This window comes from Henckelia pumila, chromosome 2 (genome assembly GCF_033568475.1).
Source record: "Henckelia pumila isolate YLH828 chromosome 2, ASM3356847v2, whole genome shotgun sequence".
Classification (NCBI taxonomy): domain Eukaryota; kingdom Viridiplantae; phylum Streptophyta; class Magnoliopsida; order Lamiales; family Gesneriaceae; genus Henckelia; species Henckelia pumila.
Genome location: NC_133121.1, coordinates 144786471 through 144857419, shown reverse-complemented (window position 1 = coordinate 144857419; position 70949 = coordinate 144786471). Strand labels below are relative to the sequence as shown.

Genomic DNA, 70949 nt, shown 5'->3' with positions numbered 1-70949 from the left:
TAACACTACAGAATTATGAAATAACATTTTATTTGTGTATTTTTTTAATAATAAATTTATAATTTATTTATTTTATATTTATAATTAATTAATTAGAAAAAAATTAGGGGTGCCAAAACTCAATCTAACCCGCCAACCCAACACGAGTCGATCCGAAAAATATCGAGTTCGGGTTGTGGATTTTTTGGGTTTGGGTCGAATCGGATTGACCCGAAATCTAACCCGAAAAAATTAATCGGGTTCGGGTTGGTTTTTGGTCAACTCGGGTTGACCCGAATGACCTGAAACTTTTAATTATTATAATTTTTATATAAAATTAAGATAGATACTACATTTTTATACGTTGTATGTTTGAAAAAAAATTATTGTATATTTACATAATAGATTTTCGTCATTTCATGTTTATTTTGTACATTTTTATTTTTAAAAATAATTTTTAATTTTATTAAGTATACTATAAATTTTCTAGGGGAAAAATCTCGGTTCAGTCCTAAATGTTTGGACACATTTCCGGTTCAGTCCTAAATGTTTCAATGTTCTCGGTTTGGTCCCAAATATTTTCCAAAAATTCTCGGTTCAGTCTTAAATGTTTTTATGTTCCTGATTTGGTCCCAAATATTTTAAAAAGTTTTCAGTTCAGTCCTAAATATTTTACGTTCAAGATTTCGTCCTAAATATTTTCCAAAAGTTCTCGATTTGGTCCTTCCATCTACAAACAAAGCGTAATAAAAAAAACTTACAAACAAAAGACAAAGTTAAATAAAATAGAAGCTAATAATAATAATAATAATAATAATAATAATAATAATAATAAATGAACAAAAAAAATTTCAAATGAAAATATAATATAAATTATACAAAATAAAATTATAGAATAAAAAAATAATTGAACCGTGCAATCTTATAGTTAAAAACATTATCAATCACAAACAAATAAACAAATGTTTTAGCAAATAACTAGTATTACTTATTTCACAAAATATTTGAAAATTTCAACAAATTTTTCAAGAGAATAATATTTATGCTTAACAATTGAAAAAATAAAATGAATTATTTGACCACCGTTGAAGTAGTGATATGAAATTAAGTTTTATTTAATAGTAAATTTTTCTCAAATACTAATTTTTTAAATTATAAAAAGAGTTTTAAAAAGATATATATCTTTTTCCAACCTCCAATTTTTTTTTTTAAATGTGCAACCATCATGAAGAGAATATAACAAAATTAATAAAAATGTGAAATAACATCATTAAATTTTAATTCCTCAAGTTTTATTTACTTTATTTAAGTTTTTATTTTTTAGTATCATGAATTTAATATTTTTATTTTGAACATTGTGTAAAATTGATTTAATTGGATAAAAACTCTAATAAATTTGTATTTTATTTACAACTTGTTTAATGTTAAATATATAATAAATAATATAAAACTCAATCATAAATTATATAACACTACGCGGTGTTAGTTTTAACACACAAGTAGATGAAATGATCAAACCGGGAACTTTTGAGAAATATTTGGCATGAAATAGGCAATGTAAAAATATTTAGGACTGAACCGGAAAATTTTGTGAAACATTTAGGATCAAACCAGGAACGTATAAATATTTAGGACTGAACCGTGAATTTTTGAGAAACATTTAGGACCAAACCGGGAATGTCCAAACATTTAGGACTGAACCGGAAATATGTCCAAACATTTAGGACTGAACCGGAAATGTGCCCAAATTTTCTACAACTAAAAGTTCAAATTTAAATTATATATAAGCTTAGATTTTGTTATTATGTGATTAAATTAAATATTAATATTATTATTGTGTGTTTTGAATTTTTATTTAATTATTTTTTAAAAAAATATAAAAATAAAATCGAGGGTTGATTTGGATTGATCGGGTTAGCCGGGTTCGGGTTCGGGTTGGGCATTTTTGGGTTGGGTCGGGTTCGGGTTGACGAATTTTTGGAAATTATTTTTGTCAACCCTACCCGAACCCATCCGACCTAGCCGAATTGATGCCCCTAAAACAAATATGTAGAATAAGATATGCAATTTGAGTCTTTGACAATCTATTTGTTATGATCAAGTACTAATTACCATTAGGCCAAAAGGTTTAGCTGTTAGCCAAGACACAACTTTATTTCATTATATTTGCGGCAACGCATGCATATGAGTCGAGTTGTTGAGGTCACGAGTCCAACGAGGGGAGTTTCTTACAGCTGGTACTGTCTCATATCCGTTCGAGATCAGTATTATCATTTTCCTAACGTCGCTCATATATCCAGCAAAGACAGTATAACACGTTAAGATCTGATGTTATTATTTTACGGCTTATCTAGCTAACCAGATCAAGCAGCGCAACGTCAATATAAGGTCAAAAAGTTCACAAGCTCGATCTCGATAATATTTTTTTTTATAATTTATGTGATTTTATGCATGATGTTTAATTGTTAGATTAATATTTTTAAATGATGATACAATATGCCTGATATTTAGGGGGTGTATTGGTTCTATACTTTTAATGAATTTTGTAGAGTTTAAAAGCCTAGAGGTATATTCAATTTAGATTTTTATATACTTCATAAAAGTTTAGTGGTATTCAAGATGAACATTCGTAGAATTTTAAAAAGTCATATGGTATTCAAACTTTACTTTTAAAAACTCTACAAAAGTCTAGAAATATTCAAAATGTCAATAAACATTTAAAAACTTCATGGAATTTTATTAAGTACAATAATTAAAACTTAAGGTACACCAATATAAATGTCAATACTTGTCTTTGGTTCTACCTAAAGATTTGAATGGACATTTTCATACTTTTTTTATTTCCATTAAAATAGTCTATACGCTAGCCTCATAAATAATAGTTATATTAAAAATAATATATATATACAAACATATTTTTTCTATTTCTAAGACCAATACACCTCCCTAAAATAAAATAAAAAAATTTATCATTCATAATTTTTTGAATTTTAATTACAAAATCTCACGATATTTAAAATCATATTGATTAAATTTTTAAATAAAAACTTATTATACTACACGACAAAAAATTATAATATTTTATTGATCATAAATTGAAAATAAAAATAATTATTTTTTATGATTAATTCATTATTTATTATATAAAATTTGATCTTTTAATTATTTTGTATTTTTTTAATATGTAGCTTATATATATATATATTTATATATATATATATATATATATATATATATATATACACCCCTATTAAATGTGTTGCAAATATTTTAATATTTTCATATTTAAAATTTAATTCTGAACCGAAGGGACGAGACTATCCATCGATGCAAGTTAAGAAAATGTTTTATTTTTAATTCAAGTTAAAGTTGATGCAGTGTATTTTAGTAGTTAGGTGAATTAAATTTTAAAAGTTTTGTTTGCAACTAATGGGCTGACTACTGAGCCCATTAGTCACAAACCGATTTAGCGTTCAAAGTTTTTTAGTTTTCTTTATTTTCTCACTTTTGAACTCCGCCTATTCTCTCCCCAAACCCCTTTCACGTTCCACGTTCAACACTGCATCAAGCTAGGGCAAGAGTTCTTCAATTTTTCTCGAGGTTTGATCGTTCCACAATCTAGGTTAATTTCAAGCATCAAATCCAGGAAAGTTTTTAAGGCTTTTGAAATCGCCATTAAAGAATATAAATATTTTGGTATGAAAACTGATGTTTATGTCAATATGATGCATGATTTTCTAAGTTCTCATGAGTACGATGTAGTTAAAGTTTAAAGAGATTTAGGGTTAAATGTTTAAAATTCAGAAATTTGGTGTGAGTTGATGTTGGTTGTCAAGTTTCATTCAACTCTTTGAAAGTTGGGTCTTTTGACATGGATCTTTTGATGTTTTTCATGTGTTTATGCATAGGTGTGTGGTGTTGTTTTGAAGGCGAAAAAACCGAAAAAAGGGTGAAGGAATCTCGAGTTCGCAATCTGCACAGCCGTCGGGTGCAGATGCACCCAAGGGTAGGCGCACCCGCGCCCAAACACCGCACCTGCGCCAGGACAGGGCGCACCCGTGCCGTATGTGGTGTGTAGCTCGCGCTCGAGCATGACTTTTTGTCTGCTCAAGCACAGGAAGTTATGTCCAAATTTTTAAAAGTTGCATTTGAAGTCCAAAATTTATTTTTATGATCTTTTAAGCTATTTTAAGTGTTTTAAGATGTTTTATCGAAAAAATTCACAAATTTGAATGTCCGGAACGGACAGAACGACTCACGTAGATCAAATAAGCTATGTAATATTTCTACATGTTACTTTTTCCTCATAAAAGCTATGTATAGTATGAAGTTTTTATCTTTTAGCATGCATAAAACTCTAGCACGAAAGATTTTAAGATGCATGATGTCACGAAGAGGAAGTTTTACGTTATGAGAAAGTATACGAAGAAAAGTTATGATGAAGTTTATGAATGATTATGAATGTATGCATGAAAATATTTTGGTTTCTTGTGTGGACTTGTAGTGGCAGTATTGGATTGGCACCCCGGGATAAGCTCTGGAGAGGGCCTTTCCAATATCTCTAAAGTAATGTGCATATCGGCGACGATCGGTATGAGACGATTCACATATTGGCACGAGGCTGATATGAGCTGTAGCGACCCAACCCGGATCCACTACTGATTAGAGATTAAAGATTAATTAAGCATGTAATTTAACATAATCAAAGATATACTACAAAAACCCAAATATATACTGGACCGACATAATACAACCGACTAAATAAATTCAATAAATACAACCCAATCGAATGAGACTGAATAAAATAAAACCTAACATCTATTCTTGATGTCACGTTCTGGTCACCACTCCCAATCTCTGAAAGAACTACCTACAACTGCCCCGTTGAATGGGGTATCCAAAAAACACTGGACGTAAGCGACTACGCTCAATACGGAAGCAATTATATATAAACAAATATGATGCATACAGATGAATTTAAAACCCGATAAAATCAGTCTTTTCAAAGGCGCCAATGAATATACAGTACCGTGCTGGAGAGCGACTCTGCGGGGTACTCGTATACTCCCTATCACCGTAGTGTCATTCTCCGCCGTCGCGGCATCTCCTTGTGATAGACAAAACCATACGGGGCTGAGTCTCCCATCCTGACCCACCTCTCACGAGATGCAGTCGGGCATAAATCATTCATGTGCTAAAGTCATAAAACATGGTATAAACAGAGCACATACAAATGCAACATATAATAGCATATATCATTCAGGATATCTCAGTCAGTACTTATATACCTCACTAAGGCAGTCCTATAAGCATTCAACTAGGTTCCAAGCCTACCATCCAGTACTACAAGTCTACAATGCAAAATACTCATGCATCACTAAACATGCTTAAAAACCTTAACTAAGCTAATAGACACTCCTTAATATTTTTATGGAACTCGGAACAAATCTGCATCCGTCGTCAACCCGCTGATGGCGATAGCCTCACAACTTGGGCGCAACTCCGCAATACTCCAAGTTGGAAATGAGCAACAAATGAGGCTCTTGGACCCCATATTTATAGACTGTGATCGGAGCATTCGATCTGCCCATCAGAGCGTCCAATCGCTGCATGCAAGCCATGCGTCCTGCCAGCACATCGAAACGTCCGATCGGGACTTCGGAGCTTCCGATATGTCTTGATGATGTCATCGCTTAATTCATCACGCTGACATCACCTAATGACTGTTGTCTGCATCTGATCGGAACGTCCAAAGCATCATCGGAGTGTCCGATCTTCACAGCTTCCGAACATCAACGTAGCTTCCGAACTTCACAAGTTCGGATGGTCCGAACCTAGATCAGATCATCCAATCCTACTTGATAGCATAAATCCTTTGGACCATTTTCGAGTGTTTTGGATCCATTTATGGACTCCTTGTACCCATCTGGACATTTCTTAATCATGTTTTATCCAATCTGAACATGATCATATGATTAATTATCAATTAATCCTAAATAATAGATTCGGGTCACTACATGAGCTGTACCAAATGTTAAGCTTGTTGTACACCGGCCGTGATCACGAGAACCAAGAGCTCTAATGGTTGCCACATTTACACATAATGCATCCCCAAGAATGAAAGGATTTTATAACTCCTGTTTAATTTCACGATATGTTTGTTATGTTTAAAGTTTTTGCATGTTCTTGTTGAGTCTTTAGACTCACTATACTTGAATGGTGCAGATAACGATGATGCTATTGATGACTTTATTGATGAATATGGTGTCGGATATGAGAAAAAACACGGTGTCGGGCAGGCGGGCGATGCATGAGCGCCATGTTTTTGAATGATATTATTGTGCACAGTATTTTATTTTGATGGCATAAAAACACGTTTTATTGATGTTTCAATTGTTATTTTGTTGACAACAATGTTCTAATAATTCATTTGATTGTTGGTGCACAATTAATTCTTTCGAATAAAGCTTTTATTTTCCGCAAAAATTTTTCCAAACTTTTAAATATGTATGATAGTAGAGTTTTCGGATTTTGGGACATTACAGTCAACATCTTGACTCACTAGAGTTTTCCAGGATGTCACTCATCTTAGTACTATTTTTACTCATTCATGCTTAACCCAACATCAACTAGTGAGAAAAATTCTTCAAGTAATTATGAAATATCAAACTATGATGATCAACATCTCGTCAAGTATATTAGGTGTCGTTTAGGAAAATCTAATAAAATATTTTTACAAAATTTATTTTTAAAAACTTTTTATACAACGTTTTTAATGTTGTAAATATGTATATGGGTAACTACAGACTACTCCATAAAATATTTTTAGAGTTGATGAGATCTTTGGTTATTATATAAAAACAAAAAACAAAACTTAATTTTTCTATAAAAATTATACATGAAGGACATATTTTAAAAAATATTTTGAAAAATATTTCACAAAATCTTATCCAACACATACTCTAAGTTATTTTTATATATAAAACACTAAAAAAAATTTAAAGTACTTGTCCAAAAGAACCATATTCTTTTATTTTAAGAGAGTGTTTATGCTTTTTTTTAAAAAAAATTATTCTTTGTTTTTGGTATTTCTATATCTCATCTTTTACTTCTGCTTCGGCTCAATTTACATAAAATCACAAAGCTTACCTAATGTGGATTATGATTTCTTAAAAGTCGTTATTATATTTTGATAAATAAATTAAATGAAAATTCTTCTAAGCACTCTTACCCTCAATAGTTTTTTTTTAAATCCAAAATTACCCTTCACATTAATTCAAATGAGAAGAATGAGATGGGGTTATACAATAAGGTTATTTTTGTTATTTATTATAAAGTTAGTATGAGAATCATTTATTTAGCAAACACTCTATGTTAAAAAATTTCAGCTTTTAATTTTATTTTCAAACACTAGCTACTTATGATTATTCCTACATTTTCATAGTCTATTAATATTATGTTAGGAATCAATCCGAAATTTAATAATCAAGAATTCACCACGCAGACGATCACACACATATAAGAACAATAATCCCAGAAATCAGATGAATCTAACGCACACAAATCAATCAACCAACTCACGCGAAAGCAATAAACAACACAAGTGTTTACGTGATTCGACAAAGATTTGCCTACGTCCACGGGAGAGCAACACAACATTTTTATTAATCACCAACAGAAACAACCAAGCTCAAAAACCAGAGCTTATTACAGAGATGGACAACGAAAACTCTCAAGCTAGATACAGACTCAATTCAAGCTTTGCAGCCTTGAATTCTTCCCGTCACAATCTTTGCTTGTTCTCTCCTCCGAAATCTCTCTTTTCTTCTCTCAATATATTCTGAAGAATTTGTTTTTTCTGTTCTTCTCGTTGCAGCAAGCTTCCATCTGTATATATAGAGAATTAAACCGACTTTCATCTTGGGCTTTAGGTTAACAGTAACTTTCGGCCCAATTACAAAGTCAACATGGTTCATCCGAATAAGCCTTCATTCATCAGTCTGATCTGCCCTCGTACTTCGATCTGCTTTGATCTGCCTTCAAGCTTCCAGCTCTTCGGAAACTTCATATGACTTCTAACCAAGTCACAGTACTCGAGCAATCTATCTGCATGAACTCATCCGAAGACTCATCTGATCATCACATCGATCTGATCCCAGTATTCGATCTGCACCATGAACTCATCTGATCACCGAGCTCATCTGATCTGTACTATTTGATCCGATCTCTTCTCTATTATTATTCAATCTGATAGAAGCATACTTTTAACAATCTCCACCTTGATTCTTTCAGAAGGAATGCTGCTCTCCATCCTAGCCTCCTTGGCTAATTTTTAATCACCGCATTAACTAAGTCCAAACATTTCTTGAACTTAGCATACAGCAGTGACTTTGTCATAGCATCTGCAGGGTTTTCTTATGATGCTATCTTCATAAGGATCATATCTCCTTTTTCAATTACATATCTGACGAAATGCATCTTTACATCTATGTGTTTCGATCGTTCATGATAGACTTGGTGTTTCGTCAAGTGTATTGCACTTTGATTGTCACAGTGCACCAAAACTTGATCTTGTTTTACACCCAACTCTGCTATCATTCCTTTTACCATAATCCTTCCTTTATGGCCTCAGTAACAGCTATGAATTTCGCCTCAATGGTAGAAAGGGAAACTACTGACTGTAGATTTGACTTTCAGGTGATCGTTGTACCATAAAAGGTGAACACATATGCAGTCAACGACTTTCTTGTGTCTAAGTTCCCAGCAAAATCTGAATCCACATATCCAACTATCGGATCAATCCCATCTTGTTGTTTCTCAAACTTTAATCCCAGCCCAGTTGTGTTTATGAGATATCGGAGAATCCACTTCAGAGCTTCCCAATGATATGTTCCCGGATTAGCCATAAATCTTGACACCACACTGATTGCGTATGCCAGATCAGGCCTACTACACACCATTCCATATATGAGACTCCCCACTCCACTAGCATATGGAATACCAGCCATCTTCATCTTGTCTTCCTCACTTTCAGGTGACTGATTCGCAGATAGCTTCAAATGTTGTCCCAGAGGGGTCAAGACAAATTTTGCTTGATTCATGTTATACCGCAGAACAACCTTCTTCAAATAGTTCTTCTGACTCAGATGAATCTCCTGTCTTTTTCTGTTTCTCACTATGTCCATGCCCAGAATTCTCTTCGCTTCACCCAGATCTTTCATCTCAAACTCTGTGTTGAGCTGTTGTTTCAAGAATGATATCTCTGTCCTACTTTTACTTGCAATCAATATGTCATCAACGTAAATCAATAGATACAAGATAACCTGCCCACCATCCTTCTTCAGATAGACACATCTGTCATATTGGCTTCTCACAAAACCACTACCAATCATGAACTCATCAAACCTCTTGTTCCACTGCCTTGGACTCTACTTTAGCCCATACAATGATTTTCTCAGTAAGCAGACCTTGTTCTGGGTTTTCTGATTTATGAAGCCCTTTGGTTGTTCCATATAAATGGTTTCTTCTAGGTCACCGTGTAGAAACGCAGTTTTGACATCCATCTGCTCAAGCTCCAAGTCGAGCTGGTTCACCAGTGCTAACAAAATCCGGATGGAACAATGTTTGATCACTGGTGAATAGACTTCATTAAAATCTATCCCTTCTACTTGACCAAAACCCTTTGCAACCAATCTCGCTTTATACTTGATCTGATCTGTACCAGGAGTTCCTTCCTTCTGTTTATAGATCCACTTGCATCCCAATGTCTTCTGATGCTTCGGTCTGTCTACTAGCTTCCAGGTTTGATTCTTCTCAAGTGAGTTCATCTCTTCATTCATAGCTTCAATCCACTTGTTTTTATGTTTACTCGCCATAGCTTCATCATATGTATTCGGCTCTGAATACTCCACCTACTCTGCTACTGTAAGTGCATACCAAGCCAAATCAGCTTCACCAAACCTCTTCGGAGCTCTAATCTCCCTTCTAGTTCTGTCTCTTGCAAGATTATAAGTACTCAAATCCTCTGTTTGATCAATCGCTGTCACATCTTCATCTTGCATCTCTTCTGACTCTTTATCTGGCACAGAAGACTCCACCTCAATCGGTAGTTTATTATTCACACTGATCTGACTGTCCTTTCCATCTGTATTCATTTTATATCCAAGTTTGGATTCATCAAACTTCACATTCCTGGTGTTGAAGCACTTTGGACCTCTTGACTCCAGGTTCCAAACCTTATAACCCTTCACACCATCCGGATATCCAATGAATATACATCTGACTGCCCTTGCTTCCAACTTGTCCTGTTTCAGATGAGCATATGCAAGACATCCGAATACCCTCAAGTTTGAGTAGTCTGCAGGTGTTCCACTCCACTTCTCCATTGGTTTCTTGAAACCAATCGCATTGGATGGACACCTATTGACCAAATAGCACGCAGTAGATAATGCTTCTCCCCAAAAGGACTTAGGTAGAGAAGCATTGATCAACATATATCTGACCCTTTCCAGAAGAGTTCTGTTCATTCTCTCTGCCAGGCCATTCTGTTGTGGTATTCCTGTCACTGTTCTGTGTCTGGTAATGCCTTTTTCCTTACATAACTTCACGAACTTATCTGATAAGTATTCCAGCCCATTATCTGTTCTCAGGTGTTTTACTCTCCGATCACTCTTGTTCTCAACTGCCAGCAGTCATTCTCTGAACTTGTCATATGCTTCATCCTTAGTCTTTAAGATGAATATCCATACTCTTCTCGAGTAATCATCTATCAAAGACATAAATATCTGCCTTCACCATGAGTTTCTGTCCGAGAAGGACCCCATAGATCTGCATGAATGTAGGCCAATGGTTGCTCAGTTGTGTGACTTCCTTGACCAAACTATACTCTTTTGATTTCCCAAGAGCACAACTATCGCATAACTCCAGTGATTCAATCTTATCTCCACCTAACAGACCCTGTTTAGACAGCTCATGTAATCCCTTCTCACTTACATGTCCAAGCCTCAGATGCCATAGCTTGGTTCTGTCTTGCTGTTCCTGAATACTTGCTGTACTTCCAATAATCGTTTCACCTTGTAGTACATATAGGAGGTTCCTTTTGACAGCCTTCATCACAACAAGAGATCCTTTTGACACTGAGATACTGCCTGCTCCTGATTTGAATGAATATCCTTGAGCATCAAGCATTCCCAATGATATCAAGTTTCTCTTCAACTCGGGCACATACCTCACCTTGGTGAGTACTCTGTCGATCCCATCATGCATCCTTATTATGATATTTCCAGAGCCCTTTATCCTGCATGATTGATTATTTTCCAACAGTACCATGCCCTTATCCAATTCCTCCAATTTTTCAAACCAAGATCTTATAGGACACATGTGAAAGGAGCATCCTGAATCCAATATCCATTCGTGGTTTTGATCACCTTTAGAAACCACCAATACTTCTGCTGAGTCATATCCATCTGTAGCTATGGCCAGAGTACCATCATCCTTGGGTTTTTCCTGTTGCTTCCCTTTCCTTTCAGGACAATCTCTTCGCAGATGTCCAACCTTCTGACAAGCATAGCACTTCATATTACCCAAGTTTATGTTCTGGTATCTTCCTTGACTCTTCGATCTGGACTTTGGCCTGTATTTCCCACTGGATGTCCTCTTGTCACTTCTGCCCCTTGCCGTAAGACCTTCTCCATGTGATTCAGTGTTTGTGTTCGATTTTCTCTGAAGTTCCTTGGATTGAATAGCAGACATAACTTCTTCCAATGTTATCATCTGTTCTCTTCCATATAGAAAAGCATCTCTGAAATTTTCATATGCTTTTGAAAGAGCATTCAGAAGTATCAAAGCCCGATCTTCATCCTCAAGCTTTACTTCAATATTCTCCAAGTCATCCAATATTTTTGTGAATTCTTCGATTTGGTCTCCAAGGTTCTTCTCATCCTTAATCACAAAGGAATACAACCTCTGTTTCATGTATAGACGGTTAGCCAGGGATTTCGTAATGTATAGATTCTCAAGTTTAAGCCACACAGCCGCAGCAGATTCTTCTCTGGCTACCTCCCGAAGAGGTCTATCTCCCAGACAGAGAATAATTGCACTGTGTGCTTTCTCGAGCAATTTATCCTTGTTCTTTATCTCATCGGACATATCCTCCTTCTTCTTAAGAGCCTCCACCAATCCTTGTTGTATCAGGATTGCACACATCTTAATCCTCCAGAGCGAGAAATCGTTCATGCCCGTAAACTTCTCAATATCAAACTTCATTGATCCCACCATCTTTGCTTGGTTTTCCACAGACGGCGCCACTTGTTAGGAATCAATCCAAAATTTAATAATCAAGAATTCACCACGCAGACGATCACACACAGATAAGAACAATAATCCCAGAAATCAGATGAACCTAACGCACACAAATCAATCAACCAACTCATGCGAAAGCAATAAACAACACAATTGTTTACGTGGTTCGGCAAAGATTTGCCTACGTCCACGGGAGAGCAACACAACACTTTTATTAATCACCAACAAAAACAACCAAGCTCAAAAACCAGAGCTTATTACAGAGATGGACAACGAAAACTCTCAAGCTAGATACAGACTCAATTCAAGCTTTGCAGCCTTGAATTCTTCCCGTCACAATCTTTGCTTGTTTCTCTCCTCCGAAATCTCTATTTTCTTCTCTCAATATATTCTGAAGAATTTGTTTTTTCTGTTCTTCTCGTTGCGGCAAGCTTCCATCTGTATATATAGAGAATTAAACCGACTTTCATCTTGGGCTTTAGGTTAACAGTAACTTACGGCCCAATTACAAAGTCAACATGGTTCATCCGAATAAGCCTTCATTCATCAGTCTGATCTGCCCTCGTAATTCGATCTGCTTTGATCTGCCTTCAAGCTTCCAGCTCTTCGAAAACTTCATATGAATTCTAACCAAGTCACAGTACTCGAGCAATCTATCTGCATGAACTCATTCGAAAACTCATCTGACCATCACATCGATCTGATCCCAGTATTCGATCTGCACCATGAACTCATCTGATCACCGAGCTCATCTGATCTGTACTATTCGATCCGATCTCTTCTCTATTATTGTTCAATCTGATAGAAGCATACTTTTAACATATTAATTTGATAATTTCTACAAAATCATAATTTATTGCAAACAATCTTTATGTTGTTTGTCGGTTTTCAAAATTTTGTTGAGATTTGACATGTTTATTTCCTAACCTAATAACATAACGAAAGATTCTAAACCAATATGATCATGTCGAAAAATATATAATGTTATAAGAAAATATCTTAGGTATCTTTTTTATAATTAATGAACACGTGTACTCAAATATTGAAGTAATTGTCTATAACACAACACACTAACCATAAGGTCTTTAGTTTTAAACAATAAGAATTCGAAATTCAATTATAACAAATCTCATTTTTCAACCAAAAAGATATATAATAAGTCATATATAGAAGTAGGAGAGAAAAAAAATCAGAACTTTGATGGGTCATAATTTTAGAAATAAACAACTCCTTGTTAAACATGTACATAAATATTTATAATAAAAATAACATTTTTTCATTGGTAAATCAAATAGAAGATTCATCTCATATAATTAACATGTGATATTGTCTCACATGATTTTTTTGTGACCTAATTAAATGCTTAAAAAAATAAAACTAAGCAAAATTCATGATTTTAGGTTCCCAATTTTAATTGGGTTTAGGTATTGTAAGATACGGGGTCCACATTTGACGAGAGACTATTGACCCATCGGGTCGAAACCCCACAAGTTGTCGGCTTGTCTTTTTTGATAAAGTCATTTTTGTCCCTAAAATCTTCTACTTCACGCAAGGAATCTCACTGGAAGCTTGGGCCCAAGTCAACACTATCGTCGCTTTAAATATATCTTTGCTAATAACCGTGACACACACATTATTTATGTTCCCGAAATATAAAAAAGAAAATTCAATAAAGTTTTATACAACTAAAAATTGTAATTTTTGATTAAAAAAAAATTCTAATGGGATGATTTCGTATGAGAAGAAGTTTGATTTTGTTATTGAGTTGAATGATATATGTATCGTGACAAGAAAAAAAATGAGAAAAATTGGGAAAAAATAAAATGAAGTGTAATTAAAAAATAAGCAAATAAAATGAAGTGTAATAAAAAAAAGAAGCAAACGGAAGATAATTTGGAAATATTGAAAAAAGACTTGAAAACAATTACTATTACTTAATATATAATAATTTTTTTCCCTCAATAAAATTATTCTAAAAAATTCATCAAATATAAATTTGAGTGGAAAAATGCCGGCACGAAGGCCCCACTCCTCCCATCAAACACTCGTATTTCCTTACATTTTTGCTCACTTTTCCCCAAAGAAAACCGAAAACCCGCGAACCTCCCCTGATCCCTCACTTCAATCCCAGTTGAAATTCCTATAATTTGGGACAAAAAAGATTCAATCTTTTCTTATCTCCGCTGCGCCGTGGTGCTGTGATTCTCTGTGAGCCAATGTCGACCATGTCAATGGAGGTGGTGTCCTCCGAGGAATCTTCTTCTTACCCGGATGAGTCTGCAGAGTCTGAGTTGGAGTTGGACCTCGGCCTCAGTATCGGTGGTGGAAAGGATAAGATTAAGCCGCCGCATACGGCGGCGGAGGTTGGGAGTTCTAGGGATCGGTATGCAAGAATCTTGACGCCTAAAGATTTTCTTTTGCTGGGTTCTACTAAAGATTCTTCATCATCTTCCTCTGCTTCTGTGACTAAAGCTAAAAATAATGGCAGCTGCGGCACAAAAAGAACTGCAGAGCCCTCTTCCCTTCCCGGCCGTTCTGCAGTTAGGTAAATATGGGCAAATTCTATTTTTTCTTCCGGTCTTTATCTAAACTTTGTCGAACTTCTTTACTTGTGTGGGTAAAATTCTTGATCTTGATGAGATGCAATTAAAATTATCGGTTTTCTAGAAAAGGGCTTTATCTTTTGTGTTTAGTGTTTCTGTTGTGTTATGTGTTGGGTTTTTATGATATTTCTGTTTGAAAGTTGGAATTCATTGATTCTTTACTATTTTTTCTCCTAATTTGTTCTTCGAGTATTAATGTGATATGCTGAAGTTGTTGGCAACTTAATGGTTTGATTGGTTTTATCCATGATTCTTTGGGAATCTTTCACCTGAAATAAAGTGTCTTTCTTCCTTTCTCGGTACTGTTTTCCTTTACTTTCATGAATAGTAAATGATTCTTTGCATTAAAATGAATTGCAAACAATCCTTAAAATCATTTGTCTCTTTTTTTCTTTGATTACTCTCTATACCCAAAAAGGATAGAAACCTGTATTACTAGATCGATGCGGTCAATAATCAATTTTAAAGATCGGGGATTTATGTTGATTTGGTCAAATAATCCACGTGGTCAAATAATTAATCCATCTGATTTGGTGCGTTTCATGCACCTCTTACGCGTAGAAATGAACAACTGGGGCTTGATGTTTTACAAGACATTAGCAGGTGACCATAATTGCAGCTCAACACACAACCGTCGTCTCTGCTGCCATGTTATGAAATAGACATAGAGGAAAAACTCTCCAATAAGGAAACAGGGTATTTATATCTACGTATGATACTAATTGACCAACTATAAAGCACGACTTTATAAAGCATAAGACTAAATTATTAAGAAATCAATTCAAGGTTCATGTATTGTTGGTTCATATCGTCGAATGCTCATGTCAAAGATATATTATTAGTTTGAAGGGAACTCGATTTTCCAAGTTGTGAAGCTCATACGATGCTTTCAGCTAAACCTTGCCATATAAAATAAAACTTGAAGCTTAGGAACCAATACTCTGTTTGCGAGATGATGCATCATCAACGATAAGTTATCTATAAAGCTCTATGACTCATTACTGTATGTCTTCTTCTGTGCCGCCAAACGGGGGTTTTCTCTATTTTTGTTGTTTAAACAAACTACCATTTGCTAATTAAACATTGGCTCGGATATTTTACTCATTGATTTACGTATTTTTTTTAATGCAATGGTTGGAGCAGTCAGGCTGTTGGATGGCCTCCGATACCAACACACAGGATGAACAACCATTTAAAATCACCAGCCGCCGAAGAACTAACCTCAACTCTTGACAGATGTAGTAGTAAAAATAATGTTGTGGATAAGACCAGAGAGTATCAGAAAGTTGCAACCGAGAATGGACATGTCAAAGCTTCTTTGTTTGTTAAGGTGAACATCGACGGATTCCCAATCGGAAGAAAGGTGGATCTGAACGCTCATAGCTGCTACGAGACCTTAGCTTATACACTGGATGACATGTTTAGACCTGGTGTTACAGATGGTGCTAAAAGTAATTTTCTATGTTTCCAGCTTCTGTCATGATGAACACTTCTTGATATGTTTTTATGAACCCACTTGATTAAGTTATTATATGTCGATTAATCTAGGGATATTCTCTTGCTTAATTAATTGGCAACCTGTGATGCTGTGCTATTAGGGTCCAATATGGAGGAGCAAGTTGGAATGCCGACAAGATTGTTGGGCGGTGTGTCTGATTTTGTGCTCACGTACGAGGACAAAGATGGAGACTGGATGCTAGTCGGGGATGTCCCTTGGGAGTACGTGCCTTTCAGCTTGCTTTTGTATATTTACTCTTATGTTATACGAAGATCATCTTCATTATTTGTTAAGAATTAGTAGGCTTTGAGGAGTTTGTGGCCTATTTTAGATGTGGGTTGAGTTGCAAATAGTCTCATATATCTCATTATGTTGCGTCAGGATGTTTCTGAGTGCAGTGAGGAGACTGCGAATCATGAAGACAGACGAGGCTAAGGGACTCGGTATGTAAATGGTGGTTTCTGGTGAATATTTGCCCCAACAGTTACCAAACGTTTTCTTAATGTTTGCCCTAATTTCTGGTTGCAGCTCCAAGATCTCGGGATAGGTTCGGGAGGCAGACGAAAATATATTCCAAGAATCTTGAGCGGAGAGAGACGAAACACCTCTAGAACCGCACGAATACAATTGTACTCATATCTCCGTCACATATATAAATTAATAATGTATGTGTGCATGTAAACATGTTGAATTCAGCTTCGCTGCTCCACACGTTTGTCTAAATCACTCGACGTTCAAAATACACTAAGCTTTTTTTCCCCTCCCTCGCAAAGGCCCTCACATTAGAGGAATTCAATACGTCATGCTATGGCATTGATCATTACTTGACCGGCATACTTCAAAAAATTTCTGGGATTGCACTTCAATGCCCGTCAGACAGAGAGGTGTTTGTTATCTATTTTATAGTTTCGCCATCTAGGGTGCAGCATTTTGGCCGCTTCGCCTAGCAGTACGACGCTTGTATTGCTTCTCCCACAGCCCCGTTTTCACGGTTTAGGCTGCTCTCATTTCGTTCGCTGCTACTAGGGGAATCACTTTTGCTTTCTTTTCCTCTGTCTACTAAGATGTATGTTTCAGTTCGCCAGTTTCTCTCTTGCCTGTCCATGTAGTTCGAAAGATTGCCCTATTCGAGAATCTCGGATCTATGCTTATTTTCAGTTCAGTATCTACAACATAAAATTGAGGCAATAGGACTACTCATTCCACATTTGATCATTCAAGAAAAGTTTTGAAGAAAAATAGCCTCTGCACTGGAAACACAATGCATTCGCTTGATATAAAAAACTTGGCCAAAAATTTTTTCACTCTTTTTTGCTAGAAGTGAGGTCAATTTTCGACATTATACAATGACAGAATCATGAAGAGTTCTTCATGTGTTTATTACACCAAGTCTGTCTTAGAGAAAACAGACAATTTCAACCTTGTTTTGAAGGTCGAACAGACTGACTTAAACGACAATAACATCAACAATGAAAAGTTAAATCTACGAACAATCCATATTATCCATCAAGGCACCATAACAGGTACTCGCGTTATCACAGAGCTCACCTCTAATCTCCCAAGCAGAGTCAAAAGAGTTCAAATTAATTAAAGAACTGATGGAATCAAGACCATGGTTGTGGTGTAACTTTCTCGCTAACTGTTGAACCATATTGTGGGCCACCTTTACGATAAGATATAAGAAACTCAATTGGATACCCCTTCAGTTTACAAGGTGTAAGACCAAGATCCTCAAATGTTAAAGCTGGAAAACCATAAAATTGAGAAGGTAAATGCATGCACAGAAAAAGAGGGATGAAATCATAGAAATCAAACTTCTCCAATGAAAAAGAAAACCAATGAAGGTCTAGGATCCTTGAATAATGTGACATACCATTTTCAGACACAACAGTATCAACAGAAAAGGCTTCAATCAGGTCCAAATTGAATATAGAGGGTGTGGGCATTGGGACTGGAACTTTCTTGAGTAAAACTTCTCGAGGTGTTGCCATAGCCTGAAACCATGAAGAGCAGACATGATCATGAAATTTCTTAACTATCATAGCAGCAGCCAGAAAAGCATGTCCACTTAAACATGAAAATGAACACTTTGATGACCACAAAAAATGTGCTTTGCATTAGCAGAAGATAGGGATTAAAGATTACACACAAATAGATGTTTGCACAACTTGCCTTGGCAATAGAGAAAGGAATCTTCACATAGCGAGAATACTCACGAATTACTTCAAACATAAGTTCTGCCTACACAAAAGTCAGAATAAATTCTCACAACTTAAAAAACATAAAAATAAAAAAAATAATGGAAAGGGGATTGAAAGCACTAAATAGTTTTGGAGGGTGAGCAAGAGAGATATGAATGGAGATGAGAAGAGAGCGAGAGATAGGGAGGGAGGAGGGGGGAAGAGAGAGAGAGTAGCTAAAGGATTTACTAGTTGATGTGTGGTAAAAATCTCTGGTCCTCCAAGTTCATAAACTTTTCCCATGCTGGCACCATCATCTTTTAAGGCAGCAACAATTGCGGACGCGACATCAATAACATATACAGGCTGAATTCTGAATATGCATGATAGTAAGAAATACGTCCTGTTCCACAACAACTGAATAACATGCAATAATTTAACAATCAGAAGTCATACTTAGTTGATCCATCTCCCATCAGGGGGAGAAAGCCATATTTTTTAGCAAAATGCGCCCACGGATTTAAGATCCGGTCCTCTGTGCCAATCATTACAGCGGGTTTCAGTACTGTGGCCTGAGAATAGATACATGGATTTATCAAAGCAAATAAGATTAAATCAATCAAAATGTCCAATTCCGAGCTAAAAATCTAACCCCAAATAGGATTAGCACTAGCTCGTGATGAAAAATCTAATCATCTAGCTCATTGTTAGCACACGTAGTTCTTCACAATTCGACAGAGAATCATGACTTAATTTAGAAAAGCAACAGTTAGTCAAACTTAGAGACTTCCAGATAGTACGTATTGGAAGAACCAAGGTTGCCATTTGAAGATTTACTACTTTGTAGCTTAAATATCATCACAATAAAATAGTTTGAACTTAATGAGTTATGAGATGGTCAAAAGCCAGCTCGGTTTTTTATGAAATAAATATATGAAAAGAAACCATGTAGACATCCGGCATCCAGGTATATTAGAGCACATCTCACTGTCCAAAATTCGACAAATGTCATGGCGGTCAAAGTTGCTCATAAAATGAAAGAAAACCAGACAGATTGTCGAGTTTCTCTGAAAATCAGATCCGGAAGGTATTAAGTAAATATTAATCAGAAAACAAAGTTAATATAGATAGAATGACTTTTGGTCAGCCGCCGAATGTTTTTGAAACCAGAACATACAGATGGGACAAATGATTAATGGATACCGTGAAGATATGAATGAATACAGTGCAGCAGCAAAGCACTCACTGTAAAGTATTAATAATAGAAAATTAAGCACCATGTGGAGCATGAAAAAAATAAGTACACATATAAACCACCTCTGGCAGTTCTCGTAAAATAGCTTCTTCAGCAGCTGCTTTAGCTCTAAGCATCCTAGAAGGGGATGACGGAGATGCCCCCAAGCAAGAAACTTGAATAAATCTCAATATGCCACCATGTTCCTTGGCAATCTGCATACAAGATGAATCTATCGGTACATCATATTACCAATCAGACAAAGATATATGAGAGACTATGATGTTTGCACCTTTGAACAACCATGATTCGTGAATTGAAGGCAGAAATATCAAAGGAGAAAACATAAAAGGTAAAAGAAACACACCACAGCAAGCTGTTCAGCCATATGATGGTTCACTTCCTCAAAACTATAATTTCTGGTCTCATACTCCCTTCCTGTTTGCAGGCCATTTACAAAATAAAGCAATTGCAGGCAACATTTTTTCACAATATCTGTGTGGCAGTAACATCTTACCAATAAGATTGATAACAACATTAGCCTTTGCCATCACTGCCTTAATGGAACTTTCATCTCTGGGATTGTATTGCATAGGAACAATCTGCACGTTAAGAATGTGAAGAACGCCAAGTCATATGTTTTGCAAGTGAAAACGACCACAACTAAATGCACAGGGTAAAGTCCATGCATGAATTACCTGACCCAAATCACCCATCAATTTGAGGTGGCGATGGGAGTCCTCAGAACCTCGAAATGGTACCAATACTTGAGACCCCATCTTTGCTAAAGGAGAGGAGTAGGTGAAACATGGATAAAACAACATAAAAGTTGAGCTTGGTTGTAAAGGAACGAACTTTTGCTCGAATTTACAGAATTTCAGCTGAAAAACCACTGTGCAGAAACAGGCAACTCACCAAGCCGTTGCACCACATATCGTCCAAGAAACCCTGTGGCTCCAAATACAGTCGCAACTATACCACTGCCAGGCAACAAAATTCCCAACTTCAACCAGCAATAATATGACTTAAAAACACAATTACCGTCGTAGACATTAGATTCAGTAGCTAGCATGCTTATAGCAATTGAGAAAACATAATAAAATAAAACAATAAAAAATGAAATAATCCAAAACTCGATGCCAGAAGAATAAATGGTAGATGCAAAGAGCTGAAATAAATAAGAGTTATAACTAAAGCTTGGTATAACAAGCACAACAGCGCACCGATTAGCAAGTGAATGAAATGAGAATAACTAATTCCATAAACTCGAAACAACAGAAAAATTTTCAAACAAACTAGGGCTCTGAAAATGAAAATCACCTGACTGATGATCTGCCTCCAGTGCCCTTGCGAACCAGATGTCCCACGCCTTTGGTGGTAAGAGATGAAGCAAACCTTGGATTCTCCACTCCATAATCTGAATCCCATGAATCAAATTTAACGCAATTACTACTTAAAAACAAAGCATTTTCGTCTATAACCTGCGCTCAAGCGTTTGTAGCTTTGTGTAAGCGGTGAGAGAGCGATTACATTGATCGGGAAGCGGGTAGAGAGATCTGAAAGAGGAAACTGAAGCAGGAGACTGCTGTATGTATTGGTGCCCCAATCGCCTGGAAATTGCTTGCATTTTTGCCGAGAGAACTCGGGCTGCTTCATACAATGCCGAGTGATGTACTCAGATTGAAATCGCATTTTCCTCTACTTTTTTTGCAATAAAAGCGCTAAAGTCCTTTGTTTTTTTTTTTTTACATTATCTTTCAAATATTTCCCCAGTAAAAACTCAAAAGTCAAAACTGTGTCTTGCTTCTTTCTAAAAAAAGTTTTTTAAGTAATAAAGGATGGGATTTTAGAGAGAGAAGTCACGAGAGCAAAGGCGAATGTCAATGAAAAATCAGTACAAGAGCGCTATTAATTTTTCCAAGTGTTACCAAAATTACTCAATATTTATTCAATTGAGATTTATTAAAACTTAGTTTTAAAATTCTTTTTAAAAAATAAATCTAGTTTCCAAATACTTCGGCGTTCTCTCATACAAATTTATTCAATGTTCTTCTTATTAATCAAGCTGTTTACCTCGATCATTCATGCCGAGAAAAATTTTTTGACCCGTGATTTTTTATTTATAGGTTCAGGGTTATCCATTGCGAATTATGCAGCTCTAAATTAATTTAGATCTGAAAAAACACGATAAAAATGCAAAATATTAAAACGCAAAAATACCAAAATAAATTTTTTTTTAAAAAAAGGTTTTGGATTCTATTTAGTAACCAACATTAAAAAAAAAAAATTTGTAACTGCTAAGGAAAAGTCACGATTAGAAGTGATCTTCAAAATTGGGGTTAAGAAAGATAAATGTTGAAGTTGCAAGGGAAGACAGTGTTGGAAGATAAATGGAAGTTTTGGAACGTGGAGGATTTTTTATGTTAAAACTTAAAACATCAAAGTTGTCCTTTCTTAGTTAAGAAAAAAAATCAAAATAATAGCATTTTAGTCCACACACAATTTGGACCAAATTCAGTTACTCCAATGTGTTCGTGAATCATAAAAGAGAAAGGTAGTAACATATTAAGAAATGATTAATATCTGTTAGATTTGAAATTTGAATTCTCAAATTCTAACATTGTTCTAAGTAGATAGCATGCTTGAGAAAAACTTGTGATATCGATAATATAGTCCAATTTACTTGTTAGAGAAGTACAAAGGCTTCTCTTGTAGCAGTCAAAATAGCATCACAAAGCTAGTGCCAAAGATGTATAAATAGAACAAACAATGAAGGACACCCAATCAACAGCACATAGCGTTCCCGGAACTCATCAACAATGAATATATCTCAAAAAACAATCTTCTACAAATGCTTCAGTAAAGCAGAAGCCTTTTCTTGTAACATCTCCCAAGCGGCAAAAATGTGCCTCTCTTCGGTCAGCGGAGCTCCCACTGCAAACCGTAGTATGTACTTGTTCGACAGGACCTAAACAAGGGAACGTAAAATTCAGATTAATTCATATTCCGAGGACAAGGTAACAAAACCTGGTCTTTCATTTGCAACTGGGGTGGGGTTTGTTTTATACCACTTGCTTTTTATGAATGCACTAGAGACTGGAGACATATATCAAAAATCAATATCCCACGTGTACACATGCATGTGGTTTAGTACTGGCAAACAAAGATCAAGAAAAATCACCCAAAACCAGTTAAGCGTGACGGGTTTGTGCCCTGTCCCATGTACTCATGAAAGGTGACCCAACAATAATATTAATGCTTATACAGTTATCATAATAGCATTGAATACCGTGTGAGAGATGTATAATTTTCCAGTTGAGTTAACTGCATCTAGTAGCTCGCTGTTCAATTTGTTTCCCAGCTCTTCATTGTTATGTGGAGGAACCAGGCGAAAGCATACCAGAGAAAAAAGTCGAGAGGCAGAAATCTGCATATTTGTGTAGCATATAAATAATTTTTGCTGGGTTTTTCCACGTCTAAACCATACTAAATTCAAGGTGTTAGTTTCCAGATTATACATGGTGTGAAGAAAACGTTTTAAGGCACTCAAACTGCAGACAGATTCCTTCATAAACCAAAGATGCCTATCTGATGCCCCCTATCAGGCTTCTGGGAACAATTTCATATTTAATAGCTGGTAAGAAGTTTGCCGGGAATAATATAGAAATCCATGCATCAACAATCTCATTATTCATCAGCATGCAGCAGTTGCAGAGTCAAAAACCTTTCTAAGGGGGTACCAAATTAAAATACTATAAGTTTCGAACGATTAACGTATATTTTTACTGTACTGTCCCCCTCTCCATCCTCTACCGGTATTCTCTGAGTTGATATCAACTAGCACCTCTGGACATAAAAAAAATAAATCCACTTGCAGCATCTTACCTCAAATCTTGTGTCATTTTTAACAAGTTCTTCGAACTTCATAGCCAGTTCAATACGAGTTCTTATGTAAACTTGCAAGTTTTCCAACCCATAAAGTCTTAACACCAGCCATAGCTTCAGAGATCTGCGACAAATATTCTATATTAGGTACAATCCAACCATAGATTTGCGCCAAAGCATTAGTCGAGGACCACAAAACAAACTACTTATACAGCAGCATAGTGTCATTTCTTACGTAATGCATGTGATGAATCTGAACAAGCAACAGATGATTAAGATTTCAGGCCTAAACAAAGGATGAAATCATGAATTACAAGACATGAACATAACAGAATCATGTAACATTTGTTTATCAACTTTGCTCGCCATTAATCCATGTACATTGAAAAAACTTAATTATATCTTTTCTGCAGCTTCTTATTACTAATATTTCGTATTCTTTATAATAGGAAAATTTCTCAGACTTGGTTTACCCTTACTTGGAATTAACATAATGAGAATAAGCTTTTCTACCTCTTGTGATATTAAAAATTGCATACTAACATACTTGCACAGGAGCTATTGGGCAGAGGTCTGTTTCAGTCCTTTGACTATTGATTGGAATTCTTGCTGTACTTGTACAGAATATTTAAATCTAGCATTAGTTCAACTGTTAAACTGACACCAAAGCGAGGTCTTTTGTGTCCTCAAATGACCTCCTGTATTTTTTTGGAGTAGGACTTTTCACCAGCAAAACCCTCAACAATAAATATGTATCAGCATACCAACGATTCAAACCGCCTATGAATTATGAAAACTAAAGAATTTGTTTAGATCATCATAGACAATTGACAGTAGCCAAAAGGCAAATCAAGATAGTGTATGACTTGTTTCGTAACAAATACCTGAATCTGCGTCCTAAAGGAATTTGCCAATCTTTGTAATCCACAACCATGTTTGCTTGAGAAGCCTGAATATCAGTCAGATAAATTACAATGCATACTTGACAAGAATCAATGCAACACCATACATCACAAAGTGTGAGATTTTAGCTCTCAACATGTAAAAATCACTCCCCCAAGCAAAATTAATTGAAACAAACTACATTAAATGCATATTTATGATGCACCTACATAATCCTAATGAAGCAACAAATGAGACCAACATCTTACCGTAATACAAAGGAATTCGGATTTCTTTCAAACTTACTGCAAATTTCCACTATCATTCAGCATATAAACATGATATATTGCAAATCAAACTAACACCAAGAATATTGTCAAGTGAACAAGGGAGGATGTCTACGCAGATGATAAATTTTTGTGAACATTACTGTATGAACATTAATTTTCTATCAAAGCAAAAGGTAATAGACAAACAGTAAACGAAAAATTGAGGGCATGTTTGGTTTTGACTTTTGTTTAAAGTGCTTCCGGAGTTTTGTTTTGAGAAAATGGGTTTTTGAAAAATGCATTGAAAAATAGTGTAATTTGGATTTGTTTTTAGAAATTTACAATTTTACTTTGGCGATCATTTTTATTTCTTTAGTAGTATATAAAATTTTTAAAATAGTTGTATTGCGTTAATATATATATATATATATATATAGAAGTTTTCAGCTGTCCAACAGTTCCTCCCCACTTCATGCCCGACCACTAAAACCCGGTGGTGGGTTTTAGTGGTGTTTTAGTGGCCGGGGATGAAGTGGGAAGGAATTTGTTGGACAGCTGATAACTTCTATATATATATATATATATATAGTTTTGATCCCCTTCACCAAGGTGCTGGAAATTCGTGGGCGACTGCTAAAACACGAACATACCCTGAACTTTCCAAATAGTTTTTACCTCTTAGGAATTTAACAGTCGGGCCATTCCAGGTGTTGCTATATCAACAACTCACCTTAACAAGGCTACCAAATGTTGAAGAACATAATAAAGACATACATATTGCAACATAATATCACTACAAATTACAAAAATATAATGGCAGTATGTTAAAGTGCTTACTTTGTTCTCTAGGTACTCTGCCCTTGTTGAGAGTGACTGGATGAGCGCATGTCTTTCCTATAAACATTTGATTAGTCTTAATATAGTTCAGTCCCAGGAACAGAAGAGAATAGATAGCTCATGAAGCACTAAACTTCAGGTATTCTTTACCAAAGTATTGTTGGTTTTGCAATAATAAAGAGTTTATTTAAAGAATTGGTTGATTCGGAAGTAGCTTACAAGTTACATGTAAATATCAGAACACCTAGCACTCTGTTGCATAACAAGGATAATTTGATATTGCAAAACAAAGCGCTAGTTTAGAATGTTTTAGCATCATAGAATGATAAAAGTCTGCGAAAATAAAGAAAAGGATATCATTGATCAGCAGCTCCTAAGAAATTTCATAGAGAGAAGAAAGCATATATGTAGATACGGCTAGTTAGGTAGCTTCAAATATTGGTTAATATAATTTTATGTCTCAGTAGTTGCTTTTCCACACCTCCTTTCAAACCAAAAGATGGAATTATTCTTCATGCCACAGTGTGAGAAATGGCTGGAATTACAATATTCCAAGAATAATAAATTTGAAAGCATACCTTCACCCAAAGAGCCGAGCAATCAAAATTGGTCAAAAAAAACTTGTGTGCATTCATGTTGAAAGAGTCAGCTTCCTCAACTCCATCTAAGTAGGGACGAAACTCTGGGCAGATACAAGTACTTCCAGCATAAGCAGCATCCACATGAAACCATAGCCCATTACTCTGTATGTCGTCATGCATGCAGTAGAAGTGCTTTTATCCTTTTTGTAATGTTATGATTAAAGACGACCCATCTTTATGAGTAATAATGAAAACCATCAGACCGGGACAGATTCTTACCTTGTAAGTCCGAGTTTTTGTAAACTTTTCTAGTTGAGCACTCTCAGACTTTTAACACAAGCGATTTGCTATCTAAGCTAACCTCACCAAGAAAATGGACAAAACCAAGTGAAGCCTGCTTGGCTTAGATACGTACACCAAATTCTGTCTCAACGAGTGATGCCTTTTCCATTTCTCAATTAAAACTGTGGGTGCTTTAACAGGTTGATTGATACCACAAAATGATAAATTGTTGACAGATAGGAATACTGCGGAATTTAGTGGAGGGGCTATCTCTGAACTTGAGAGACGTGCTTGCAAGATTAAAACAAGATTTAACATTTGAACATCAACATTTTAATCTTAATTGGGAATTCTTTAAAGGGATACTTGCTAGCTTGCCGTTGAGTTCAATACAAACATGGTATTAGTTGATCATTAGGGGAGAAGTTTATGAACATATGAGACCTCTTGCTTCAAAATGTTTCAAAAAATTGAGCCCGTACGAATAACAGCCTCTCTCATGATACTGCCACTTGAAAAAATAACATAACTACCGGAATATATGTTTTCCAGGAGCATAAAAAAGTAAATCCGTCTCAGTACTGTGCAAAACTCACCTGTGAAATCTTCCCCAATGCAAGCAGAGGATCTACAGCTGCTGATGATGTAGTACCAACCTGCCAATGAAAAGATACGTTATTCCCTTCGCAATAAACTCTCAGTATTCTTTAAAAAGAATTGAGTGCGACATTCATTTTCATATATGGTGATCAAGAACGATCTTTTCGTTCTAAACTAACTGGTTGTTTCTTGAATAATTAAGCAAACAATGTGTCAAATCTCTCGTGAAGTCAACTTACTAATTGCCAACTTTACATGATGCTGAACAAAGTACACACCTGAACCTCAGAAAACTCACATAAGAATTTCTTTGATATCAAAACTGTGCAATTTATGAGCAGAACTTTACACTTCTCATAGAATCACATCGGGCAACTGTCATGAGTTCAAATACCTTAAAATCACTTGGGCACCACAGCCGATCATAAGTGAGAAGAGAACATAACAGGCTGTGATCTTTGAATACAGTAGTTAAATTTGTCCCAAAATTGTGAAGAATAAAGTGCATAGCACTTAAAAAACCTGAGGTAGTCATTACTTAAAGAGACAGTTCTTAAAGATATTTCACTTCGTATTTACACATCAAAACCACAAATTTGCAGTTTAAGAATTTGCTTTAGTTAAAATACAAAAGTCATAACAGAGTCCTCGGTCAATGGAAAAGACTATTGCTTTAAAATAAATTGAAGAACAAATGGAGCACATGGGGAGAACAATAAATAAATAACACAAGAAGTTCCCATTTTAATTTTTTTCTTAGTTTCCTTACAGTAGCACACAAGAAGAAAGGAATTAAACCCAAGGCTATGTCCTGTGAGATTGCTTTGGTTAATGATTCAGGAGAAAGAGCATATTCGGTGGAAGAATCAGTTTCCAGAATCCGGATATTTTCTGGGTAAATTCCTCCAATCTGTCAGAGAAATAAAACAAACGAATTGGCACCAATAAGAGTTAAATGAGCAGAGTTTACATGATGAGTTGATAAACAAAACGTTTTAAGCAAAGATTTCCAGTTTTATGTATTTCCAAAATATTAATGCATTGCTCACTCGTTTTGCAAGTATTAGGATTGGAAACCATCAAGCATTGTTAATATGCAGACTGCTGTCAATTATCCAACTTCATTAAGATTAACATGGAATATAGACTAGTATAATCACATGTACTATAGGACGTGCTAACATGTATTAAGTATTCAAAATCCACCTTGCAGGCTTTCTGCAGAGAAGCATGAGTTTGATCAGAGCAATAGACCACAAGCTTTCTGATGGTGTCTTTCCCAACCTTTCTCAAAATTTTATCTCGAGCAGCCAAAAGCACAACCAAAACCGCTTCACTTGCAGTGCCCTGTATCACGCCACCACCATGTCCTAGAACTCGACTCCCAATCATAAACAACTTTGCATGTCCAATAAATTTTCAAAAAATAGGCAAATAAAAAATCTTTTATAAGTAAAAAGATAGTGCATGTTTTTAGAAAAGGTTTTTTCTACTAAATTAAGCTTTAAAAAAAACAAGATGAGGCTTTCAGAACCAAGTTTTAGAGAGAAAAATAATGATGTTTAGAAAATCATTTTTCCATGAATCAAAATTATATTTTTAGGTAAGTCCAACTTTACTTGCTGGTTTGTTTGGATATTTCCCATAACCAAGAACCAAAATAATCGTTTTGGAAAGTTTGGTTTGATCAAATTCTTCTCCATGCAAACAGATCGAACATATTTGGTTGTACAAAACGTTAGTTGAACTATTTTTGTTGAAAAGGTAGGATTTTTCCATGAGATAGCTTTGCTTGCTTTCTTTTAGGGGGTAAAAAAGCTTCTCTAAGCACTAACATTCAAAGATGTCTTAGTAGCACAAGTAAGTGATATAGATACCTGTTGAAAGGAAAGCATCAGGTAGCTTAAGTGCTTTGCCAAGCCAATCCATAACTATTGTTTCGAGTTCTGTTGCAGCAGGAGAAGTTATCCAGCTGAAACCCACCACGTTTACAGCAGCACTGAGCATTTCCCCTAAAAATCCTGCAATACTGCTATTTGATGGATAGTATGCAAAGTATTCTGGGCTTTGCCAATGGGTGACCCCTGGTATGATTTTGTCTCGAATATCTGCATTGATAATGAAACACAAGATTGTGGGCATTCAACATTAACCTGTAGACATACACAACATTTAAATTTCCGATTTCATTTCATCATTCTCTCCTATCCCTACCAAGGAGAGTAATAAAGCTGTGTTTTACCCAATCTGGCATTCAGTTATCCAGGTTCTGCTGCATTTTTGAAGAAGTTCTACAAGATTCAAGCTTGCATTTAGATAAATAAGACTGTGCTCTTATTTGTTCATAATTGTTATGTTTTCTTTGCCTTTCTCTATTATGTTCAGCAGCAGGATCCATGTAAAAACCGCTGTCTGGTTACATATTGGGTTTAATAAATAATAAAAAAGATATTTTTATCTTTTTACCATCCAGAACATCTTGAAATGAGTCGGGACGAGCCGGTGCAGAATCTGGAATAAGCTTCCGCAGATAACCAGGCTGCATCAAGAAAATAAGTTAATCAACACACCACATTTCAGTTCAGCAATTTGGAGGTATCACAGCTGTTTGGAATTCAAATGGACTGGCCTAGCTATTCACTTTTCTCATCAGCAGACATCTAAATGGACCCAAGTTGTGTGCTTCATTAACTTTACGCAAACAAAGAGAAAGAAGTCCATATAAGGAAGAAAAGAGTGAAGGCATAATTCTACCTGAACTTGGCTAAGGACAGGGAATGTTTCAATATCCTTGTAATAATCAGCGATGAAATCCACCATCTTGTGTGCATACTCCCTCAGCTGTTCTGAGTCCATCGTCTTCAAGTCACCTTCCCTGATACAGTGAAAACGAAAACCCACGTGAACAACCTCAAACACATTGTAATCACATTCAAGAACGCAGACACCCACAAAAGGACAAAAAGTACTCAAGAATCGCCATACATATTTGATAGTTTGAGAATGCGGCAAGAACAATGAACGAAAATGGTCGATTTCTGAGTTTCCTAGCAAGCAATACACCTTTTATGATTTTATCGTTTGGGTCCAATCATATTTAGGGACACTGGGTAGTGAGCAGGCGATCCTTTGTTAGTTGTTACAGCTAAACTGAACCTTATTATTATTTTTTTTTTAAAGCTGTTAATCATACTTGTAAAACACGTAAATTTTTTAATTTTGAAAAGTAATACTACGATAGTCATTAATAACATGTAAAATTAGGATTTTAAAAAAAACTACAATCATATTATATATATATATGTAAAGAATGAGATATTTTCCTGTGCATTGAAATTATTTTGTATTTTCAAAGATGACATATAATTGTCTGTTTAACCTTCTTTTTTTTTTTTTTTTCAGGTACACTCGGGATAACCTTCGACTGTTTAATCTTCATTGTACTGTGTAACAATTTTAATAAAACATCTATTTTTAAAAATTAAGATATTTATTTTTGTAAAATTCACCGACAAAACTTTTATACATAGCATAGATTTTCAAATTTTTTGAACAAAAGGACATAGTTTTCATTGTCTGATAATTTGGTTGAAAATGATATGCCCGTGTTTAATTTATTTGCGACTTTGAGGGAATCTCATTTTTGCTTGGTCCACGTTGCCGGATGCACTCGCCACAAAAATATGTGTTTGATTATATTTTTTGTTTAAAATTTTAATAAATGTAAATTGATGGTTGATTTTTCTGATTCTAAAATCGCTACTAATAATAAATTATTTAATACACACATGATACATGGGGAAAGTCTATGACAGAGTATGATTGGTTAAAATTAATGGACCCCACCCTTGAGTATCATAGACTTTACATGGACACTCCAATTACTTACATATTTATTTAACTATAAAAAATTTTAAAAAAAAATGGGTCATTCATTGTATTGATCTACCAACCCAAAAATGTTTCAGCATTTTGATATATATTACGGGGAAAAGTAAATTTACATGGCTCTACAATGGGCCGGCCCTTTATTATTATTTCACGGGCTGTATATTGGAAAGCGCATATTTTTTAACAAAATTTATATGCTAATTTGAGATACACTTATTTCCTGAGGCCAGCTAGCCCACTAAAAAAACTAAAAAGCCCAACTTTTATAGGCCAAGAGCGGGCTGTGCACTTTCTCTCGCGAGAAAAGGAACACAAGCCGAGGAAACTTTTAGAGCTTTTCGATTTTAGTCTGCCGCGAAGATCTCTCGTAAGTATGCAGTCCTTAAATTCCCTATGCGCTCTGCTAATTCCGATTTTTGCTTTCATATTGATCGATTTTATGTTTATTTGCAGATTTAGGATCGTTCGTGTCTGGGTTCTTGCTTTCCGACTTTTATTCTCTGGTATGTTGAATTGTTGATTTCAGTTTTTTTTAAAGGTTCTGCTTTTAATCGTAAATGATGAGTTGATTTAGATAAATTAGATTCACGATTATGTATATGTGTGTACAATATCGATGAATTGTGTATATGTGTGTACAATATCGATGAATTGTGATTTTTTGGTTTGATTAACGATGGTTCTGATTTTTTGAATTGTTTTTTTGTTTGATACACGATGGATGGTGTGTATATGTGTGTACTATGATGATTTCAGTTCTTATCCTGTTCATGTTGGTTGGATCAAAATCAAATCAGTTTTTTCTTTCCCACATAAACAACAGAAATAATGAATTTTCAAATTTTCAAATTTGGTACTAGATTAGATGCTCTTGAGTTCGTTAAATTTAATTTATTTTTCGAGTCATTGTTTTTAAGTTTTGTTGATTTCTCTTTCCATAGGCTTGTTTTGGCTGAGGTAGAATGGTATATGCATTTGTTATGAACTATTAAGTTTTTTTGATTTCATAAAAAAATTTACTTGTTTGATGATGTTTGTTATGAAATTTTTAATTTATTCATCAACACATCAACATAGAATGATTGATTTTAGAGATATTCATTTTATTTAAACTTCATTTCTTGCGGGACGATGGAGATTTTTGTCAAAGGTTTTCAAATATTATGAGTTTCATACAAAAATTATTGAAGATCTTGTTTATGAGGAGCTTTTTGAGATGAACATGTATCTTTTACTCACGATTTTAATTGTTGTGTATATGTATTATTTTGACTTTTGTTAAAAATTTCTAATCCAGGTGGTGGATTTAGAATCCTGGCTCCGCCATTGGGAGAAGCATCTCTGCACAAAGATTCTCTGTTCATGAAATCTATGTGATTTGATAGGCTTGGGAAATGGAAGACGAGGCGGAGATATACGATGGAATTCGAGCTCAGTTCCCGTTGTCTTTCGGTAAACAATCCAAATCCCAAACCCCACTCGAACTCATTCACAACGCCACCCGCCGGAGCACCGTCTCAGCTGCATCCGATGTTGCCAACTCTGAACCCGGGGTGAAGCCATCCACATCGAATTCTGATGGTAAGAACAATGATTTCCCTTCTCTGTCGGGCTCCTCTAAAGCCTGGCTAGAGTCCGTTAGAAAGCCTAACCCTAAAGGTAAGATTGGGGAAAATTTGGACAGGGGTAGGAATCAGGGTAGACTGATAGGGCCACCGGTGGATGAATCTGGACCCATGATTGGCCATCATAGTCCACCTCCGGGAAGTTATGCGGAGGAGGGACCAGAGATTGGACCACCCAGGCCACCGCCTGGTGGTTCTGTGGAAGATGATGATGATGATGGTGATGGTCCGGATATTGGCCCGCCGAGGCCACCACAGGATGGTGATGTGGATGACGATGATGATGATGAGCCGATGGTTGGGCCGCCTAGGCCACCTTCAGGACAGATAGAGTCGGATTCAGATGATGATGTGGATGAAGAAGACAGGGATGATGTGTTCCGGATTCCCATGAGCAACGAGATTGTGTTAAAGGGTCATACCAAGGTAAAGTTATATGTTCAATTTGTCGTATGGTGTTCTTGTGTAATTTTCCCCCAAGTATAAAATTTGACAGATTTATGTGTGCCACAAGATATCATACTTAATCCACAATGGTTTGGGGCTTGGTGACTTGGCTTATTGGTAAAATACATTTGCAGGTAGTTTCGGCTCTTGCTGTGGATCACTCTGGATCTAGAGTACTATCAGGCAGCTATGACTATACGGTACGAATGTATGATTTTCAAGGAATGAATGCTCGGCTGCAGTCATTCAGACAGTTTGAACCATTTGAAGGTCACCAAATTCGTGGTTTGAGTTGGAGTCCTACATCAGATCGGTTTTTGTGTGTGACTGGCTCAGCTCAGGCCAAGGTGCTTCTACGACTACAATTCGAGTTCTATTTATTCTTCTGGCCAAGTGTTTTCATGGCTGACTGATAATTTTTAACAATGTATTTCAGATATACGACCGTGATGGACTTACCTTGGGTGAGTTTGTCAAGGGTGACATGTATATAAGGGACCTTAAGAATACTAAAGGCCACATATCTGGATTGACTTGCGGAGAATGGCACCCTAAGACAAAAGAGACAATTTTAACATCATCTGAAGATGGTTCCGTAAGATTATGGGATGTAAATGACTTCAAAAGTCAAAAGCAGGTCAGTTTCTATTTTCTTGGTGCTCTTTATGCGAGAACATGCTTTGTTATTATTACAGATTACAGATGTGTGCTAGGACAATCGATGAGTTGTCCCAGGCTTTTAGGATATGCTGACAAACATCTTACGGAATTAAACGTGTGAGACATCATCCAGCATAGAAAATTTTGGTGCCGAGTGCCGACAAATAGCCAATACAGTTATATTTAAGTAGAAGTCTCTTCTGGAGATACAACCTCACATACAACCGTAAACTTGTTTTATGAGATTGATGGTGTTGCTTTTAAAGGAGAAATGGGAAAACTAAATATTGGTCACTGGTTGTTTGATACCTTTTACACATGGTTACTATTTTTTAATTGGGTGCCATCTTTTATTTCAATTTTTCATTATTTAAACGTTGGTGAGTAAGATTTGCATCTGCTGTCCATTTAAGCTGATTACCTCATACTCTTACTAGGTTATCAAGCCCAAACTTTCTAGACCTGGGCGAGTTCCTGTAACCACCTGTACCTGGAATCGTGAAGGAAAAATAATTGCAGGTGGTGTAGGAGATGGTTCTATACAGGTATTTGATCTTTCTTTTATCAAATATCAAGTCTTTAGGGTTATATTATTCGCCTTTCAAATGTATTTTGTTTATCAACATCTTACAGATATGGAGTATTAAAGCTGGGTGGGGAAGCAGGCCAGATATCTACGTTGGAAGTGGCCACACGGATGACATCACTGGGCTTAAGTTTTCTAGTGATGAATTGATTCTGTTGTCGAGAAGCTTTGATGGTTCACTCAAGGTGTTGCTAGCTATTTTAAGAACCTTCCTCCATTGATTTTCACTAATGGCTAGGGATTGGGAACTACTTAATACTTTTTTTTTAGTCATATGCTACTTGATACTTAAATTTTCATACTTTTCATGTGTACTAGGTCTGGGATTTGCGTAAAATGAAGGAGGCCCTTCAGGTGTTTGATGGTCTTCCGAATAATTATGCACAGACAAATATAGCTTTCAGCCCTGACGAACAACTTGTGTTGACTGGCACATCAGTTGAAAAGGGTAGCACAACAGGGGGCCTGCTATGTTTCTATGACAGAAGGAAATTGGAACTTGTTGGCAGAGTTGGAATATCACCTACATTTAGTGTTGTTCAATGTGCTTGGCATCCAAGATTGAATCAGGTAGTTTCACTTGGATCTTAGTCTTTTACGGTTTTCTGAGACTTATTCCATCTAGTAGTACTCAATATATAAACATTTCGCTCACAACTTTGTAGATATTGGCCACAACCGGCCACAAGCACGAAGGAGGAACTCATATATTATACGATCCAAACATAAGTGAGAGAGGAGCACTTGTATGTGTTGCACGTGCTCCAAGGAAGCATTCTGTTGACGACTTCCATGCCGAGCCTGTTATTCATAATCCTCATGCACTGCCATTGTTCAGAGATAACCCTAGCCGTAAACGACAGCGTGAGAAGATGTTGAAGGACCCACTTAAGTCTCACAAACCTGAACTGCCCATAACAGGACCAGGTCATGGAGGAAGAGTCGGATCTACCAAAGGAAGTTTGCTTACCCAGTACCTTTTAAAGGTAAAATTCTTCTTACCCTGTTCTTCAAATGAAAATCCCAGGTTAAATGACTTAGAAAAACTACTTCTGTTTCAGCAAGGTGGCCTGATAAAGGAAACGTGGATGGAAGAAGATCCCAGAGAAGCTATCCTAAAGTATGCTGATGTAGCTGCAAAAGATCCAAAATTTATTGCCCCAGCATATGCACAGACACAGCCTGAAACAGTCTTTGCCAAGTCAGATTCGGAGGATGAGGAGAAATAAATGGCTCCTTATCTTTGAAGGTCTATCCAAAAAGATGTGTAAAACCAATTATTCTACTCCATATGCTGAAGAATTGTGAACAAGATTTCTCGAATGGAGGCGCGCAGATGCCCATCCATTTTGTTGGCTTGGGCAAGATGTTGCTTCAATTGCTTCTAGAACTCTTGCAGAAGAGGTTGATCCTGTCTAGATATTGACATGAGTAGCATGAATGTTGTCTGATCATATTTCCATGAATTCCATCGTCTGCATTTCTACGCTACGCAGCAAACTCAGTCATTCATCATATAATCTATCACTGCACACAGTATTCACCAAGGAGCCATACCTCGATGTAATTGTTGTATGGTTTCCGAGAGATGACAAACCATGAATTTTGTTAAAAAAAATTATTTAAAGAGTGACACTGTGACAGATTCCCACTGGTATACTTTTTACCTCCAGTGTCAAGTACGGACCATGAATTTTGTTAAAAAAAAAATTATTTAAAGAGTAACATATTCCCACTGGCCTACTTTTTGCCTCCCGTGTCGAGTACGGCAGTATTTGAGTTTTCATAAATGTTGATTTACTCGTACTTGATAATTAGGCAAATTATTACCTGTTTGTCAGTTTCCTTCCTCTTGTTAAACAGTAATAAAAGAGAAGCTCGAAAGCACCTTTTGAATGCAATCTCAAACACTACAAGATTACACCAATCTCAAACACTACCTGATTACGCCGGCTCCTCAGAATCATTCAAAATCAATTGCCATCCAATCGTTAGTCATTAATTATGTCCCCAAATAGGCAAATATTTAACCGAATGCACTAACAAGAGCATTCATATACCCGAGTACTTTTTAAAATGGAAACACCTCAAAATCATTCAAAATTAATTGCCATCCAATCCTTAGTCATTGATCATGTCCCCAAATAGGCAAATATTTAACCTGATGCCCTAACAAGAGCATTCATACACCCAAGTACTTTTTAAAATTAAAAAAAAAAAAAAGTAAAATTTAACTTTGAAACTTTTGGACTAGATAATTTTTTTCTCCCCGAGTCCAGGAAGACAGTGGAATTCATTACCATTAATATTCCTTTCACAATACTAAAAATGAGCCAGGCACTATCGAGCTCTGAACAATTACTTCTACAGATTTAATTTAGTAAAAAAACCCAAAATGAGTAGTAGGGAAAACAAGTGACCAATGTACATGCCAAAATTTAGAAGGGAACACAAGCAAGCTTGATATGTACAAGGGAAAGCTGTAGATGCAAGTGGCTGTCCTCCGTTATTCGAATATATATAAGCTATACCTTATTTGCATCTACTTTGAACAACTTGGTCCCCATATACGTACTGTGTGATCATCACTAGCTGAAGCCAAAACTTGGGGCCGTCTAGGGTTCCAGCTTATGCAATTTACAGTCATCAAGTGCCCAGATAATACTTCGATTGGATTAGAATTTCTACGATTCCATATGTAAACCTGATATTAAACAACTAATCAAGGTTCTCATCACCAGACAGTGGCAGAATTCTGATTAAAAAAATAGATCAGGCCCATAGAGTCTCAATTAATTAAGGTATGTAAGGATGAGCAATACCTTAGAATCTTCACTACCACTGGCAATAAACGTGCCATTCAACCCACCAAAGCAGGATCGTATCACGTATTTCTGTTGCCTGTGGCCATTGTATTGCAATGGTTTCAACCATTGCCCAGCTACGTCCCACATATGAATCTCTTGGCTATTAAGATTGACAATTAGGAATTTACTATCTCCTGATACAGAAAGGGAGGTAATAGAGTGCTGCTCAGAAATGACATGCTCGGCACCAGTTGCCACATTTAATATCCTTATCTCCTTGTCTGAAAAAATGCTGATGAGATTCTCTCCATCCGGTGTCACGGCAAGATCTAAAACTTTTGGCATACGAATCCCTCTCCACGCCTTAATCTCACTACCATTACAGTCCCACATGTAAATGCCTTTCTTAGGATCTGAGCTTCCGCAGACGAAACGCTTAGAATCAGGAAACCAGGCACAAGAACTTACAATGAAACCATCATCGCCAAATGTGTGCTTGCAAGTGCCTGTTTCCACATCCCAGAGTTTAAGGACTTCCATGTTTCCACAAGTGAGCAGCATGGTGTCATCTGGACTCCAGGCTACAAAAGAAACAGGGTTTTGGTGGCTCCGTAAAGTGTGTTTTAGGGTTACTTTGTTATCATCCTGCACCTGGAAAAAAAGTATTTAAGGGAATTATGAAACATGGTGCTCTCTGGACCAGAAAATTAAATTAATTTGTCATATAATTTGACTCGATTAGTTAATACACTGAAAAAGAATACGTTTTAGATGGATCCAAATGCAGCATGTATTTAATGTCATATTAAAAATTAAATGCAAGAAATATAAGGAACAGCAGGCAGGTAAATCAGTTATTATTCAATCAAGTTCACTGATCTCAAATCTCTAATGATATTTACAGGTTTGCATTTTCGCTTAAACTGGATTCGTGTCTGTTGCATAATACAACATATCTTTTGGGGGAATAAGCATGGTAATCCTCTCGAGGAAGACATATCTAATATCAAACATGGACTGGAGTAGCTACTAAAACATGCTTCTACATCCATTAATAATTCAGGAGCTATTGAACTAAACATGTATGCCAGCCTCACCTGAATTGGCAGTTGGAGTCACTCATGCAATTAAGGGATTAAGTGTCCAACTTCACCAGGAAGCATGCATTACAAGGTTTAACTTCCTGAACAAGGGAAAGAAGTGTGCAAGATGGAGTAACAGTCAGTTCCCCAAACTCCCAGAATCAGAACATATAATTATTAAATATAAAAAACCACATTATCACCAGTCTGGTTGTTTTTTCTCTAAGCAAAAACCAGTGGCTAGTGGTGGGGACTATTAAATTACTTTAGAAACTTTTGGGGTGGGCGCAGGACCAGATGAGGAGAAAAATTATCTAAAGACACGGAGAAGAGGCGCATCCTTGCTTTTTATCCTAATACTCTCTGGAATAGGAAGCATGCATTGTCGAAGTTGATCATGCCAAGATAAGAGTTTTCCAATGTTTCTGACCATTAATCTTCGTGGTATATAGAGGATACAATGATTACAGAAAGCAAACAGCACGAACCGCAGCTATTACAATAATGAAACCTCATTTTTGTTCAATTAACATAATGGATAATGAGATTACTTCTTCTCAACCACTTACTAATGCACAGATGAATGCAGAGATTTTTCAGAGTTTACCTAGTTCCAAAATAAATACAGGGATTTCTGGCAAAAGCTTCGCAGATTCACATAGACAGGATCCATATATTACATTTAAAAAATTTGCATTTGTCCTAGTTAGACTCAGTACAAATAATAACGGAGTCTAGAAACATTCAAACTAAACATATTGTGAAGTTGAAAAAAGAATTGTACCTTCCAAATGATAGCTGTGCAGTCACTTGATGATGAGGCTAAATATTCCCCATTGTTAGAAAACTGGACAAACCAAACTTCATTCTGATGATCAGTCAGTATCTGCATCGAGATAACACGTGAGGGGATGTTCAACATTTGAAGGCAGAAAAACAACTCAAAACCACTACAAATGTGAATGACATATTTCTTATACCTTTTCCCTCAGGTCTCATGTATGCAAACAACATACGACGCTGAAAATAAGGGGATGAATAATGGTTGAAATTTCCTTTTCCCACTCAGCATGCTTCAAAATTGTTATGAATCAAAACATTGGCGTTTTATATATTTCAACAAAGGCACTTACTCTGTCCAAGAAATTGGGAATAAGGAACGAGTTTTTTAGGCAAAGGACATTTGAAACACCTCGACATTATTTGATTGTTGAAACGCATTGATAAAAGATCTCACAGAACCTAAGTTTTAGTTGGGTTCAAATGACAAAATTAACTTTTTTGTTATATACTCCCTTCGTCCCATATATAATGTCTTCTTTAAATTTTCACACAAATTAAGAAAAATTTATTGGGAAATCAAATTTTATATAAACTTCCTATTTTATCCCTATTTAATGTATTAAAAAATGATTGCACAATTTTCAAGGTGTAGTTAATAGGGGTATGTTAGGAAATGAGTGTAAAAAAATATTACTAATTATGGTATATGACTATATATTTGGGACAAATAAAAAAGGAAACATGGACATTATAATTGGGACGGAGGGAGTAATTGGTAAAAATTCAGCGGAGAAGATAGAGAGTAGATATCATCGTGGTTCAGCGAGTACATAGACTCTGAAAACACCATAGAAATCAAAGTCATAGGCACATTATCATCATAACAAGTTGGGATTCCTATCCAAGACAACAAAAACAGATGAAAGTTAAAAGCTTGAAAATAGACCTGAATGGTCTCTGTTGGAAACTGATCTCGAACACAACGGTGATCTCTATACAAGGATGTCATATTAGAGGAACTGTGGTATATACAGCCATCAATCTGTGCACATATGGCCATTTCAATCAAATGCTCCAGTCTTCTCTCGGGTATTGTAATAGGTTGCGGCAGCACATTCTCCAGCTGTGCAAGTAATTTTTTCCGCAACTCATGAACCACGTTACAGTCAATGCAACCCAAACCGAACTCATTCAATGTGAGAAGTTCATAAGAAAGCTTGTGAACCTTTTCTTTACCAATTTTCAACCTTGGAATCTGTTTCCATAGAACATCCAATGAAGAAGAAATATCTCCACCACTTAAACTCTCCAATAAATGCTGCTCGAGAACGAAAAACATGGCTGAAGCTTTTGTTTCATCACTCAACCCATCAATTTTAGCAATACTCTCGAGGCAACCATCCCAGTCCCCATTTAGAACGTGTGATTCGATTGATTCAAGTTCCGGGGCTTTGCATGAAATACAAGATTCAAGCTCCAAAGAGGCAGCAGTTTTTTTGTAGCCCAACGAATATAAGCATTGAGTTATAATTCTTACAAACTCATACTTCTTAATCATCCCCTTTGGGCCGATCATGGTTCCAGTATTCTCCATTATCTAAACACATCCAGCAACTCCAATAATATTACAGCCAACTGCAATATAAACTTGCCACCTTTAAGTAATGTCAGACCAGTCTCAGCCATTCATAGCCATCAAAATACAGTGGTCTGTGGATATGTCTGCAAAATATTTTTTCAACAAATTAATTACAACTACAAACAACATCGATAAGAGGTAGATATACAAAATTAGGAGTTGCGGAGACATGGACAATAGAATTGCCAGAACAGTTCTAATACAACATTTTTTGGGGACAAAAAAGTACCAAAAAAACTGAAAAGCGTAAAAAAATTCACCTATTTTCACGATAATGATTATGTTAGCGCGCCTTCCAGGCGATTGAGAATTTAGGGTTCGATTGGAACTCGCGGGGAGTGTGGAATTGAAAGAGGGGAGTCTGACGTCGGCAAATGAGCAAATCTAAAATCGGTGACGTGCTGAAAGTTTTCAACTTGATTATCCTTCTTTATAACATAAATAAATAAATAAATAATGAACTTTATGTTGAAAATTAAATAATTGTCTGTCTTAGAAAATTATTGTGTGATGATATATGTGATTATGTATTTATTTTTGAACAATTTTCAAATGAGTTTCTATAAATAGATCTCTGCATTTGTAATGAAAAATACAATTGAAGAAAGAAAAATTATAAAGTGTAGTGTTTGATATATTTTGAGTTTTGAAGTTTTTATTTTTTACCACAAATTTTTACTTTTTCATAACACGTTATCAGCACGATCGCTCAAAGGTTCTCTATAATTTTTAAGCTCTAAATCTCAAAGAAAGGCAAAAATATTGAACAAGTAAGAATATTTATTTTTATTGTTTATTTATTCTTATTATATATATATATATATTAATATCTAATTATAATTAAATTATAATTTTGTTTAGACAATAGTGTGGCTCTGCCAGTTGTTCTAAATGAAATATATAGTTTAAACTTTAACATTTACTTTATCACATCTAACATATTAAATCATATATTTTGTTTAGACGATGACGTGGTCGATGGCTCTGCCGGCTGTTCTAAATAAAATATTATGATTTAATCTAACATTTACTTAACGCAATTTTTTATGTTTATTAATTATTATTGTGTATATATTATAATATATTAATTTTATTTGTATAATTTCATGTTATTATATAAAAAATGTCTATTACTCCACATTATAATAACGTGATATGATTATACATGAATGTTTATATATTTTATTGTGTGTATATATATAGTAACTATATTTTGTCTAATTTCACACTATTATATAAAAGGAGTCTATGACACCTCATTATAATCAATGTTATTAAAATCGGACCGGACCGGTCGGTTCGATCGGTTCGATCGGGAACCGGTCGTCGGTCCGGTCCGAAACTTCACCGGAAACCGGAAAATCGGTCCAACTGGTCAGAACCGGTTTTTCAATTTTTTTATTTTTTTTTTGAAAATTTGAATTTTTTTATTTTAAAAACTTTAAATTTAATATATTTTTATATATATACATGATTATTTGGAATTTGTACTTCATTAAAAAATTATTTTAATAATTATTGATTTTTAAAAAATTAAATAATTAATTATTTAAATAATTTAGAAGTATAATTGACATTTTGAATATATTTACATATTTATTTAGCTTTCAAACTATGACAAATATATATATTTTTTGTCTATTTATATATATTTTTGAGTTTTTAAAATTCAAAATATATTATTTATTAGATTATATTATATAAACGGTTTTTCGGTTCGACCATCCGGTTAAAATGGTCCGACCGGTTGGACCATTTTTTTAGATAGACCGGTTCGATCATCGGTCCGGTTATGAAAAGACTGATTATAATAATGTGATGTGATATACATAATTATTTAATTATGATTATCATTATATGCATCGCATGATTATCGTAAATTTTTATTCAACACATAATTAATTTTTTTTACTCTCAACGGTCACAAACAGTAATAAACGACTAGTTTTTGCCCTATAAATATGACCACTCAAACACATTTATCACACCAAAATTCACTATTTCTCTCTAAATTATTTCTCCTCGATTTTTCGAAGAAGAAGAAGATGGCATTTTCAAGGATATTTTTTATAAATATTATGGTTATCATACTCACGAGCCTTGTATTTATTGGTGAATATCCCCCTCACGCTTTTTCTTTATTTTTAAGTATGCTTGTACTCATAGTTTATCCAATATTTTGTATTGTCATATTAATGGAAATTAACTAATAAAATGCATTGTTATTTTTCTAGTACCACCATGTCAAATTTGGCAAATCTTGAATTCGTTGCGCTCGATATCACGGGAAAAAATTTTATGTCATGGACTCTCGATGTAGAAATGCATCTTAGTCATTGGGTCTAAATGATACTATCAAAGACAATAATATAGCATCCTCGCAAGAAAAAGCAAAGGTTGTTATTTTCTTACATAGACATCTTGATGAATGATTGAAATGTGAGTATCTCACAGAAAAAAAAAACCCAATGGTTTTATGGAAAGGATTGAAAGAAAGATTTGAGCATATAAGGGAAGTTATACTTCCGACCGCCCGTGATGAATGGAATACGTTAAAATTCCAAGATTTTAAAAAAGTCAGTGATTATAACTCTGCGATGTATCGAATAGTCTCACAATTGAAATTTTGTGGACATGTGGTTACTGAAATGGAAATTCTTGAGAAAAAAAAATTTCCACTTCCCATGCATCAAATATAACTATAAAACAACAGTATAGAGTACGTGGATTTTTGAGATATTCTGAACTCATCGCATGTCTTCTTGTGGCAGAAAAGAACTACGAATTATTAATGAGAAATCATCAATCTTGACCCACTGGATCAATGGCATTTCCAGAATCAAATGTCGTAAGTAAAAATAAAAATCAAAATCAAAGTCATAGACAAGATTTTGGTCGTGGACGAGGTCGAGGACGAGGACGAGGACGTGGGCGTGGACGTAGAAATGATCGCGGTCGTTGTCGCGATCGTGGATATGAAAACAATCGAGATAGCTACTTCAATAACTCATCTCAAAAGAGCGTCACGAACCACCCACCAAAAAGGCAACATGAAAACATGAGTGAAAATGAAAATCACTCAAAAAGATCCGAGAGTGTTTGTTATAGATGTGGCACTCCAAGACATTGGTCACGTACTTGCTGAGTCTTTGAGCACTTTTGTAAGCTCTATATATAATCGATAAAGGGAAAATAAAAAGAGACCAATTTTGTTGAAAACAGTGATCATTTAAGTAGTTCAACTCATTTCGATGCTGCTGATTTTTTGAATGCTTTCGAGAACATTGATTAATATATTGGTGGAACAAGAATGCAACATATTGTATTTTTCATATAGTCTTGTGTTATTATGAAACATGTTATATTTTGCATATGTATTGTCCTTAATTTTTTTTATTGCATATTTTTTTTTTTTGAAGTTAGATATGGAAAATTCTATGAGCAAAGATAAACAAAAAAATAATCTCATGGAAATTTGCATACCTGATAGTGGTACAACACACACTATTCTTCGAGATAAAAGATATTTTTTGGAACTAAAACCAACAAAAACAATGGTAAATACAATATCAGGTCCTGTAGATTTGATTGAAGGTTGTGGTAAAACACATTTTTTGTTACCTAATGGAACAAAATTTCTGATAAATGATGTTTTATATTCACCACAATCAAAAAGAAATTTGTTAAGTTTTAATGACATATATTCTCATGGGTATGATATTGAGACAATAACTGAAGAAAATCAGAAATATATGTGTATTACCACTTATCAATCAGGAAAGAAATATGTAGTTGAAAAACTATCAATGCTCCCTACTGGATTGCATTATACGCATATAAGTCCAATTGAATCAAATATGGTGGTTAATAATTCTTCAATATTAACCAATTGGCATGATCAATTGGGACATCATGGTTCAATAATGATGAGAAGAATTATAGAAAATATACATGATCATTCGCTGAAAGACCAGAAGATCTTTCAGAATAATAAGTTTCAATGTAAAGCATGTTCTCTTGGAAAACTTATTATAAGACCTTCACCAGTTAAAATAAAAACTGAATCACCCATGTTTCTTGAACGTATTCAAGGTGATATTTGTGGGCCAATTTATCCACCATGTGGACCATTTCGATATTTTATGATATTGATTGATGTCTCTAGCAGATGTTCACATGTATGCTTATTGTCAACTCGAAATGTGACATTTTCAAGATTAATGGCTCAAATAATAAAATTGCGGAATCAATTTCCCAATTATAAAATCAAAAAAATAATACTTGATAATGCTGGAGAATTTACTTCTCAGACTTTCAATGACTATTGTATGTCAATGGAAATCACTATTGAACATCATGTTGCTCATGTACATACACAAAATGGATTAGCTGAGTCATTGATTAAACGTCTATAACTGATTGCTAGACCAATTATTATGAAAACAAAACTCCCTATTTCTATATGGGTACATGCAATTTTACATACTGCTGCATTAATTCACATCAGACCAAGCGCATATCATAAATACTCCCCATTGCAGCTTCTATTTGGTAAAGAACCAGACATTTCTCATCTGAGAATTTTTGGAAGTATGGTATATATGCCTATTGCACCACCTCAATGATAAAAAATGGGTCCTCAAATAAAGATCGGTATTTATATCAGTTATGATAGCCGATCAATCATTCGATATCTTGAGCCTCAGACAAGCGATGTGTTTTACAGCACGTTTTGCTGATTGTCACTTCAATGAAGAAATATTCTCAATGTTAGGGGGGAAAATAAACACGACGAAAAAGAAATTACATGGTATGTATCATCATTGTTACATTTGGATCCAATAACTAAACAATGTTAAAAAAATGTACAACAAATTGTGCACTTGCAAAGAATAGAAAATCAAATGCAGATGCATTTGTAGACACAAAAGAGATAAAAAAAAAATCATATATACATGTTGTAAATGCCCCTGATCGAATTGAAGTTCCAAAGAAACAAATTGAAGACACTCATGATGTTATTAAACGCTTGAAGCGTGGAAGGCCAGTCGGTTCCAAGGATAAAAATCCTCAAAAAATAAAATTTATAGAGAAACACGATGATCACAAAATAGAAAATGATGTTTCAGAAGAAACACCCGATAATGAAAATGCTATGTCAGAACCACAAACTGACGAGAATCGTGAAATCTCTATCAATTATATTAATAGTGGAAAAATATGGAACCGAAAAGATGTAGAAGAAATTGATGAGATATTTTCTTACAATGTGGCATGTGACATATAAATGAGAATGAAGATCATGAACTAAAATCTTTTGGTGAATGTAAAAATCGGCAAGATTGGGTAAAATGGAAAGATGTCATCTAGGTTCAATTGGATTCACTAAATAAACGTAACGTTTTTTGAACTATAGTACTTACACCTAAAAATTTAAAACCTGTTGGATACAAATGGGTTTTTGTTCGAAAGGAAAATGAGAAAAATGAAGTAGTAAGATATAAAGCTCGACTTATTGCACAAGGTTTTTCTCAAAGACTGGAATTGATTCTGAAAAAACGTATTCTCCCATTATGGATGCATTTAAGTTTCGGTATTTGATTAATTTGGCAGTGTCTAAAAATTTGAAAATGCGTCTTATGGATGTTGTTACAGCTTACTTATACGGATCACTTGATAGTAATATATACATGAAAATCCCTAAAGGATTTAAGATGTCTGAAACACAAAGTTCAAAACCCAAAGAATTTTATTCTGTGAAATTTCAAAAATCATTATATGGGTTAAAGCAATCCAGCCGAATGTGGTATAATCGGTTAAGTGAGCACTTGATGAAAAAAAGATATATAAATGATCCAATATACCCTTGTGTTTTCATCAAGAAAACAACATCCGGATGTGTAATTATTGTTGTATATGTTGATGATTTAGACATCATTGGAACGAATAAAGAAATTGAAGAAGTTATGATGTACTTGAAGGAAGAATTCGAAATGAAGGATCTTAAAAAAACCAAGTATTGTCTGGGTTTACAAATCAAACAAAAAGAATGTGAAATTTTTGTTCATCGATAAAATTATACAGAAAATATCTTTAAACGTTTTAATATGGATAAATCAAATCCTTTAAGTACTCAAATGGTTGTTAGATCATTAAATATAGAAAATGATTCATTCTGTCCATGTGAAGATGGTGAAGTTATTATTGGTCCAAAAGTACCATATCTAAGTATCATTGGTGCCCTTATGTATCTTGCAAATTGTACTAGACCGGATATATCTTTTGCTGTAAATTTATTGGCAAGATTCAGCTCATATCTAACAAAAAGGCACTGGAACGGAATTAAACACATATTCTGTTATCTACGAGGAACGACAGATTTGGGACTTTTGTACTCAAAATATACCAATCAATGTATAATTGGTTGTGCTAATGCTGGATACTTATTTGGTCCACATAAAGCACGTTCCCAAACCGGATATGTATTTACTCGTGGAGGCACTGCAATTTCTTGACGTTCATAGAAACAAACACTCGTAGCAACTTCATCAAATCACGCCGAGATTATTGCGCTACATGAAGCAAGCCGTGAATGTGTTTGGCTAAAATCAATGACACAACATATCCAAACTTCTTGTCGATTATCAATAGACTAGAAACTGATGACACTATACGAAGATAATACTGTATGTGTTGCTAAAATGAAAGAAGGATACATCAAAAGCGATAGAACTAAACATATTCGCCCCAAGTTCTTCGCATTCACTAAAGAGCTTGAGAAGAATAAAGACGTTGATATTCGTTATATTCAATCAAGTGAAAACTCATCAGATCTCTTCACTAAGACACTTCCAACAGCAATATTCAGAAAGCATAGATACAACATTGGGATGCGCAATCTACAAAATATATGAAGAATCACTCGTGTTAACATGAAGGGGAGTTTACGTGACTGCAATTTTTTTTTCTTACTATGGTTTTTATCCCAAAGAATTTTTCATAGTAAGGTTTTTAACGAGGCAGTATAAAAACATGTAATATCACGATATCATCACAAGGGAGAGTGTTGAAAATTAAATAATTGTGTGTGTTAGAAAATTATTGTGTGATGATGTATGTGATTATGTATTTATTTTTGAACAATCTCAAATGAGGTTCTATAAATAGACATCTCAATTTGTGATGAAAAATACAATTGAAGATAGAAGAATTATAAAGTGTGGTGTTTGATATATTTTGAGTTTTGGAGTTTTTACTTTTTACCACAAATTTTTACTTTTTCACAACACTTTAATCATTTGTTTAATCAAAACTTTAATCGTTTTTAATTTGCCGCAAATTAAACCGTGCAGTTTACAATATATGGCAAATCTAAGTTGTTTGTCAGTCCCTATGTCAGACTATATATGTTACAACTCTCTATTGTCAAGCTTTTATTTGTTCTAACTCCCTATGTCTGACCAAAATACCATAATACCCATTGTCACCTATAAAAACCAAAAAATGTCATTTGTGTTTTTAAAATGATATTGTTTCTCTTTCTTCTCTCCACATGTTTTAGGATTAATTTTTGTTTTTTTGATCATTCTAATATACATAATAATTAATATATTGTTTATGAATTTATATATCTCTTTTTCATAGAATAGTGCCACATCATTGATGGGCATGGTAGGTGGGCACTTGAAAAAAACTCTATATATATATATATCAGGAAAGAGAATACAAACTCTATATACAATACATTTTCACGTATCAGTATTGATACTTGTGATTTGTAAAACGTTAAAAGATTACATTCAAAAAATAATTTAGTTGTGTAACTATACGTAAAGATAATCTCAATAATACGAAATTGTTATAATACATATTATTAATTTTAAAATTCAATGACTCAGCCATTTACAAAAAAAATTGTTTTGTTCCGACATAATTGCTTCAAATTAAATTGCACGTTTATAATCCTAATTTAAATGAACATCCAAAAATATCTCTACTTTTATTAATTAAAATAAAAAAAATGCATTGTATACGTATCGTATCGCATTTGCTCCATGGATAATTTATAATTAGGATGAAAATTTAGTATATATAATTTAATAATTTTTACACACATGTTCATTCTTGGTCTAAAAGTGTAGAATAATTCAAACAATTGAAGAAGGTGATTAATATTTGTGGTATAATTCATTTCGATTATAGTATTAATTGAGGCTTTTATGATATCAATTTTTTTTAAAAAAAATGTGTTTAAGGTCCAAAATCCACTAACCTTGTTCACGGTTATTTAAAATGATTTTAGAGATTTTATGCCTTTAAATTGTTTAAGTTATGATTATATGATAAGATTTCATGATATGATTATTTTATGTTTAACGGTTTGTTTAAGCTATGGTTTCAGGTTGAGTTTGATTATGGAGTCACAGGACGAGGCTAACCTATGAACAAGGTGATAGAATACCTTTATACGAGTGTTTTAAGTATAATATTGATATGTTTATTATGTACAAGTCGAGGGATAGTATTTGTATCAGACGAGTCAGGAAGTAAGACTGACTGCATTTTTAGAGGTCAACACACGATACGTATTAAATGATCGTCATCCTATCTATCTACCTGGTTTCCCACCTCATTATTTCTCATGTCTCCTTGTTCCCTTGACTCCCACTTTCTTTCCCCTCATCTGCACGATTCCTTCACCATTTTCTGCAATTATTCTTCTTTTTCTCTCTTTTGCTCCACGGTTCTTCAAACTTCCTAGTGGAATTTACTTTCAATCTCGTTCGTGTTGTGGTTAACTCGTTGCCAAGGCTCTGGATCAACTCCACCTCCAAATCAAGGCAAGTATTTTTAAAGGTTTTGAAACCACCATTCAAGGTATATCTATTTTGATATGAAATGATGTATGTTTAGATATGTATGTATGATTTTCAAGAATTTCAAGAGCATAAAGTTATGATTCTTACAAAATCGTGAAGCGCAAGTCGTTCTTGTCAAGTTCTTGAGTATGATTCGAGAGATTCATGTTTCTTTTAAAGTTTTGAGGAGTTCTTGAGGTTCTAAGATATTTTTTATTCAAATTTTATAGCAACATTAGTAGAAAATATCATGATTTTAAAGTATTGAGTTAGTCTGAGTTAAAGCTTTGAAATGTTACATGTGCTGGGTTGTTTCGGATTAGCGACACTCGTTACGATTTTAAGGATAAAAGCTAGTGTACTAATCCAAATGATATGAGGCCAATTTTATTCGAAAGCTAGCTCATATATTTCATGTTTGAGTTTTATCAAAATCCTTTTGGAAGTATGGCCAAAATCACCCCGAAGTGTATCGAGTGTACCGTATTTTTTACAGTGACACATTTTGGTAGATCAGGAATAAATTTTTACTGAAAAATCCAATTGGGGTGAAATCAGCGGAATTTTAAAGACAATACAAAGAGATAAAACTTTCATGTTTACCACTTTTCCAAATTCCGATGGAAAAATAGAGTTGCAGTGCTTTCAATAGGTTGCGGTAGAATAGGACGCGCTTGAGCGCAAATTTCTTCCGATTGAGCGAGAATGGTTCTGCCCCTAACACTTTGCTTGCATGTTTTTAAGTTCTAAATGCATGTTTATGATATATTAAGTGTTTTAAGTATGTTTAAGAGTTCCTATGCAAAAAGTTTCTGGTTTTGAAGTCAAGAACGGAAAGAACGATTTACGTGGATTGGTTGAATTATGTGATGCATTATATGCTATTATGTACTCATGAAAGCTATGTTTGATACATAATCATGATTTTTAATCATCTACGGCATGCATGACGTTATAAAGAAATATTTTACGATCACGACATGATAAAGTTACGAGTTACGAATGATGAGTGAAAAAATGACGATGATACGATATGATACGATGAATGTTATGATGCCTAAAAATAATTTTGATGTCGTATGTGTCTTTGTCGTGGCTATACAGGGCCCTCCCAGATACGGCTCAATGTACGGGTTAGGTACTTTGGGATGAGCTCCGGAGGGGCTTCCGAAAATGAATGAACGAATGTATGAGGCATAATTCCATGTGCTTATTGATCAACAAGAAAAGATGAATGTGCCCATTATGTCGATTTCGACAATTTCGCATAATTTGTCACCAAATGATAAGTTCATGTTATATTATGTTTAAATGATATTTGAAATCTCATGATTTTTATTGCATATTCTTGCTGAGTCTTTAGACTCACTATATTTGAATGGTGTAGATAATGACGATGATATTTATGCATATGTTGATGAGTTTAATGCCGGACATGAAGAGGAGCTGACAGTCGGACCGACGGGAGATTCATGAGTTTGTAGAGTCATGTTTGTTTTAATATTGTGTTGAGCATCAAACAAAGTATTTTATATTGGAAACGAATTTTATGTTGAGGTCTTAATGTTGGAGTTTGTTAAGCCTTTTACATTGTCGCGGTTGTTTCATGAATGTTTGCGTATGTTGAGTTTTGATGGAACCATATGTATTTATGTTGATGTTGAGTTGTAAAACTCTTTTTCAATGTATTTGGTGGTTATGTATGTATGTATACTAAGTTTTTAACGCTTCCGCATTTATTTTAAAAACAAAAATTTAAAGTATATATTTATGTTGATGTTGAGTTGTAAAACTCTTTTTCAATGTATTTGGTGGTTATGTATGTATGTATACTAAGTTTTTAACGCTTCCGCATTTATTTTAAAAACAAAAATTTAAAGTATATATGAGGAGTAGCGTCCCCAATTGGGCTGAGGACGTTACAATATGTATCAAACCTTCAAGTTTTTTATTCTACAATATGATGTATAGAGTAACCCTAATGTTCCACAAGCATCAGACTTGGTGATAAAAACCATGTGATAATTTTTTTTTGTATCAAATCCACTTAGTCTTGACAATAAAGTATGAATTGTTTCAAATCACTGGTTATGTATGAGCTACTTGTAACACCCGGTATTTTTAATACGTAAATTCGCATGCATAATTAGGGAATTTATTTATTTAAAATTTTAGATTTATGGATTAAATATTTATGTGAATTATTTGTGCATGATTTAATTGATTTTTAAGCATTTAACCCATAATTAGTTATTTTTATGAATTATTGGTATTTGAATTATTTTATCGCGTTGACGGGACCGTGGACGGACGAGATGACAACTTTCTATCCAATTTATTTCATGAGCCTTTTAAGAGCCCAAAAATATTATTTTGAGTTTTATTACCTCAATATTTTTAGTATTTAATTTTATATAATTTTAGGAGTCCGTTTTTATTCAAAATAAGCCAAAATAATGATTTTTTAGTATTTTTAAAATTCCCTTAATTATATATTTCGGGATTTATGATTTATTATCAGATTTAAATCTTTTAAGTGGAGTTTTAAATTATATATTTTGGTATATTAATTAAGTAAATTATGTAGTGTAATTATATTTAATATTTTTAATCCTAAAACTACCCAACCCTACGCCCAAACTCTCCATCAGCCGCCTCACCCCCATCTCCATCATCTTCTTTGTCGATCCAACAGCCAAGGAAGACTCCATAGCCACGTTTTTGAAGGTCCAAAGCAAGTTGTCGTCGCCCCGTCGTCCTGGAATCGTTCCACGCGCCTTTTTCTCTTCAAACTTCGGTGCAAGGCATGATTCTTTCTATAATTTTGTACCATATCAGTACTTATGCGTGCGTGTGTGTGCATTGTTTTTTTATTTCAAGAAATTTCATAAAAATATCGAGAGGGCTTGAATGTATGCATTGTTCACGTTTTGGGAATCATGCTCACGTTTTTTTTGTTAAGGGGCGTGCATGGCTGCTGGTCAGGGCTGTCAAGGAGTTCGTCGGGATCCTTAGGCTAGCTTGGCTTGGTCGGATATGGGCTAGGTAGAGGCCTGGACGAGCTGGTGCAAGAAGAAGCCATGGGGGGCGCAGGTTAGGGTTTCTGGAAGGAGGGTTCGGCCTTGGGCTAGGGAGAATGGTTGAGGCCGAGCTAGGTCAGGTTAGGACCGCCCAGACGTGGGCTACGTCTGGGCGGCGGAGCTCCGGCCAGGGGTGGCCGGAGCAGGCCGGCAGCAGCCATGGAGTGGCTGCTGCTCGTGGCCGAGAAGGAGCTAGGGAGGGGCGTCGGGTTCTAGGGTTCCAAGTGGGTTCCGGGTCGGGTTAGTGGTCCGGGTCAAGTCCGTGGGTCATGGGTTAAGTTAGTTGGGTCCGGGTCTGGGTTAAGTTAATTGGGCTCGGGTATTTTAAATTTTAAGTTAATTATTAAGTTTAAGTGTTTTATTGGGCTAATTAGATTAATTAAATTAATGGGCTACATTTAAGAATTAATTAAGTGGGCTTAGAATAATTAATTATTGGGCTTAAGTATGTTAATGGGCCAGTCTCAGTGTTAATGGGCCAGAATTTAAGAAAATGGGCTTGAGTGTTAGGGCCAGCAGTTCAGTACAACCCATGAGAAATTGCATGTGTCCTGAATATATATTTAATTATTTTTATGCATGGAAGTTATTTTTAATATTTATATGTTAGTATGAAATTAAATTAAATATATATGAAGGACACACATTTTATTTAAGTACATGCATTCATGAAATAATTTTTATGCATGATTTAATGTTTAAGGTTGAGCAAAAGAAAAATAATTTTTATGTTGGAAGTTGAAGTAGTGTGACAATTTGAGGGGGATTCGTCCCCATATGTGAACTATTGAAGGGCAGTTTACTGCCAATTTAAGAGGTGATTCGTCACCGCCACGTACGTTGGTTTCCACGCTGATCAGTATTTAATGTATGATTTAAGGTTACAGTATGGATACAACCATGCGATGTTAGAAAATACTTTGCTCAACAATGTTTAGGTATTATGTATGATTATGATATTTAAGTTAATTTAAGTTATGTTATGTCATGATATTTTTAAGCATGCTCATTCATATATATGTTATGTATTAGTATTAAAGTGATTTAAATTATTTTAAACCCTTGTTATGTTAGCATGTTGGGCCTCTAGGCTCATTACACTGGTATGGTGCAGGTGAGTACGTAGAGGAGGATGTGGTACCCACCGGCGGCGAGGACATATGAGCGGACATGCAGTGACCCCGTGACCGTGATAGTCGTCTGAGTCTTTATGCATGTTTTGAATATTTTAGCATGTTATACATTTATTTATTTACTTTCAGTGGTTGACAGTATGGGATATTTTATTTAAATATTTTCAGTGCATGCAAATTTTATTTATTTTTGCTTATGTCAGTATTTTATTAAATGTTTGACTCAGATATTTAATTTATTAAAGGTTGCATTTTTTATTTAGTTTATTTATTTTTAAATCTATTTATTCTGTGCATATATGTATGGGCATGTATGTACATATTTTTACTTAGTAAGTATATATAACAAAAAAAATAAATTTTCGCATATTTATTTATTATTTAGAGAATTAGGGTCGTTTCAGTTGGTATCAAAGCACGGTCCTTGGAGGGGTCATTACTACTATGCGAGCTCAGAAATCCACGCTACCGGTCTGTAAGTTTTAAGTGTTTATAGCATGATTTACTTTTAAGAATTTAAGCTAGCATTAATGTTAAAACACTTAGTTATACATGGCGATTTACGTAAAGAAATATGTGGTGGTGCAGAATGCCTCCGAGACCTATGAACAGATGTGGGGAATCTCCACCTCCACCTCCACCTCCGCAGAACCCACTTGCAGCATTGGAGCAGGCCAATGCTAATATGATGGCGGGGATTACTGCTCTGCTGGAGCAGCAGGCTACACGTCCTAGACTATCTCACGAGGAGGACGTAGCTGAGCGGTTCCAGAAGAATGGGCCGAAGGAGTTCACTGGTACCACCGATCCATTGGTGGCTGAGGGGTGGATTCGTTCTTTGGAGTCCATCTTTGCATACATGGGGATTACTGACACCGACAGGGTGAACTGTGCGACGTATATGATGAGGGGAGATGCAGCTCTTTGGTGAGAGGGTGCTGCCAGGGGAGTACATCTTCCTACATTGACTTGGGCGGAGTTTAGGCGTATCTTCTACGCCAAATATTTCACGGAGGATGTGCGCAGTCGCATGATCCGAGAGTTTATGAGTCTCCGGCAGGGGGACAGGTCAGTGGTTGAGTATGTGAGTCAGTTCGAGAGGGGCTGTCATTTTGTGCTTCTGATTTCAGACAGTCCACCGGAGAAGATAAGGCAGTTTGTGGAGGGACTGAGGGCGGATATCAAGCATGACATACGTATGATGGACGTCGCTACATATGAGGCGGCAGTTAGTAGAGCACTGAGGTCAGAGGAGGGTAGGAGAGAGATACAGCGAGAACAACAGGGGACGAGACAGATTCAGTCTGGGTATCAGCGACCATCTTCGCAGCCTCCTGCGAAGAAGCAGTTTACTGGGCCGTCTAAGGGCCCGAATCAGCCACAGAGGCCACAGCAGCAGAGGCCACAATAGCCGAGGGGCGGGGCCCCTAATACTGGAGGTTTTCCTACTTGCCCGAAGTGTCAGAAGATGCATTCGCGACCTTGTCTTTTGGGAGCAGGAGTTTGTTTCCACTGTAGAGAGCCGGGGCACCAGATAGCTAGTTGCCCGAGGAAGAAGAACACTGCTGGTAGAGTGTTCGTTATGCAGGCAGAGGAGGCAGACCCAGACACCTCCTTGATCACCGGTATATCTTACCCCTAGTATTTTATAATTTCTTCCTTTGGTTAAGAATTTCGATTTTTCTTTGTGAAATAATTTGTATTTGGGATTTTTCTATCTGCATGTTAGAATAAGAAGCATGTTTTACTTGTGACTAAAATTAAGGATTATTAGTGACTTATCTTTGGGGGAAAAGTTTAGTAGTGGTATGAAATTGTTGGGATTCTTCTGCGTGCAGGGAGAATTTTAGTTGGAGGCAACTCCACGTTTGCGTTGCTAGATTCAGGGGCTACGCATTCGTTTATCTCCCTGGAGTTTATCAGACGGATAGGCATCACACCCGAGATTGTTGACAGTGGTTATGATGTCACTATGCCGTCAGGACAGATTATTTCTACCTCTAGTGTCATTCGAGAACTGGAGTTGGAGCTTCAGGGGCACTCTATTCACGCAGATGTGGTGGTTTTGCCGTTGAGTGAATTTGATTTGATATTGGGTATGGACTGGTTGACAGTCAATGGAGCTTCGATTGATTTTCGTCGGAGGACAGTGTCAGTGAAACCATCAGAAGGTGACCCGTTTACCTTCCAGGCATCTCAGAGCAGTGATATTCCTCAGGTGATATCTCTTATTCAGGCGAGGAAGTTGTTGAGACGGGGTTGCCAAGGTTTTCTAGCAAGTATTGTCACGGCCTCAGAACCATCTAGCAGATCATTATCAGAGATAGAGGTGGTTCGTGACTTTCCGGATGTCTTTTCGGAGGATGTTGCAGGAATTCCACCAGTGAGAGATGTGGAGTTCAGCATCGATTTAGTGCCAGACACCGTGCCTATCTCTAAGGCACCGTACAGACTTGCTCCTACTGAGATGAAAGAGTTGAAGGAGCAGATTCAGGAGTTATTAGAGAAAGGCTTTGTTCGTCCTAGCTTTTCTTCATGGGGAGCTCCAGTGTTATTTGTGAAGAAGAAGGATGACAGTATGAGATTGTGCATCGATTATCGAGAGCTCAACAGGGTCACAGTGAAGAATAAGTACCCACTGCCGAGGATAGAGGACTTATTTGATCAGTTGCAGGGAGCTTCAGTGTTCTCCAAGATCGACCTGCGATCTGGTTATCATCAGCTGCGAGTTAGAGATGCAGATGTGTCCAAGACTGCTTTCAGGACACGTTATGGGCATTACGAGTTCTTAGTGATGCCATTTGGGATGACCAATGCTCCAGCGGTTTTCATGGATCTCATGAACCGAGTCTTTCAGCCGTATCTTGATCAGTTCATCATAGTCTTCATTGATGATATCTTGATCTACTCTAGGAGCATTGAGGAACATAGGCAGCATCTACAGATAGCCTTGCAGACTTTGAGGGAGCATCGTTTGTATGCCAAGTTCAGCAAGTGCGAGTTTTGGCTCGAGCAGGTGGCGTTTCTTGGCCACGTTATTTCGAGAGATAGGATTGCAGTGGATCAGTCGAAGGTTGAGGCAGTGCAGAATTGGGGTATTCCGAAGAATGCTTCAGAGATTCGCAGTTTCTTGGGTTTGGCAGGATTATAGGAAGTTCATCAAGGGTTTTTCCTCTATTGCAATACTCTTGACTTCCTTAACCAAGAAGAACGTGAAGTTTATTTGGAGTTCAGACTGTCAGAGGAGCTTCGATCAGCTGAAGGAAGCACTCACTACTGCACCGGTGTTAGCGGTTACAGTACCACACGAGGAGTTAGTGGTGTACACCGACGCGTCTAAGCTAGGTTTAGGCGCAGTACTTATGCAGTGTGGTAAGGTTATTTCTTATGCGTCGAGGCAGTTAAAGATTCATGAGCAGAACTACCCGACACATGACTTGGAGTTAGCAGCAGTGGTCTTTGCTTTGAAAATCTGGAGGCACTATCTGTATGGAGAGAAGTGCAAGATTTTCACGGATCACAAGAGCCTCAAGTACTTCTTCACTCAGAAGGAGTTGAACATGAGGCAACGGAGATGGTTGGAGTTGGTGAAGGATTATGACTGTGACATTAGCTACCATCCAGGTAAAGCTAATGTAGTGGCCGATGTTTTGAATCGGAAGTCGTCAGTGGTATCGTGTTTGTCAGTGCAGTTACCACTGCAGAGTGAGATTCAGAGGTTTGATTTGGAGATTTACTCGAGTGGTCATGCACCGAGCTTGTCAGTATTGACGGTGCAGCCGATTCTACGGGATTGGATCAGAGAGGGACAGCCTACTGATGAGGAGTTGCAGTGTTGAAGACAGAGAGATGAGGCCAAGGGTGGTTTTCTGTATACAGTTGTGGATGGCATTGTTCAGTACCGTGGTAGGATGTGGGTACCGAACTTCGATCAGTTGAGAGCTAAGATTCTAGCAGAGGCTCACACATCTCCGTACTCCATTCACCCCGGAAGTACGAAGATGTACCGAGATTTGCAGCTATTGTATTGGTGGTCTGGGATGAAGAGAGACATCGGGAGAGTTGTGGCAGAGTGCTTGACTTGTCAGCAGGTCAAGGCCGAGCATCAGCGTCCAGCAGGACTTCTTAGACCTCTTCCTATTCCGGAATGGAAATGGGAGAATATTAAGATGGACTTTGTAGTTGGCTTACCAAGGAGTGCCAGAGGATGCACAGCTATTTGGGTGATCGTGGATAGACTCACCAAGTCAGATCATTTCTTACCGGTGAGGACTACTTACTCGTTGACACAGTATGCAGAGCTTTACATCAAGGAGATTGTTAGACTGCATGGCATACCAGTGTCGATAGTATCAGACAGAGATCCGAGATTTACGTCTGCGTTTTGGAAGAGTTTGCACACTGCATTGGGGACTAGACTTTTGTTCAGTACAGCGTTCCATCCCCAGACAGATGGTCAGTCTGAGAGAGTGATCCAGGTTCTCGAGGATCTACTGAGAGCTTGTGTCATTGACTTTCAGGGCTCGTGGGAGACTAGACTGCCATTAGTGGAGTTTAACTATAACAACAGTTTTCAGTCGTCTATAGGTATGACTCCTTATGCAGCATTGTACGGGAGGAGGTGCAGATCTCCTGTGCATTGGGATGAGGTCGGAGAGAGGATTTTACTTGGTCCTGAGATTGTGCAGCAGACAGCTGATATTGTGACACAGATTCGGGATTGCATGAGGACTGCTCAGAGTCGTCAGAAGAGTTATGCAGATACTCGACGACGAGATTTGGAGTTCGCTGTAGGTGATCACGTATTCCTGAAGGTGTCACCTATGAAGGGAGTAGTGCGATTTGGCCGGAGAGACAAGCTTAATCCGAGATATATAGGGCCATTCGAGATCTTGGAGATAGTTGGCACGTTGGCCTACCGTTTAGCTCTACCACCAGGGCTAGCGGCAGTGCACAATGTATTCCATGTATCCATGCTTCGGAGATACATCTTGAACCCGTCACATGTGTTGGATTTTGAGCCTCTTCAGTTGACACCGGAGTTAGCATTTGAGGAGAGGCCTATACGGATCTTGGCTAGGGAGGAGCGCAGATTGAGGACGCGAGTCATACCGATGGTCAGAGTCCAGTGGCTGAATCACTCGGAGGAGGAAGCTACTTGGGAGACCGAGGCAGAGATGAGGACTCATTTCCCGGAGTTGTTCGGGTAAGTACTTTAATTTCGATGACGAAATCCAATTTAAGGGGGGGGGGGGGGGGAGAATTGTAACACCCGGTATTTTTAATACGTAAATTCGCATGCATAATTAGGAAATTTATTTATTTAAAATTTTAGATTTATGGGTTAAATATTTATGTGAATTATTTGTGCATGATTTAATTGATTTTTAAGCATTTAACCCATAATTAGTTATTTTTATGAATTATTGGTATTTGAATTATTTTATCGCGTTGACGGGACCGTGGACGGACGAGATGACAACTTTCTATCCAATTTATTTCATGAGCCTTTTAAGAGCCCAAAAATATTATTTTGAGTTTTATTACCTCAATATTTTTAGTATTTAATTTTATATAATTTTAGGAGTTCGTTTTTATTCAAAATAAGCCAAAATAATGACTTTTTAGTATTTTTAAAATTCCCTTAATTATATATTTCGGGATTTATGATTTAGTATCAGATTTAAATCTTTTAAGTGGAGTTTTAAATTATATATTTTGGTATATTAATTAAGTAAATTATGTATTGTAATTATATTTAATATTTTTAATCCTAAAACTACCCAACCCTACGCCCAAACTCTCCATCAGCCGCCTCACCCCCATCTCCATCATCTTCTTCGTCGATCCAACAGCCAAGGAAGACTCCATAGCCACGTTTTTTAAGGTCCAAAGCAAGTTGTCGTCGTCCCGAAATCGTTTCACGCGCCTTTTTCTCTTCAAAATTTGGTGCAAGGCATGATTCTTTCTATAATTTTATACCATATCAGTACTTATGCGTGCGTGTGTGTGCATTGTTTTTTTTATTTCAAGAAATTTCATAAAAATATCGAGAGGGCTTGAATGTATGCATTGTTCACGTTTTGGGAATCATGCTCATGTTTTTTTTGTTAAGGGGCGTGCATGGCTGCTAGTCAGGGCTGTCAAGGGGTTCGTCGGGGTCCTTAGGCTAGCTTGGCTTGGTCGGATATGGGCTAGGTAGAGGCTTGGACGAGCTGGTGCAAGAAGAAGCCATGGGGGGCGCAGGTTAAGGTTTCTGGAAGGAGGGTTCGGCCTTGGGCTAGGGAGAATGGTTGAGGCCGAGCTAGGTCAGGTTAGGACCGCCCAGACATGGGCTACGTCTGGGCGGCGGAGCTCCGGCCAGGGGTGGCCGGAGCAGGCCAGCAGCAGCCATGGAGTGGCTCCTGCTCGTGGCCGAGAAGGAGCTAGGGAGGGGCGTCGGGTTCTAGGGTTCCAAGTGGGTTCCGGGTCGGGTTAGTGGTCCGGGTCAAGTTTGTGGGTCATGGGTTAAGTTAGTTGGGTCCGGGTCCGGGTTAAGTTAATTGGGCTCGGGTATTTTAAATTTTAAGTTAATTATTAAGTTTAAGTGTTTTATTGGGCTAATTAGATTAATTAAATTAATGGGCTACATTTAAGAATTAATTAAGTGGGCTTAGAATAATTAATTATTGGGCTTAAGTATGTTAATGGGCCAGTCTCAGTGTTAATGGGCCAGAATTTAAGAAAATGGGCTTGAGTGTTAGGGCCAGCAGTTCAGTACAACCCATGAGAAATTGCATGTGTCCTGAATATATATTTAATTATTTTTATGCATGGAAGTTATTTTTAATATTTATATGTTAGTATGAAATTAAATTAAATATATATGAAGAACACACATTTTATTTAAGTACATGCATTCATGAAATAATTTTTATGCATGATTTAATGTTTAAGGTTGAGCAAAAGAAAAATAATTTTTATGTTGGAAGTTGAAGTAGTGTGACAATTTGAGGGGGATTCGTCCCCATATGTGAACTATTGAAGGGCAGTTTACTGCCAATTTAAGAGGTGATTCGTCACCGCCACGTACGTTGGTTTCCACGCTGATCAGTATTTAATGTATGATTTAAGGTTATAGTATGGATACAACCATGCGATGTTAGAAAATACTTTGCTCAACAATGTTTAGGTATTATGTATGATTATGATATTTAAGTTAATTTAAGTTATGTTATGTCATGATATTTTTAAGCATGCTCATTTATGTATATGTTATGTATTAGTATTAAAGTGATTTAAATTATTTTAAACCCTTTTTATGTTAGCATGTTGGGCCTCTAGGCTCACTACACTGGTATGGTGCAGGTGAGTACGTAGAGGAGGATGTGGTACCCACCGGCGGCGAGGACATATGAGCGGACATGCAGTGACCCCGTGACCGTGATAGTCGTCTGAGTCTTTATGCATGTTTTGAATATTTTAGCATGTTATACATTTATTTATTTATTTTCAGTGGTTGACAGTATGGGATATTTTATTTAAATATTTTCAGTGCATGCAAATTTTATTTATTTTTGCTTATGTCAGTATTTTATTAAATGTTTGACTCAGATATTTAATTTATTAAAGGTTGCATTTTTTATTAATTTATTTATTTTTAAATCTATTTATTCTGTGCATATATGTATGGGCATGTATGTACATATTTTTACTTAGTAAGTATATATAACAAAAAAAAAATTCCGCATATTTATTTATTATTTAGAGAGTTAGGGTCGTTTCAATGATAGTACAATTTATTTCAATTGCAGCATTATTTGATATAATTGTGGTACAATTTATCAGAAACTAACTACTATGACTTCAGCTTATTGATATTATTATACTATGTGAGGCGCATCCCCGATGATCGACAAGGATAGAGCAAACCGATTGTTTCAAAACTATAAATGATCAATAACGTCATCTTGGCTGATATTTTAAATGTGCAATATCAGCAAATATTACAGATAGCTTAATGATTCAATCTGAAAAGATGTTTGTATATAATTCCTAATTTTATATCAATTTCTCTAGGCAAGGATTTTCGCCGATCTTGATAATGAACTTGATCATATGTTGAATGTCAGTATCTCGCGCAATCATTAATTGTTCAATTTCTATAATTGTGTAATTAGTTTTAAGTCTCTACTTAAAAATTTGTTGAATATGATATTTAGTTATCGATTACGCCAATTTGTAAGACAACGCATGTATTTGGACACCACTATTAAAAGAGCACGTGTGATACTAATTTTTGGCACAATACAAGCAAAATAATAGTAAACATGTGGTCTAATTGAGCATGCGTTGTTTTTATTTTCGGGATAAAAAATTTAGCCTGAAGATCAAAGTTACATAGTGAAATTAAATTCGGTTCGAATTGTCTCTAATTTGAAATAATCCATAACTTATTTGGAACAATCTTGGACATTTGCTGCAATTTGACATGAACTGAGAACGAGAAACTCATTCTTTGCGCATGCACCGAGATGTTATCCTTAAGTGTTTAACACATATTATGATGATTATGGTGAGTTTTCATTGTCGTAAGAATTGTCGACCAATTACATTAGTGTTTGTCATGTAATGTCATATGCACTACTTTGAAAATTGTAGAAAATGAATACATTACTCATTATTCAATGAGATCACATGCCTTGATATCATTCATTTTCCAATGTCTACAATTGAGTAACTAATGTTAACTCTCAACCGTAACAATCGTTGAATATGATATTTAGTAATCGATTATACCAATTTATAAGATAACAGATGTATTTGAACTCCACTATTAAAATATCATATGTGATACTGGTGTCTGGCACAACATATGCATAATAACAGTACACATGTGGTCTAATTGAGCATGTGATGTTCTACTTTCTATGATACAAATTTTAGCTCTGATATTCAAATTTTTCTAGTGAAAGTAAATTCGGTTCGAATTGTTTCTGATTTGGAATAATCCATAACTTATTTAGAAAAAGATTTGACATTTTCTGCATGATCCGACAAGAATTGAGAACGAGATACTCATTCTTTGCGCATGCACCGAGATGTTATCCTTAGGCGTTTAACACACATTATGATGATTATGGTGAATTTTTATTGTCGTAATAATTTTTCACCAATTACATGTGTTTGTCATGTAATGTCATATGCACTATTTTGACAAATATAGAAGAGAAATAAATTACTCATTATTCAATGAGATCACATGTGTTGATATCATTCATTTCCCAATGTCTACAATTGAGTAAATAATGTTAACTCTCAACTGTAATAATTTTTTAATATGATATTTAGTCATAAATTATAACAATTTGTAAAAAAATGACGTATTATTTGAACTCCACTATTAAAAGTGCATATGTGATACTGGTGTTTGACACAACACATGCACAAGAATAGTACACATGTAGTCTAATTGCGCATGCATTGTTCTACTTTTCGGGATAAAAATTTTAGCCCTGAAGATCAAGTTTTCCTAGTGAAAGTAAATTTGGTTCTAATTGTCTTCGATTTGGAATAATCCATAACTTATTTAGAACAATATTGGACATTCACAACACAATATAACAGTAATTGGAAACGAGAAACTCATTCTTTGTGCATGCACAATGTAATGCCCCAAAAATATCTAATTTGAAAAATTACGGAATTTTGAAATTAAATTCCGTGTTCGATAAATTTAAGGACTGAATTGAAGTTTGAAAATTGAGCAGGGACTGAATTGCAATTTTGAGAATTCCAGGGACTAAACTATAATTTTGTAAAGACAAATCCATTAATGAATCATAAATGCCTTGTATCTTCATTATTGAGAGAATCAGACGTAGGAAGCGAGAAGGAAAAATCAGAAAACTCCCGCGCCATTTTCGTTCGTTCAAGCTCCGATCTGCCGACATCCGCTCGTTGGATTTCAAAAATAATTACGGATTTGGAATCTTTGCGTCAAGAGCTACGTTTTCACGTAAGTTTGGTAAGATTCTACCAAGTTTTAATTTTTGGGTGTTGTTGGATTTGAGATTTAATTGTATAAACATGTTCTTGAGTTAATAGAGATGTTGTATCTAAGACGGTTTGAGAAAATACCATCGTTTGAGCATATTTATCAATTTTGGAAGAATTTTTGAAAAATTTCCAAAAATTATGGGTAATGAATTCTAAAAATTTTAGGATGATTTGATGATGATATTGAGTTTATATTGATATATAAAAGATGTTGAGAATTTTAGAATACCCGATAATTAACCGTTATGCCGTCTGTTTGAGTTTTGATGAATTATGGGGTATTTAGATTGATCTAAGCATTGAGATATGTTGTTGAGAATGTGTGTTATCCATTTCATATTTGATTTGGATTTTATCGATCTTGAGTTACAAGAATTCGAGTTGCTTAAAATTCGATCAGGGTTTGGATTGATTGTTGCTTTGGAATACGATTTTTGGATCGAACGAGAAATTTATATGAGCTTTGTATTATTGTAGCTTGAAAGATTTGAGCATTCCAAACCGAGAATTGAGGTATGAATTGACGAGCAAAGAACGAGATTGAACTCCTTTCGAATTGTATAATTTGATCATGTATCGAGTTTTAGCATTTTCGGGTTTTTGTGAAATTTTGACAGTAGCAGCAAAGCATAGCAGAAATCTGGGCTCAAAGATTTGCGCAAAAGCACCTAATTTGAGAGCAGAAGCAGAATAAGGTAGAAACATGGGATTTTGAGTTCCGCAGAAGCGCATGAGGTAAACGTGAGCAACTCCTGCACCCACGACCCAAATCGTGGCCACTACCCTGGAAATGCGAAGTGACTCTCTTACTCCAAGTTCTATAAATACCTTGTCACAGGTATCCGTAGAGGGTATGTTCATCTAAAATCTTAAAATCACTATACTCATTTTCCTTAAAAAAAAACCCACTCTATTTCTAAGTCTGACTTAAGCATCGGAGTGGCTCCGCCGGAAAATCTTCCGGCACCCTACTAATGTGATTTCTTTTCCTTTCCTCGTGTGTAGATCATCTCGATCAGGTAAGGGCAAGTTGCACATCATCTTTACCAGCCCGACATCTTGTCAGGCCCACCTCGCTACCCTGATAACCCGGGCATCCAGTTTATCCAAACATCATCATTGGCACCGTCTGTGGGAAGCTTGTGCTATAAACGTAGATATGGCTTCTCATCAACAAACACTACCTGAGGGGCTTCCTCAGGGCCAAAACATTATCATTCAGGCTGAACAGTTTGAGGCATATATCCAGGGCATGATGCAGAAGATGTTAGCATCTGCAAGGCAACCACAATCAAAGGAAATAACAATGGAGGAAGAAGGGAACCAGGGTAATCCAGACCCCATAACCAGAACCAGAGAAGGGAAAGAAGAGGAAAGTTCCTGGATGCACTCGGTGCAGCCTTCTGTGGCGGATGAGCTGCACGAACTAAGAAGGAAGATACAGAAGTTGGAAGAAGAGGGCCCCAAAATGGCCTGGTCTGTCAAGATCCCGGGTTGTCCTTTTTCACAAGAAAAGATAGAGGAGCCCTTGCCGTCTCATTACAAGTCGGCCAAAATTCGAGAGTATGATGGGAGTACTGATCCAGAGGAGCACCTGGCTCGGTTCAAGAATGTAGCCATGCTGCATTGCTATGGGGATAAGATTAAGTGCAAAGTCTTCTTAACCACTTTGGTGGATTCTGCCCAAAGGTGGTTTGAGAAATTGGAGCCGCAGAGTATTCGATCATTTTCAGAGTTCAAGCAAGTGTTCTTATAGCACTTTAGCAGTAGCAAGAGGTACAGGAAAACTGCCTATAGCCTATTTGAGGCAAAGCAGGCAGGAGAGGAGTCTTTAAGAGCCTACATCAAAAGGTTCAATAAGACTGCTTTGGAGGTCCCGACCTGCGCCCAGGAGACCAAGATCACTGCCTTTACTCAAGGTCTCCGGGAAGGGGAATTTTTCAAGTCCTTAGTGAAAAAAGCACCCCGGAATTTTGAGGATTTGTTGGCTCGGGCCGAGAAATACATTAACATGGAGGAAGCTCAGAGGCAGAAGAAGGAGGTATCCCGAAGGGAAGAAGGCCTGGACCAGGGAAGAAGTAAGGAAATCAAGGATCCCATGGGGCGGTTGTCCCGGTATGCACCGCACCGAGGGGTTCGAGATAGGGCTGTGCATGTATGTGAAGAGGGGGTTGAAATCCAGACCCCTGTTTCTAGAGATAAGTCTCTGAAATACTGTGATTTTCATCAAGAAGGTACACATGACACCAGTGAATGTCGGATGTTGCACCAAAGGCATCAACATCCTTATATCAGAAATGGTAGGCCGGTTCAAAAAAGGCCCCGGGGTCCACCCTGGATTCAGGGGTCGCAGGTGTTGACTCCTCCCAGGGCTGGTATTGTTTCCCGAGAGTGGGGGAAACAGAAGACAGGTCCTCGAAAAGAGGATAGAAAATCAGGAGATGGGCCAGCAAAAGGTGTTATTAACATGATATCAGGGTGATCTACTGATGGAGATTCCAATCAAGCTAGAAAGTCCTGGAGCCGGAGGGAGAGTTTGGGGGTGAAGGAAAGAAGGCAAGGTTTGGGGCCAGTAATCACATTTGGGCCTCGAGACCTGGAAGGAGTAAACCTGCCACACAATGATGCCCTGCTTATACAATCCCGGATTGCTAAATATGATTTGCAAAGGGTATTCATAGACTCGGGAAGCTCGGTAAATGTCATTTTTCAAGAAGCATTCGAGCAGATGGATCTGCAAGGGTATGAATTGAGCCCGGTAAAAACAGCCCTGTATGGATTTGCCGGGCACACCATCCAACCTCGAGGAGAGATGTTGCTGCCCATAACCTTAGGGTTAGGATATGAGAAAAGGACGGTCATGACAAGATTCAAACTAGTAGAAGCACCCTCTTCCTATAATGTCATCTTGGGAAGGCCGGCTATGAACGCTTTCAGAGACGTGGCCTCAGCTTACCATCAAAAGATCAAATTCCCCGTGGGAGATAAGGTAGGAGAAGTCCGAGGAGATCAGCCTTCTTCCCAAAAGTGTTATGCCGAGACGGTTAAAGTGGATTACAAGAGGGCGAGGTAGATCGGGAAGGAGGGAGGCCAGGGAGGAAGAGAAGTTTGTTCCGTGGAAGAATCTAAGGGCGAGTATGAAAAGGTGAAGCTGGTGCCCGGGAAAGAAGGGAAATCTGTCAAGATTGCCCGGGACTTGGAAACAAATTTGGCCGAGCAATTGAAAAGCTGCCTCATTAGGAACAGGGATGTGTTCGCCTGGTCTCAAGATGATTTGATGGGAGTTCCATCTCATGTCGCAGAGCATAAACTTAACATCACCCTTGGGTCCAGGCTTGTGCTACAAAAGAAAAGAAATTTTGGGCCTGAGAAGGATAGAGTGATTGCTGAACAGGTTCAGGAACTATTACGGGCTGGGCACATCAAGGAGGTGCAATTTCCTACATGGCTGTCCAATGTAGTGATGGTGCCGAAGGCTGCAGGGAAGTGGCGGATGTGCATGGATCTAGGGATCTAAATAAAGCTTGCCCTAAGTATTGTTATCCTTTACCTTGGATTGACCAGTTGGTGGATTCCACATACGGATGCGAACTGCTCTGCTTCATGGATGCATACCGGGGCTATCATCAAATTCCTTTAGCTTTAGAGGATCAAGACAAAGTCAACTTCGTCACGTCGGGAGATACTTTTTGTTACGTGGTTATGCCATTTGGATTAAAAAATGCAGGTGTCACGTATCAAAAGATGATGGACAAAGTATTTCGGAAGCAAATGGGTCGGAATGTGGAGGTATATGTGGATGACATACTGGTGAAATCCAGGACCCGGGATTGTTTTATACCCAACTTGGAAGAAACTTTTGCCACAGTTCGGCAGCATGGGATCAAGTTGAACCCAACCAAGTGTATGTTTGGAGTGAAAAGTGACAAATTTCTAGGGTTCATAGTGACCGAACAAGGGATATAGGTAAACCCAAAAAAGGTGAAACTGTTGCAGGATATGCCTTCGCCAACGTCAATCAATGAGGTTCAGCGATTGACCGAGCGAATTACAGCCCTGGCCCGGTTTATAGATCGGTCAGCTCATCGTAGTTATCATTTTTTCCAAGTGTTGCACAAGGCCCAGAGGTTTGGCTGGACTGAGCAGTGTGAGCAGGCCTTTCAGGAATTGAAGGAGCATCTTGCTAGCTTGCATGTCTTGGTTAAGCCAGAGCCGGGGGAAAGGCTGTGGATCTATCTGTCTACTACAGAGCGGGCGGTCATGTAGTAGCCCGGTTCCATTTTACAAGATTAAGTGATTTTAAACATGCTAAAAAATGACACATAATTTTAAAAGTGTCAAAATATGTTTAAGGAGTCCTTATTTGGTGAAAATAAGTGGAAAATCAGATCTGGAACGTCCGAAAATGGTGGGGTAGGTCCCGGGGGTCCAAAAATGTCTTCGGAAGGACCAAAATAGTTCGGGCCCTCCGAACAGTTTGGGCCCTCCAAACCCGAGTTCGGACCATCCGAACTCAACAGAGCCCAGGTGTCTAAAAGTCTCGAACAAGTGGTAGTTCGGGCCGTCCGAACCCAGTTCGGACCGTCCGAACTTCGCCTATAAATAGAGGTCCGAATTCCTCATTTTGAAGACACAATTTTCCTCTCCTCTCTCGATAATTGCTCTATTTAAGGGCTTTGGGACTCTTTCTTTAAGAATTGGAGTAGGAAATAGTATATTTTTATAGCGGACAGTGTCCGCAGTAGCAGCCAGGCGGCAGAGCTCTGGCGAGGCGTCCAGGGGTCGTAGCTAGGCTATGCCCAGGCTCTGGGGCATGCGACATCAGCGGGCTGATGACGGACGAAGGTATGACTTTGGTTCCCTATAGTAAATAGGGAGTATGCTATAGTTTATTTAAGGCTTTTAGAGCCTAGTAGGTGATGTTTGGCATGCTAGGTAATGCATGGGTATTTATGTTGTAGTGTTGCATGGTAGGCTTGCATCTAGATGGGAGCTTCTAGGATCTGCCTTAGTAAGGTACGAAAGTATTATTCGAGATATCCAGATTGAGTATGCATGTATTATGTGTTTGCATGGATTATGTGATTGCATGTTTTATATGCCTTTATATACAGCATGTCATGACTGTATGTTGCATACATGAGCATATTGAGCATGTATCCTTGTGATATCCTGTATTGGGATATTTACCTTGTCAGTAGATGGTTGGACACATAGGCTCGTGTTAGGTAACCAATATTAGTTGGACACATGAGCTCGTGTCAGGTCACTGATATTTGGTTGGACACGTGGACTTGTGTTAGGTCACCATCAGGGCATCTAGGTATGTCTGTCACCTCCTGTAGCGATAGCTCAGCGTGGTACATACCAAGGCCCAAGTTATTCTCTATCAGATATTCTTGACCTCGTGTCTTGATACCCAGTTCATTTGCATTCATGCGCATATAATAGTGTATACTCATACTCTCGTACTGAGCATGTTAGGCTCACTTCCGGTTATTTTTCTGTTGGCTGGATGCCCTATTTCATGGGGCAGATGTAGGTAGTTCTCCCGAAAAAAGGGAGGTTAGCTGATGACCAAGGCTGGATAGCAGGGTTGACCACTAGGTTTTGCTTACCTGGTATTTGACTTACTTTAATTCCGCAGTTACTCTGACTAAGATTATTTTATTGATTAATTGCATGCTTAAGTTCTGATTAGTAGGTGATCACGGTGCGGGTCACTACAGGTCAGCACTGTTTTAATAAAAGAGGAAAAGGGAGATCAGAGGCATGTATACTATGTTAGTCATTCTTTGAAGGGGGCGGAAGTAAGATATTCGGAAATTGAGAAGATGGCCCTGGCTTTGGTAATAACAGCCCGACAATTGAGACCTTATTTCTTGTCTCACCCGGTAACTGTCCTTACTAACAGCCTCCTATGGCGAGTCATGACTCATCCAGATTCCTCGGGGAGGCTTGTGAAATGGACAGTGGAATTAGGAGAATATGATATTGAATACTAGCCTCGTAAGGCCATCAAAGCCCAGGCCTTATCCGGTTTTTTGACAGAGGTGGCCACTTTTGGTCAAGAAGAAATATGGAGAGTATTTGTAGATGGAGCCAGTAGTGTCGGAGGCAGTGGTGTGGGGTCATCCTGGTTTCACCCACCCAGGAAAAAATCAAAATAGCTGTGAAGTTAGATTTTCAGGCCTCCAACAATGAGGCTGAATATGAAGCCGTGATAGCCGGGATGAAACATGCTCGGGAAGTCGGGGCAAGTCATATCATAGTATACTATGACTCACAATTGGTTGTCCAGCAGGTAAGGAAAACCTTTTGTACCCGAGAGGAAAAATTGATGAAATACTTAAAAGTAATTGAGGAGCTCGGGGCAGGTTTTCTTACTTGGAGCATTGAGCAGATACCTCGGTAGGGGAATATGGAAGCAGATGCTTTGGCTAAGAGAGCAGTAGCTGGGGAAAAGGATGATACGGAGTCTCTGGTGCAAAGGGAATTGGTGGCTGCCATAGAAGCCTTGGAGCCGGTCCTCGAAGAAGATACATGGATGGACCCGATAGTAAAGTACCTTACCAGTGGGGATCTTCCAGCAGACAAAGGACGAGCCCAGGTAATGCGTTGCTCTCATTGGTGGTATGCTATACAGGCGTTCCTATCAGGGCTCTTTGCTCAAATGCTTGAGGGAGGGGTAAACAGAGTATGTCTTACGGGAAGTACACGAAGGATGTTGTGGGAACCATGGAGGGTCTATGAGCCTGGCTCGAAGGGTACTGCTGTCAGGATTCTGGTGGCCCACTTTACAGGTTGACGCATCTAAAATGGCTTGGTCTTGCGAAGGATGTCAAAGGTTTGGCAATATGCAGCATAGCCCGGCAAGTAATCTTCATCTGGTATGGGCCTCGTGCCCCTTTGATCAATGTGGTCTGGACATAGTGGGACCTTTTCCACAAGCCCGGGCACAGAAGAAATTCTTGCTGGTAGCTGTGGATTATTTTTCTAAGTGGATGGAGGCGGAGCCTTTGGCAAAAATAACAGAAGGAGAGGTGATGAAGTTTTTGTGGAAAAATATAATATGCCGGTTTGGGCTCCCAAGGAAGTTGGTCTCGGATAATGACAGACAATTTCAGGGGCAGAAATTTGCAGATTGGTGTGCAGAGATGGGCATTAGGCAGACCTTCACCTCGGTCGCC

General features: G+C 36.7%; 6 protein-coding genes across 10 annotated transcripts; 3 read left to right on the top strand and 3 right to left on the bottom strand.

Annotated features, from left to right (window-relative positions):
* The first annotated feature begins 14327 nt into the window (after positions 1 to 14327).
* LOC140883205 (auxin-responsive protein IAA12-like) lies at positions 14328 to 17122 on the top strand. The gene is made up of 5 exons (XM_073289584.1): positions 14328 to 14824; positions 16026 to 16333; positions 16481 to 16601; positions 16762 to 16823; positions 16909 to 17122. Exons 1-5 carry the CDS (start codon positions 14496 to 14498, stop codon positions 16989 to 16991), a joined length of 903 nt encoding a protein of 300 aa, XP_073145685.1. The 5' UTR covers positions 14328 to 14495; the 3' UTR covers positions 16992 to 17122.
* Positions 17123 to 17631: 509 nt separating this feature from the next.
* Positions 17632 to 21466, bottom strand: LOC140883020 (NADH dehydrogenase [ubiquinone] 1 alpha subcomplex subunit 9, mitochondrial). Its single transcript, XM_073289312.1, has 12 exons — positions 21325 to 21466; positions 21115 to 21211; positions 20710 to 20774; positions 20493 to 20578; positions 20312 to 20396; positions 20162 to 20232; positions 19878 to 20009; positions 19017 to 19132; positions 18810 to 18933; positions 18553 to 18621; positions 18254 to 18374; positions 17632 to 18124 (listed from the first exon to the last, which is right to left on the bottom strand). Exons 1-12 carry the CDS (start codon positions 21419 to 21421, stop codon positions 17985 to 17987), a joined length of 1203 nt encoding a protein of 400 aa, XP_073145413.1. The 5' UTR covers positions 21422 to 21466; the 3' UTR covers positions 17632 to 17984.
* Positions 21467 to 22462: 996 nt separating this feature from the next.
* On the bottom strand, positions 22463 to 30249 carry LOC140880560 (tyrosine decarboxylase 2). Its single transcript, XM_073285118.1, has 13 exons — positions 30116 to 30249; positions 29885 to 30005; positions 29597 to 29669; positions 29008 to 29238; positions 28337 to 28500; positions 27900 to 28040; positions 27127 to 27186; positions 26246 to 26410; positions 25668 to 25724; positions 24564 to 24628; positions 23680 to 23803; positions 23084 to 23221; positions 22463 to 22762 (listed from the first exon to the last, which is right to left on the bottom strand). Coding segments are annotated over exons 1-13 (1464 nt in total). The 5' UTR covers positions 30118 to 30249; the 3' UTR covers positions 22463 to 22639.
* Positions 30250 to 31312: 1063 nt separating this feature from the next.
* LOC140881067 (uncharacterized) lies at positions 31313 to 35805 on the top strand. 4 transcript variants are annotated; one of them, XM_073286060.1, is made up of 10 exons: positions 31313 to 31388; positions 31475 to 31524; positions 32319 to 33072; positions 33228 to 33440; positions 33530 to 33730; positions 34191 to 34298; positions 34387 to 34524; positions 34658 to 34909; positions 35005 to 35325; positions 35401 to 35805. In XM_073286060.1, exons 3-10 carry the CDS (start codon positions 32416 to 32418, stop codon positions 35566 to 35568), a joined length of 2058 nt encoding a protein of 685 aa, XP_073142161.1. In that variant the 5' UTR covers positions 31313 to 31388; positions 31475 to 31524; positions 32319 to 32415; the 3' UTR covers positions 35569 to 35805. The 4 variants fall into 4 exon arrangements, with proteins under 4 accessions (XP_073142161.1, XP_073142162.1, XP_073142164.1 ...); XM_073286061.1 differs by having other exon boundaries at positions 31357 to 31392; XM_073286063.1 differs by lacking the exons at positions 31313 to 31388; positions 31475 to 31524 and having other exon boundaries at positions 32466 to 32602; positions 32706 to 33072.
* Positions 35806 to 36562: 757 nt separating this feature from the next.
* On the bottom strand, positions 36563 to 41048 carry LOC140883128 (WD repeat-containing protein WDS homolog). Of its 2 annotated transcripts, none has more exons than XM_073289474.1 (5): positions 40911 to 41048; positions 39958 to 40733; positions 39013 to 39114; positions 37162 to 37797; positions 36563 to 37057 (listed from the first exon to the last, which is right to left on the bottom strand). In XM_073289474.1, the coding sequence occupies exons 2-5, from the start codon at positions 40603 to 40605 to the stop codon at positions 36986 to 36988; spliced, it is 1458 nt and encodes a 485-aa protein (XP_073145575.1). In that variant the 5' UTR covers positions 40606 to 40733; positions 40911 to 41048; the 3' UTR covers positions 36563 to 36985. The 2 variants fall into 2 exon arrangements, with proteins under 2 accessions (XP_073145575.1, XP_073145574.1); XM_073289473.1 differs by having other exon boundaries at positions 36567 to 37043.
* A 25439-nt stretch (positions 41049 to 66487) lies between these two features.
* LOC140878612 (uncharacterized) lies at positions 66488 to 67276 on the top strand. Its single transcript, XM_073282231.1, has 2 exons — positions 66488 to 66748; positions 66833 to 67276. Exons 1-2 carry the CDS (start codon positions 66488 to 66490, stop codon positions 67274 to 67276), a joined length of 705 nt encoding a protein of 234 aa, XP_073138332.1.
* Positions 67277 to 70949: the final 3673 nt, after the last annotated feature.

What these genes read in the sequence shown, in the direction of transcription:
- LOC140883205 (XM_073289584.1), top strand. Translation starts at nt 14,496, where the DNA reads ATGTCGACCATGTCAATGGAGGTGGTGTCCTCCGAGGAATCTTCTTCT. An exon ending in TGTTACAGATGGTGCTAAAA is followed by an intron (nt 16,334 to 16,480) that starts GTAATTTTCTAT and finishes CTGTGCTATTAG; the next exon opens with GGTCCAATATGGAGGAGCAA. An exon ending in GTCGGGGATGTCCCTTGGGA is followed by an intron (nt 16,602 to 16,761) that starts GTACGTGCCTTT and finishes ATGTTGCGTCAG; the next exon opens with GATGTTTCTGAGTGCAGTGA.
- LOC140883020 (XM_073289312.1), bottom strand. Translation starts at nt 21,421, where the DNA reads ATGCAAGCAATTTCCAGGCGATTGGGGCACCAATACATACAGCAGTCT. An exon ending in GGAGGCAGATCATCAGTCAG is followed by an intron (nt 20,775 to 21,114) that starts GTGATTTTCATT and finishes GTTGCCTGGCAG; the next exon opens with TGGTATAGTTGCGACTGTAT. An exon ending in TACTGTTGTGTCTGAAAATG is followed by an intron (nt 18,125 to 18,253) that starts GTATGTCACATT and finishes ATGGTTTTCCAG; the next exon opens with CTTTAACATTTGAGGATCTT.
- LOC140880560 (XM_073285118.1), bottom strand. An exon ending in CATTGGGGAAGATTTCACAG is followed by an intron (nt 26,411 to 27,126) that starts GTGAGTTTTGCA and finishes GACGACATACAG; the next exon opens with AGTAATGGGCTATGGTTTCA. An exon ending in AATTATACATCTCTCACACG is followed by an intron (nt 22,763 to 23,083) that starts GTATTCAATGCT and finishes TCCCTTGTTTAG; the next exon opens with GTCCTGTCGAACAAGTACAT.
- LOC140881067 (XM_073286060.1), top strand. Translation starts at nt 32,416, where the DNA reads ATGGAAGACGAGGCGGAGATATACGATGGAATTCGAGCTCAGTTCCCG. An exon ending in TGTTAAAGGGTCATACCAAG is followed by an intron (nt 33,073 to 33,227) that starts GTAAAGTTATAT and finishes ATACATTTGCAG; the next exon opens with GTAGTTTCGGCTCTTGCTGT. An exon ending in GCTTTGATGGTTCACTCAAG is followed by an intron (nt 34,525 to 34,657) that starts GTGTTGCTAGCT and finishes CATGTGTACTAG; the next exon opens with GTCTGGGATTTGCGTAAAAT.
- LOC140883128 (XM_073289473.1), bottom strand. Translation starts at nt 40,605, where the DNA reads ATGGAGAATACTGGAACCATGATCGGCCCAAAGGGGATGATTAAGAAG. An exon ending in GCACAGCTATCATTTGGAAG is followed by an intron (nt 37,798 to 39,012) that starts GTACAATTCTTT and finishes CTTTTTTTCCAG; the next exon opens with GTGCAGGATGATAACAAAGT. An exon ending in GTGGTAGTGAAGATTCTAAG is followed by an intron (nt 37,044 to 37,161) that starts GTATTGCTCATC and finishes GTTTAATATCAG; the next exon opens with GTTTACATATGGAATCGTAG.
- LOC140878612 (XM_073282231.1), top strand. Translation starts at nt 66,488, where the DNA reads ATGGATCTGCAAGGGTATGAATTGAGCCCGGTAAAAACAGCCCTGTAT. An exon ending in AATTCCCCGTGGGAGATAAG is followed by an intron (nt 66,749 to 66,832) that starts GTAGGAGAAGTC and finishes AGGGCGAGGTAG; the next exon opens with ATCGGGAAGGAGGGAGGCCA.